The sequence below is a fragment of the Embiotoca jacksoni genome, unplaced genomic scaffold (assembly GCF_022577435.1).
Source record: "Embiotoca jacksoni isolate LCO1_2020_lvr unplaced genomic scaffold, fEmbJac1.0.p SCAF_48, whole genome shotgun sequence".
Classification (NCBI taxonomy): Eukaryota; Metazoa; Chordata; class Actinopteri; family Embiotocidae; genus Embiotoca; species Embiotoca jacksoni.
Genome location: NW_027185401.1, coordinates 2,111,608 through 2,181,970, shown reverse-complemented (window position 1 = coordinate 2,181,970; position 70,363 = coordinate 2,111,608). Strand labels below are relative to the sequence as shown.

Here is a 70,363-nt window from a genome sequence, read left to right as displayed (position 1 = left end):
AGGAACATGGTGAGCTGCTGTCCAAAGCTGAAGCTGTCAAAACGGTTGCTGAGGTTTACAATCAGCTTATCAATGAAGTAAAAAAAAAAAGAAGACACGTCTCTGTCCCTGAGCCTGTCCCTGCACTGCTGGGAAGTGTCCACAGTCTCCCTGCAGGTCTTCCTTGAACACCTCAAGTTTCCTCTGAAAGGAGCGGACAGCTGTCATCAGTTCACAAATTGAATTGTCCTTGAACTGTAACCTCAAATTCAATTCATTCAGATGTGAAGTGATATCAACCAAAAAGGCCACATTATCCATCTGTTTCTCATTTTCTAAAAAGAGAGAAAACTGTGTTGCCTTCTGACTTCTTAGCTCTGCCAAAAAAGATGCTACTTCCCTCCTGATGGACCAAAAGCGCGCCAACACCCTGCCTTTGCTGAGCCATCTCACATTGTTGTGCAGCAAAAGATCACCAGCATTGGCATCAACTTCTCTGAGGAATTCCCTGAGCATGGTGCCTCATGCACGGCTTCATCTAGCTGGGTTAGCATGTCCTGAGTTAATATTTCACCTCTCTTTGTGGCAGATGATGCTAACGTGGGTATTTGCTTTTTTTTTAAAATTTTAAATTATTTTTTTTTTTTATCACAGCTCTTGTTTTTGTTTTCCCTCAAGCAGTGTTTCAGCTGCTGCAGTCATGCGTTCCTAATTTTTCTCTCCCTTCCTCCAGCACAGTTTCTCTCCCTTTGTTTTCTCTACATGTATCGCTATCTTTCTTTTTCTTTCTACCGTCTTTTCATGTGTAACTAGCCTCTAACTCTCTCATCGGTCTGCACTGTAGAGTTGCAATATCTACCGCCTGTTAGTGATTTATGCTCTAACCCTAATCCATCCCCGGTGCCTTTGTGCAGCTTCACAGAGCTCCTGTGTTTCTGCAGACTCTCAGACTGCTTTCACTTTCAGAATGATACGTCATTCGACAGGCATTTACAGGAAATCAGCCTGTTTCCTCTCTGTACCGCCTTCTGTTACTGGATAACAACCAGGCGAAGTTTGTCCCCTCAGAAGGATTATAAATAAAGGAACCGTTGAACCGCCTCAGAGAGTCCCACGCCTTTCTACGGTAAGTACACCGATTCTGTTTTGTGTTTGGTTTCAGATAAGTGGGCATATATGGGTTTATTTTGGGGGTGATGCATGTATTTCCTCATAACTGACTGATAGAATAAGCAATAGTTAGTCAATGATGGATTTTGCAGTTGTGTTCTCATGGTTTTAGGTAAAAGTATACCATCAGCATTTTGAGTGCACAAAATATATAATCGCAGTCTCGCCAAACAAAGAGTCACCGTACTACCGACATCTTTTGCCACAAATGTAATGATAGGTTTCTTGCTCTCAACAGAATCTGTTTCCTGCTGCTGTTATAACTCAAGTGAGACTGTGAACCAGCTTTCAGTCTCTTTTGTTGTGTCTTCACTCTACTGAAACCTGCACGAAATGGACTGAAAACAAACGTGTCAACAGGTATTGTTTTCTTAGGAATTTTTCCTTTAAAGGGAAATAATACTTATGTTATGTTAACAGTTTGTAATAATAATTGTATTACTATTAAACTTTTCAAGCAGGCAACATGAGTACGTATCAGTGAAACAGCTTTAAAAGACATAAAACTGAGAAAAAGTCCCATAAAAATATCTGACTATCAGAAGTGTTAATCTAAAAACATGCATTTAAAGGTCTGATGTCAAAGCACACACATAGTCTGAATACTGCATGGAAGACTGATAGAAAGCTGAGGTCCCAGTACTGCAAAAGGTCAAAACCTGTACTACAAGTATTTCTTCGCTTTTGTCTCTAACAAAACTGTTACGTGAATGTATTAGCAAACTATTAATTGAACCAACACAGTAAACTGATTGCAGGAAAACTACACAGGGAGCATTAAAGTGAGTCAGGATGGTCGGACAGAAAGATTATAAAAAAAAATTAAAAAACATCTGTAAACTACTGGTTTGGCCATCACAGACAATTAGCACAAAAAAAAAAAAAATAGGTTGGAAGAAGAGTTAGAGATGTGAACTAACAAGTTTTCATTTGGTCCCCTGCAGACTGAGCGATGGACTCTAAATCTGGAGGTACTTTGGAGGTGGCGGCGCTCGGCCGGCCTTTCGGCCTGGGGATGCTGTACGACTGCCGCAGAGACTTACTCATTCCTGGTAAGAATTCACATTTCACATATAAAGATGTTTGATGAATCCCGTGTTTCCCCTCGGCGGACAGCCTTGGCAGGGCGGGATGGGTCGTCACCAGTCTTTTACAGTCGTGTAATGAGTGTGGCTTAACAACTCGAGTAACGTTCACCTTCACCTGAACAGAATTTTCGACCATTTTTGCATTTCGCCCCAAATAAAAAACAATGTAGTGCAGTTTTCAACACATTTGCCACAGATCACCCAGGGTGGGGCCAGGGTAGACCCTCCTCCACCACCCCTCATGAAACACAGATATTACAAATTTTAAAGCCGTACCCCTTATTACTCTTATTCTGAATGGCCCCTACCCAGTAAAGGACAGTACAAAACAAGGGGTCGGGCAGAGGGATGGGAATTGAGCCTAAGTGGCTAAACTGCCTGCTAACTTTTCCATCAGTGGGCTCTAAAGTCCCAGTGCCTCCTGTGTGGTGAGCTCAAGCACAAAAGCTATCTATACCTATGTAAGATGTTGTGGAAAATAATAAAAACATCCAATGTCATGGGTCATCGGATGTTAAGGCAAGCCGCTGGCTGCACCTTCAATGCAGACTATTCGGCCTAGAGGGTTGCCCAGAGCAACAGGTTGCTTTAGGTGTGACTTTTAAGGCATACCTTTTTCGGAAGATTAGCCTGCTCGCTAGCCACGCAGATACAGTGCATCCAAAAATGAGATCATGAGTTCTGACTATATATATCAGCCCTTAATAAGTCAACAGTCTCCAGGTGTGTGCCTGCCAGTTGCCGAGGACGAGGGTGGACCTTTCACATGTAGAAAAAAACCTGAGAGTGCTGACTTAGCTAAAAGTCACACAAAATACCAATGAAACTGCACTTCTCATTGCCTTAGACAACTGACTGGTAAATATACTTGTCCTGGAAGACCTTGTTGCTGCATTTGACACCACGGATCACAACAATTTATTACAAAGACTCGAACATGCCAAGATTTATAGGAACTGAACTAGGTTGGTTCAAATCATATCTATCAGATAGATTTCAATTTGTTAATGCCAACGATTACTCTTCCTAGCACACAAACGTTAGTCATGGAGTTCCACAGGGTTCACTGCTAGGCCCGATATTTTTCACGTAGGCCAGGGGTCTTCAGCGTTTTTCAGGCTAAAGACCCCCAAACTGATAGAGAGATGGAGCAGGGACCCCTACTATATATAGTGTATAAAATTGTGTTTTATATTAAACTGGGCCTAGGCCCATGTATAAAAATACCTCGTTATTGCGCATTCAATACTAAGCTATTCAAATAATACACAGGTTCATTTATTCATGTTTTTATTTTAAACATGTGCAAGGTACAGTGAGTAGGGTGGCCGTACCACTGCCGTTTATAAACATACCTTGTCAACTGATACCAATGCCAATATCAACATTGTCTGTCAATTGCATGATAATCATCCATACAAGCTATGGACGGAAATTTATGTTTTTATTTTAAAGCTGGGGACTGAATAGGCTCTCGGTCAATCAAGGGGAACCTGACAGCCAGTATGTAACATGCGGCCTTGTGATTGGCACAGCAGCGATAGGGGCGGGTCCTCCTCTTTGTGTGCAGGAGGCTTGGAGGGACATGTCCAGGCTGGTCTCCATTTTGAAAGACTCCCCTCAATACAAGGCAGTGTCATCTGCTATCAGCACAGTGAACTTGTCTCTTGTCAACAGTGCAGTTTCAGACACTCTTGGCTTTTATTGCTACTCTTAAAACAAGAAAGGTGTTTGGCCTGACCATGACTTGACAATAAAAGTGCTTAATGTAACCAAGACAAAGTAATGACGCCAAACGGCAACCAGCGGTAATGCCACCCGTTGGTTTGTGAACGGCCGTCGTGAAGCCTCGAGTTCGGAATTTGGCGGGCGCCATCTTGCTAGTTTGAAGCAGTTTGGAGCCAGAAATTACCATATTTGGGCGTGCCGAGGGGGAGCGAGTCAGGGATCTGACTCGATCTGTTTGGAAACCCGGCGATACTACGTCCTGCTCACCGATAGCCGCAATCTGACTGCATCACAGGCCTGTCAACCAAACAGACACGCCCACAAAAAGACAGCTTTTTGAGGCTTATTATGTAACTAACGACAGGATTATTTTCAGATTGACCTCCAAAAAACTAATAAGAAGGACTGACTTTAGCACGAAAAACCAAGATAACTCATGGAGACATTTTACTGACTGATCATTTTATGAGACTAGGTTAATGGGAGTCTTTGGAGCTAGAGGCTTTTTGGAGCCAATCTCTACTGGCACTCTCTGGTATCGCAGCTTCAGGCACTTCCGCATTGGCCTGATTTTTCAGAGCCGGAAGCTACATCCACCTTTATAAATAGTCTATGCATGAGGCTAGTGGGCTCCAGGGCTGGACAACATCACCTGGGGTTAACATGAATTCTCTATGAACATCTGTATGTCTTGTTGGATGTAAAAAAAAAAAAAAAAAAAAAAATTAACTTCTTCTACTTCTTCTTCTGCAGGTGTGACACTGTGGGACCGCAAAGACCTGATGAAAAATATAGGAGAAAGATCGCATTCCTATAGTGATTTTGACATCATTGCATCTGAATCAATTGAAGAGAAATCTTCAGCGCTAAATGTTGATGCATCACTTAAGGCAAGTTTCATGGGCGGGATAGTTAAGGTGGACGGATCTGCCAAATACCTGAATGACAGTAAAACATCCAGAAATCAGGCCAGAGTAACTCTGAAGTACAAGGTGACCACAAAGGTACGGGAGCTGTCCATGAATCATCTTGGAAGAGGCAATGTGAGGCATTCAGATGTGTTTGATAAAGGCTTGGCAACACATGTAGTCACTGCTATTGTTTTTGGGGCACAAGCCTTCTTCGTGTTTGACCGTGAGGTGTCTGAGAAGGAAGATCATCAACACGTTCAGGGAAAATTAAAGGTGGCGATCGAGAACATTCCCACTTGTAAAATTGTTGGTAAAGCTTCCCTGACAATTGAAAACAAGGACAAAACACGTGATGATAAATTTTCCTGCAGATTCTATGGAGACTTTTGCCTTGAGAAACCTCCGACAACGTTTGAGGATGCCATACGGGTCTACCAAAGCCTTCCGAGCTTACTGGGACCCAACAGAGAAAAGGTTGTACCAATGAAAGTCTGGCTGTTGCCTCTGGCGAGTTTAGATTCTTCTGCAGCTAAACTCGTCCGACAGATAAGTGTAGAATTAGTTCAAGACTGTCAGCGTGTCCTGGAGGACTTCAATGAGATAGACATGAGCTGCAATGATGCAATGACAATGACCGCTGCAAAGCAGTTCCCACAGATTGTCAAAAAGCTTAAAGATTTTAAAGAAATGTGCTCTGAGTTCAAGCTGAAATTCCAACAAAGTTTGGCCAAGAAACTTCCATCAATCCGGGGAGGAGGAGAAGAGGAGTCTGAGCTTGCAGAGATGCTGGGGAAGATACGTTCTTCACCTTTCAACAGTGGAAACCTGAATGAGTGGATGGACTGCAAAGTGAGAGAAATCTACACCTTAATGTGTTTCACCAAAATGATGAAAAATACTAAAATGATCACATCTAAAAATCCTCTGTACAAGGAACCGTTCTCTGCAGATTATGTTGTGTGTTTTGTTTTCACCTCACTGGGAAGGGCTGAACCGTACCTCTCAACTTTATCAGACTACTTAAAAGGAACAACCAAACCAGATGACCCTCAAGATCCACACACTGATTATGTAGAGAAGGAACCATGGTACGCCTCAGCAGATATAGCAGAGACGAAGAAAAGAGCAGAGCTCTTCAGTGATTTTGCAGAGGCCAACGAAGGGAAGAACATTAAGTTCCTGACAGTGGGTTTAACAAATGAGATACGAAAAGGTTCAACCATCTACCTTTACAAAGATGGCCGCTCCGTCAGTGAGAACTTTGAGCCGCCTTCAAAACCTGAAACTGCGACAGTGGGTGAAATAAACCACAACAGTGTAACACTGAAGATTTCTCCTCCCAGATTTGGAGAAGAGAACGTCACCTCCTACTCTGTTGAGTATTGTGTCAGTGGAGAGAAAGTATGGCAACAAAAGACAGAATCAAAAGCTGAAGAAGTCACGGTGAGCGATCTGAGGCCGAACACAGAGTATAAGTTCAGATGCAGAGCAGTGACCTCAGCAGGTGTCGGACCAGCCAATGAGGTCAGTGATTCCATTAAGACCTTACCTTGCTGCCCTCCTGGAGAACCTCAAGTTGAAGCACTCTCATGCGAGATATTAGTTAGCTGGGAAAAACCTGCTGAGCTTGGACAGGATGTCCAGATTTCAAGCTACATCTTGGAGTACGCAAAAACAGGCACTGAGGTGAAAGAAGAACTCAAGTGGAAACAAATAAAGCCAAGTGATGAAAAGGCAACCATTGTAGATCTTGAGCCAGAGACAAAGTATGCAGTCAGGGTCAGATGTGATTGTGGTGAAGCTGGAAAAGGCAAAGAAAGCAACACAGTTTATGTCACTACAACAAAGTTCACAGATCTTAAACAATCCCTCAGACTTGAAAGTGAACCGTTAATTTCTGAATCTCCATCAGTTTACAAACTGCCTCTGAATGAGGAAGAAATTAAAATAAATGGCTGCCGGAGATTTAACTTTGGCAAAGAAAGTGACAAGGTGAATCGTACAATCGTTCTTCTTGGAGCAACCGGATCAGGAAAGTTTACTCTCATCAATGGGATGATCAACTACCTTGTTGGTGTTGAGTGGAAGGACAAGTTTAGGTATAAAATAATTACTGCAGATCAGCCAAAATCAGAAGGTCACAGGCAGATCTCTGAAATCACCGTGTACAAAATTAATCACCAGAAGGGTTTTAAAATGGACTATTCACTGACCATCGTTGACATTCCAGGCTTTAGAGATACCACAGACATAAAAAGAGACAAACTGATCACAGAGCAGCTACGTGACCTCTTCTCTGCTCAGGATGGCATCAAGGAAGTTGATGCTGTGTGTTTTGTAGCGCCGGCTGCTTCAACAGAACTCACAGCAAGACAGAAATATGTGTTTGATTCAGTGCTCCCAATCTTTGGCAAAGATGTGGTAGGAACCTTCAGAGTTCTGGTGACATTTGCTGATGGACAGCGTCCCCCAGTTCTAGAGGCGATCAGTGCTTCAGGTGTCCCACATCCTAAAACAGCTGATAAGCTGCCAGTTTACTTCAAATTCAATAATTCAGCGTTGTTTGCACACAACAAATCATCTGTGGCTGACGATCATGATGATGATGATGGCAGTGGCAATAGCGGTGGTGATGGTGGTGGCGATGGCGGTGGCGGTGGTGATGGTGGTGGCGATGGCGGTGGCGGTGGTGATGGTGGGGGCGGGGGTGATGGTGATGGTGATGGCGGTGGTCATGGCGGTGGTGATGGCAGGGGCGATGGCGGGGGGCGGTGGTGATGGCAGGGGCGATGGCGGGGGCGGTGGTGATGGCGGGGGCGATGGCGGGGGCGATGGCGGGGGCGGTGGTGGGGGCGGTGGCGTTAAGAATAAAGATGATGGTGATGAGAGTGATGATGAGGTTGATGTGGATGATGAAAATCTTGATCAGATGTTTTGGAGCATGGGCACAAAAAACATGAAGGATTTTTTTGCTGCTCTGGGTGTCATGGAAAGCAACAGGTTGATAAATTCAAAGGAAGTCCTCAGAAAAAGACTGGAGCTTGAAAAGTCAGTCGAAAACCTGCAGGAACAGATTAAACTTGGACTTGCCGAACTTTATGAGATAAAAGAGATAACTCAAAAATTAGGAGACTGTAAGGAAGAGATCATCAGCAATGAGAACTTTGAGTTTGAAGTCACTGTTATGAAGCCTCATAAAGAGCATATTCCAGCCAATGGAGATGTCCTTATCAACTGTCAGCAGTGTCATGTCACCTGTTCAACATCTGATGCTACAGATCAAACCGACTGTGCTGCAGTGGGATCATATAGATTCTGTACTAGCTGCCCAGGAAAATGTCACCATAGTGTGCATTTTTTGCAAAAGTACAAGTGGGAGTATAAGGAAGTTACAGAAAAGCAAACATTGAAAGGGTTGGAAGAAAAGTATCTAAGAGCTGGGGAGGACACAACTGTTCAGGCACTAATTAAAAAACTGGAGGCTGGACATGATGACTGTCAGAAGAAGGTGAAGGAACAAATGAAGACATCTGCCAAGGAGCTGGATAGACTGAAAGAGAATGCACTGAAGCCAAACACTCTCTCCGCTAAAATGTACATTGACCTGCTTATTGAAGGAGAGAAATCGAAGGCCAAACCCGGATGGGAGACACGATCCGAGATCCTGAAAGACATGAATGGAGAAGGCTTCTTTTCCTCAATATTAACAAAAATCTGGAGTCTTTTTGAAAAGTCGGAGAAGGTCTGTGTAACTACTGAAACACAGACACCTCCTCATTCGCAGCCATGCGTTTTAAAACAAAAGTAGCACCTGCATTTGTAAGGCCGAGATTTTGTGGATGATGAGGTGTGTTGTCATAGCACCGGTCCTATATCAGCCACGAACATATTTTTTTGTGTAGTTTCCCTCCTTCATTTTTTTTTAAAACAAGTCGTGAGAGAAAATCGTGATCTAAAATCTGAGCAAAAAAAAAAAAAAAAAAACATTTGGGATTCTCAAGTTTTTCCAGAATCGTGCAGCCATACTGGATAGTGAATCTGATTGCTCTTGCTCATGCTCACGAAGAGGCGGCCCGTTGACGCTACTTCAGGTGTGCGCACTGAAAGGATGTGTGATTCCGCTGACTAAGCATCCTCGTCAACCGTTGTCAGGTTTTAGGGGTAAATCTGGCCTCTTCACTGTCTCGTCATACGGAGGCTTGAGTTGTTCACGTATTGCCCTGCCCTCGACTCGTGCTCCGGGATGATTTTTCTCCTTGACTGACCGTTTCTGCTGATTGATAATTACCCTGGAGAAATCTGTTTGTTTGCAAAACTTTACGTTGTTGACAATAAAATACTCAAACTAAATTGTTTGTGTTCTTTGATTGAACCCTTGTCTCTCTTCTTGATCTGTGGTTGGTGCCAGCTCACTCTTCTCGTGAACCAGTTTAGCCTGCTGCGGTCACATCGTCACAAACTAGATATTTGAAAGCAAACGGTTACATTTATTCTGACGCATAAAGCTATAACTAAATCTGGCTACTAAACTTCGATAATCTTATGGCACCCACCGAATTGCTTCAGTACTATCGAGTAAATTACTTGTTATTTGATACCAAATTTTGCGACCAACGCTACAGCCACCCCAAACGTGTTTTCATTTTAAAACGGTTAACTTTTGCTCTGTTTACGCAGGATTATACAACAAGTAGTTCCGACCCAGCGATCTGATTGGTCAACTGTACATTTGGAACTGGCTCAAATCTCCATAAAGTTTCACACCCTGCTCATCGCCAGAAATATGACTCCGCCTTCTCAATCGGAATAAATCATTGGAATTGAATTTCATATAATATGCAGCATAATGTTGTTTTTACTTGTTATAGGCCTACTAATTGTGACCTATTTGTCAAAATCGTGTCTCTTTTCATCCATTTTTGTCCCTCCGTAACACCACAGAAAGTCGTGCACTTTGAGCGGCGGTGAGCTTGACCGGCAATGTTTTACATGACACGGTGCTGAAATCTTAAAAATACATGACTCCACTGAAATCTTCTTTCAGCGGATATCTTACTTACAACTTAGAAATCTTTTTTGTCGCTAGGGTCATTGCTAAGGGTTGGACTAATTCCTGGAGTGGTAAACATTGCATACATTACATTCGCTTCTACACGGGAGGGTGGGCTTTAAAGCATTTAAACCTTAAATGTCAGCCATTTAAGAAACGCACGTAAATTGTAGCACCTAGTATTAGCACCCATATCAGACATTTAGGGTAAATCTGTTAACTGTAGCTACTGAAAACACTCTCCCCCTCTAAACCGCATGAAAACTAAAAATGTGTACTTTCTCCTGGACTGGATTTTATAAAACTGGTGTGTAAAAAAGTATTGTTCAGGAACTGGTATTGAAGTCAAGGTAAGGGTATTGAAAATTATGAAGGAATTGTTGATTCATAACACAAATTTTGTTTTAATTGTGTGTTCTTAATATTACAAATAGATAATCTTGCATATCATCTCCTGCAGTAATACACACTTATTTCTACCCATGTTGTCTTTATTCGTGATAGCAGTGTGACTGCAGATGAAAATGTCTACTGGTTAAGGATAACCATCGGCTGGATATTCACCATTAATTTGATGCGTTACAATATTTATGCAGACTTGCACATACTAACAACTATCAGGCTTGGAAGAACCAAACAATAAAACACAAAGAACTCTTGAACTCTGGACTCACTCTTTATTCAAAAAGCAGTTTTATAACTTCAGATTGCAGAAAAGTAAAGTACAAATCTGAAAAGCGAAGGGAGTTGGATTCAGAAAACAAAAACATCTTCTTAACTTTAGTTTTTAAACCCATCATGGTACTTTGCCTCAACAGCTCAACATTCTTAATTGTTTAATGATCAAAATAAGAAAGTCCCAACAGTCTCTTATTGGTCTTCGATTAACACCACAATTGTGTTGTCGTTACATCTTTGGCCACTAGATGGAGCACAAAGGTTTGCATGAAACCTAAAGTTAACCTTGTTTACAGAGATAAAAACACGTGCCTGTCTTCAGGCCTGGAGGCTCTTTGATTAGACAGTCGCTACCTTTCACTCCAAATCACTGTTAAAAAGAACTTGTGCAAAAATGTCTCGCTGACATGACATAATGACCGCAGGAACAGGGTTGTTACTTTCTCAACATAATACAATAATCTCTGATTGAATATGAACACACATTTTGGTTATGAAAATAATATGGTTGAACAAAATGAACACTTCTAGAGTATAAAAACTGAATATATAGAAAAAGACAACTGCTTTCAACACGATATTTTGCAAAAAATTTTCCATTTGTTCTTTAAACACCACACAGCTCTTTTGTCTTAGAATAATCGTTATATTTTACATATTTTAGGGTAAATATCCTGTTTGCATTTATAATTCAAAACTTTTGCATTGTTTTGTGTTGCATATTCTGTTATACAAGACATCAAGACAAATTATTGATGGCAATCTTCTTTGTATCTGAAAGCTCGTCTCAAACTTGGGATTTTACGAGAACAGTTTACACCAGTTAAACTTATGAAAACTCTCCTGGCCAAAACTTTAGGAGTGTTTAAATTATATCACAAGCTACAGTTAGAGCAGAACTGAGGAACAAAATCTGTATGCTACAAATGCAAGGATTACTTTTGTTTGAATAATGTTTACACGTGGAGAAATTTGTGTCTTTGAGGATTTATATAGACCTTTTCTTCACAGTTTGCAAAACTACTTAGGAAAAGAATGAAAAATTGGCCACAAAAAATTTCGGAAAATACCGTAACTTTTTTGTGCACCTTGGTGTGATACACGTGTCCACCGGATTTCGTGAATTTAGGTAAATGTGGCCGCCGGGGCATCTCTGTAGGGGGCGCTCTCGAGCCGTTTGGCCGCGCCCACTCGAATACGAAATTTTTCGCCGGGAGACAAATGTGTATCCACTTTCATGAGTTTTAGAATATGATAAAGCCTCCAAAAAGGCAAATCATTTTACGTAAGAAGAAGAAGAAGAAGAAGAAGATTTTTACGAAATACAATTCGGCTTTCGTACCGATGCTCGGTGCTCGGGCCCTACTGAATGACGCAAATTCTAAACCCCCTCATGCCACTCAGGAACTGAACTCGTTCCATCCAGCCTGGTTTGGCCTCTGATTCCTCTCCCTCAATAAGCAGGTCAAAGTACATTGAAAGATTGAGAGGATTTGACTTCAGTGATATCTCTCCAAGTTTGGTCAGATACTCTGCTGACTCCCTCATCAGTTCCTCCACCTCATTCTGCAAATGACGCTTTTTAACTTCCAGTTTTTCATTCAGTACATCGACAGGAACAATTGTTTTCTCCCTTGAGACTCCGACATACTTTTCTTTCAGCTCCTTCACTGCTCGTTTTTCTGTAACTTCCTCATACTCCCACGTGTACTTTTGCAAGAAATGCACACTATGGTGACATTTTCCTGGGCAGCTAGTACAGAATCCATATGATCCCTCTGCAGCACAGTCGGTTTGATCTGTAGCATCAGATGTTGAACAGGTGACATGACACCGCTGACAGTTGATAAGAAAATCTGCAGTTGCTGAAGTATGCTCTTTATAAGGCTTCATGACAGTGACTTCAAACTCAAAGTTATTATTTTTGTTTATCTCTACCTCATACCTTCTGAGTCTTTCGGTTATCTCTTTTATCTCATAAAGTTCGGCAAGTCCAAGTTTAATCTTCTCCTGCAGGTTTTCGACTGAGTTTTCAAGCTTCAGTCTTTCTCTGAGGACTTCCTTTGTCATTGTCAAGCTGTTGGTGTCCATGACACCCAGAGCAGCAAAAAACCTCTTCATGCTTTTTGTACCCATGCTCCAAAACATTTGATTAAGGTTTTCATCATCCTCATCATCATCATCACACTGATCACCATCATCACCAGTGTTGTGAGCCACAGATGATTTGTTGTATGCAAACAACGCTGAATCATTGAATTTGAAGTAAACTGGCAGACCGTCATCGGTTTTAGGACGTAGGACATCTGAAGCACTGATCGCCTCTAGAACTGGGGGACGCTGTCCATCAGCAAATGTCACCAGAACTCTGATGTTTTCTGCCACATCTTTGCCAAAGATTGGGAGCACTGAATCAAACACATATTTCTGTCTTGCTGTGAGTTCTGTTGAAGCAGCCGGCGCTACAAAACACACTGCATCAACTTCCTTGATACCATCCTGAGCAGAGAAGAGGTCACGTAGCTGCTCTGTGACCAGTTTGTCTCTTTTTATGTCTGTTGTGTCTCCAAATCCTGGAATGTCAACGATGGTCAGTGAGTAGTCTATTTTAAAACCCTCCTGGTGGTTGATTTTGTACACGGTGACTTCAGACGTCTGGCTGTGATCTTCTGATTGCAAATGAACTTCGTTGATCAATTTAAATCGGAAATCGTCTTTCCACTCAACACCAACAAGGTAGTTGATCATCACATTGATGAGAGTGGACTTTCCTGATCCGGTCGCTCCAAGAAGAACGATTGTACGATTCTTCCCGTCACGTTCTTCACCAAAGTTAAACCTCCGGCAGCCATTTATTTTAATTTCTTCTTCTTTCAGAGGCAGTTTGTAAACTGATGGGGATCCAGAATTTATCTTTTCACTTCCACGTCTGAGGGATTCTGCGAGACGTCTAAATGTTTTTGTGCCGACATAAACTGTGTTGCTTTCTTTGCTTGTTCCAGCTTCACCACAATCACATCTGACCCTGACTGCATACTTTGTCTCTGACTGAAGTCCTGAAATGATTTCCTTTTCACCACTTGACTTTTTTTGTTTCCACTTGAGTTCTTCTTTCACCTCAGTGCCTGTTTTTGCGTACTCCAAGATGTATCTTGAAATCTGGACATCCTGTCCGAGCTCAGCAGGTTTTTTCCAGCTAACTGATATCTCGCATGAGTTTGCTTCAACTTGAGGTTCTCCAGGAGGGCAGCAAGGTAAGGTCTTAATGGAATCACTGACTTCATTGGCTGGTCCGACACCTGCTGAGGTCACTGCTCTGCATCTGAACTTATACTCTGTGTTCGGCCTCAGATTGCTCACCGTGACTTCTTCAGCTTTTGATTCTGTCTTTTGTTGCCGTCCATCCTCTCCAATGACACAATACTCAACAGAGTAGGAGGTGACGTTCTCTTTTCCAAATCTGGGAGGAGAAATCTTCAGTGTCACGCTGTTGTGGTTTATTTCACCCACTGTCACAGTTTCAGGTTTTGAAGGCGGCTCAAAGTTCTCACTGACGGAGCGGCCGTCTTTGTAAAGGTAGATGGTTGAACCTTTTTGTGTCTCATTTGTTAAACCCACTGTCAGGAACTTAATGTTCTTGTTCTCTTTGTTGGCCTCTTCAAAATCATTGAAGAGCTTTGTTTTCTTCTTCATCTCTGCTATTTCTGCTGAGGCATACCATGTTTCCTTCTCTACATAATCAGTGTGTGGATCTTGAGGGTCATCTGGTTTGGTTGTTCCTTTTAAGTAGTCTGATAAAGTTGAGAGGTACGGTTCAGCCCTTCCCAGTGAGGTGAAAACAAAACACACAAGATGATCTGGACTCAGAAGTTCTTTGAACAGCTTCTGAGATGGGATGATTGCAGTGTTTTTAATCATGTTGATCAAATATTCTAAAGTGTCGATTTCATTGTCCTTGCAGTCCATCCACTCATTCAGGTTTCCACTGTTGAAAGGTGAAGAACGTATCTTCCCCAGGATCTCTGCAAGCTCAGACTCCTCTTCTCCTCCTCCCCGGATTGATGGAAGTTTATTTGCCAAACTTTGTTGGAATTTCAGCTTGAACTGAGAGCAGTTTTTTTTAAAACCTTTAAGCTTTTCACCAATCTGTGTGAACTGCTTTGCAGTGGTGGTGTTCATTGCATCATTGCACCTCATGTCTATCTCATTGAAGTCCTCCAGGACACTCTGACATTCTTGAACTAATCCTACACTTATCTGTCGGACGAGTTTAGCTGCAGAAGAATCTAAACTTGTCAGAGGCAACAACCAGACTGTCATCGGTACGGCATTTTCTCCGTTGGGTCCCAGTAAGTTCGGAAGGCTTTGGCAGATATCTACTGCTTCCTGAAAGGATGTAGGAATTTTCTGAAGGCCAAAGTCTCCATAAAATCTGCAGGAGAATTTATGATCACATACTGTTTCCTTTTCTTCCATTTTAACAGAGCCTTTGCCCTCAATGGCAAGGGTGCGGATTTTATCGATCATCACTTCCAAGTTGCCCTGAATGTCTTGATGATCTTCCTTCTCAGACACCTCACGGTCAAACACAAAGAAGGCTTGTGCCCCGAAAACAATAGCAGTGACTACATGTGTTGCCAAGCCTTTATCAAACACATCTGAATGCCTCACATTGCCTCTTCCAAGATGATTCATGGACAGCTCCTTGAACGTTGTTTTCCTCTCATACTTCAGAGTTACTCTGGCTTGATTCTTGGAGGTTTTATTGTCATTCATGTATTTGGCAGATCCACCAACGTTAACCAGCCCACCCAAAAAACTTGCCTTGAGTGATGCATCAACATTAAGTGTTGACAATTTGTCTTCAATCGAGTCAGAAGCTACCATCTTAAAATCTACATGGCTCTGTGGTGTTTCTCCAATATCTTTCATCAGTTCATCGCGGTCCCACAGTGTCATTCCTGCAGAAGATATAAAAAACGAGTTCAGCTTCCAAAGCTCCACAAGGTGTTTTTATATCAAACAAGATAGATTGATGATCATAGAAAGCATATTCAATGTCAGAATCATTTTAAAATCTCAAATGTGTACACCAGTTAACTTCCCAAATGATCTGCTGTTGTTAGCATTATGATTACATAAACATTGCTTGGCTTGTTCAAGATCAGCTGAAGGACAGAATTCTTATCTTTTAAAGAATCTTGTTGCAGCATTTTGAGGTATTTGGTGACATGATAAAGAAGACTAGGTGATGTCACAATATCCAGGACTTCAATTTCCGTGTTCTCCAAAGGCAACTGGACTTGTTTGAGTTTTTTGAAGGAGTTTCATCTCTCTCCAAAAGACCTCTTCAGTTTTAACTGATTTGAGGCGAGTCTCGGGATTTTACCCTTTTGTGGGGTTGTTCACACCTTGATTCATTCAAGTCGCATCTGAGACCCACCCGACCACAGTGACGTCACCCATTGGTTTGTAAACTGAAGTTTTGTATTTCATTTGAGAAGTTGAATGGGAATCTACGAAGGCTGAGCCTTTTTGGACGCAAAACCTAGTGGCCTCCTTTGGCGTTGCAGTTAATGGTACTTCTGCAACGACCTAATATTTTTTACCGGGAAATTATGTCCACTTTCATAAACAATCTGTGTCCCGCCAGTCGAGTCGTTAGGGTCATATGAGTCATGGCCAAGCTTCCTTGGAAGGGATCCCAGGACTGCATTGTAAGTGGGTTGTCTAAAGCCACGCAAATGTTGATTGATTTATGATGACTTTTTAATTGGATTTTTGAAATGAAGGATACGTTGGATATAGATCAATAATTTTGCTAACATCCCTGGATACAGAGCAGGCTTTTCTAAGTCGAGGTTGTATTACTTGTCATTGTACCTGTGGTACATAGTATGATAATAAAGATAGACGGATCTGATCAAATATGGAAGCAGTAGCTGACGGTAAAACTTCCTTCAGCAGTTTTCTTGGGATGGGGCCTAAAAGACATGTTGATTGGTCAGATAAAGCAATTTTTGAAGTTTACTCAGAGAGATCAAGAGGAGGTCATAAATCTAAATCAGCTCTTACAGACATTGATAGATCTTTGGCAACTGTGGTTAAGGATGCGATTTCATTTTTACCTAATATTCACAATTTTGTCTGTAAAGAAGTTAGTGAAGTCATTACTAAGGAGAGCTAAAGGAAAACGAGACAGTTCGACAATCGTTCCTGGCTAAAAATAAATTGTTCTCAATTAGTGGAATGCCACTTCCTTTCCAGCTTTTATTGGGTCTGAACAGTTGGCTACAGTTCAGTACAGCTCGTCTGAATGGATATCCTTTTTAACGTTAGGAATGCTTCTTAAGCTTTCTGGGGACGGAGGTCTACGCCCAGTACGATGGAACAACTGGAAACGACTCCCTATGGAGGGTGCCCAGACACATCTATTCGGGGAGTGAAGTTGGGCTACGGTTCGCACCAGGCTATAAAATCTCATCACTTTGTCATTTTATCCTTTTATATTTGTCTGAAATGTTGTCGTAGTTAGCAGATTATGACCAGATATGGGCGCATCACCTGCGCGTGGTGAACAAAGGGGCCAATGAAAACAAAGAGCAAAGTAAAAGGAGGTTCCCTGACAAACATAACTAGAATGAGTTGTTGTTCCAGTTTGCCACAGCTGAGGTCGTTCGGACTGAATGTTTTCCATCAGATGCTTCAGAGCGTCACCGTAGAACTCGGTGTTGGCTGTCAGACCCTGGGGGACAAATTCAGTGCACGACCCTGCACCTGTCAAAGAAAAACCACTTGGCTCTCCTCCTGACTCGACGCACCCTTTTTGTCCAGGACAGTGACATTAGGCCCCGTTCTGAGACGTTAAGGTTATAGCTCCCCCCCTGCTTAGTTCACATCACGGTACTGGCTCTGTTCACACACAACAGGAGCAGTCTCTGAACTTTTAGATTGCCCTTCGTATGAATTTGTGAGGTCATCTTGACCTTTGACCATCAAAGTCTAGTTCATTCATTTCATCCTTGGGACCAAATGAATATTTATGCCATATTTGAAGAGGCGCCCTCAAGGCACTCCGAAGATATTGCTCTCACAAGAATGGGATGGACGGACGAATAGACATGTTTCCTTATGCAGTGTTTTCAAGCCAAATGTCGAGCAGTAATTTATATGTTTATTCAAATAAACCAAAGATAATATTGCTGCTGTGCAGAAGGAAATAGCTGCCAGTGAGTGATTACAAGAATACATTTTGAAAGGCATTGATTATTGGGATATAAGCTGAATCACTAACCAAGAACTGATCAAAGGTCAGAGGAGATAAAGATACTTAGATACTAACAGTTTGGTGAGGATGCATCAAAGATCTTGTAAGACGTGTAAAATGTGAATTCTTACCAGGGATGAGTAAATCTTTGCGGCAGTCGTACAGCATCCCGAGGCGGAAAGGCCGGCCGAGCGCCGCCACCTCCATCGGACCACCGACCTCCATCACTCAGTCTGAAGGGGCCAGAATGAAAAGTAGGTAAGTTCACGTCTCCTGTCATTTGTCCTGTCAAAAGCTCTATAATAATCAAATTATAATTACAAACTGTTAACACACATTTTTAATCATCCTGACGTTTTCCCTTTAAATGAGAAGTATCTAAAAAAACGGTACCTGTTTGTTTTCAGTCCACGTCATCCAGGTTGAAGTTGTTTCAGTGGAGAGAAGACCCAACAAAGAACAATTAAAGCCGTTTCCCAGTTAAAGTTGAGTTATAAACAGCAGCAGGAGATTCTGTTGAGAAAAACTTGTATTATATTTGTGGCAAATGTGGTCAAAAGTTGTGACTTTGTTTGGTTGGACCGTGATTATCTATATTCTGCACTCAGTCAAAATTCTAAACTGTCAGCAAATTTTAGCATTGATTCATTGACTAACTGTTTCTTACAGCTGAGTGCGTTTCAATAGAAAAAGATTAATATGACACAAACATAACTCCATGTTGTTAAACTCAGTCCTCAAATGTCGGATGTTTACAGAAGCAGCAGGGTTTGTCCATGCTGTGTGAATTACTGAGTAATTAATCAAATACAAAATAATGCATGCATCATCCCCATGCTAAGCCCATTCATGCACACTAACAACAAAACAGCAGCGGTGTACTTACAGTAGAAAGGTGTGGGACTCTCTGAGGCGGTTCTGCAGTTCCTTTATTTATATCCTCTCTGAGCGGACAAACTGACAGAAGGAGGTACAGAGAAGAAACGGGCTGATTTCCTGGAAATGCTTGTGGAATGTCAAGCTGCCACACGGTGGTGCCAACATGCTGACGTGAAGCCGGTATAATGGTTTCATTGATGCCTCGTAGTTTCGCTTACAAGCACGCCCAGAACGTATTGGGTCATAAACAACAGTATTTGATTGATATTCTTTGTTACATAACAGTTTATTATCATGTTTTTTTACTTTCAGCTTTTGCAACATTCTTTAATAAAGTCCATATATATGTGTGGTAATCTCTCCACATTTAAAATGTTGTTTATTATCATTTATAGGGCCAGTTTAATCTCATCACTCCTACTTGCCCTGATGCGACACCAATATTTTCAACCTTTCCACTCACCTGATTCCAAACAAACCCTCATGCACCAGTTACCCTGCATGAATTTGGACTTTTCCTATTTGCCTGCTTCTTTTGTATTGATAAGTTGATTTTTGCCCATCTGTCGCCAGCCTACACCTTCCTGCAGACTTTGTCTCTCACCTTTCTACTTCCATGATTTCACCCTGAATTGTTTCAACTTTCTATCTTTGTCTTAGCCGTGTCTTATGCTGTGTTTCCAAATAACATACTTCCCGTAGTACCGGTCATATACGACTCTATCGACTGTAATTTCAAAGTTCACAGCCGAGTCAATTACTTATGCTCACTGTTTGATCGACATGCAGTTGTACAGCACGACCGTATGTCGTTTTAACTGTAAAATGTGGCATGACAAGGTGTTAAAATTGCACACACTCAATTTCAAGTCGGTCTGATAAATTCCGTAGAAGGAGTCTTTTAAAAATATTAAATTAAAAATATCCGACAATCTGTTGAGTCGCAGCTCCAATGAGACGGATACCGGAATCGGTGTTGAAACTCGCTGCCTCCGACAGCAGAGGACCGTGTGTTGATCTACATTAGAGGTCCGCTGACGTTAAATCACTCTTTTCTGATGAAATGCTTTAAAACGTGACAGCTCGGCTTTCACTTTGGTTATCTGTCACGTTGTCAATGCCGGCGCCGGTGCCGTGAGCAGTATATGGTGGGAGGCTGCCGGTATTTCCACCGGCACGTACCGTCTCCGACGTCGTTAAAGTGAACAAGATTACAACTGTAGTTTTCCACAAGTGGTGCAGATCCTTTCAGGGACATGTGCCGCTCGTTTTTCACAGACACAAACGTTTCCTAACAGGCTGCTCTTCATCCAGCGGGACGGGAAACGATATGTCCCGGTGGAAATACGAGCAGCATACCGCTACGTGTCCCGCTGAAGGGATCAACATGCTGATGGCAGCATGAAATACAACCAAAGTGAATGCTGTGCTGCCAAAGTTAAAAGCGTTTCAATAGGAAAAGATGAATATAACACAAACATCACTCCGTGTTGTTAAAGTCAGTCCTGAAATGTCAGGTGTTTCCAGAAGCAGCAGGGTGTGTCCATGCTGCGTGAGTCCGAGTCAATCCACCAATAGAAACTCCGTCTCCAGCGTATGCCCCGCCCACTACATCCAACTCAACTCGTAGGTTTTTGATTTGGGAGAAAAGGTTTTAAATTTGCAGCCAAAAAGTCTCGTTTCATCAGCAAAATTCTCAATTCTGTGACTAAAATGAACAAAACTTCAAGAGCAAATTTGTTTGCAATGCAAATTATTTATTCTTAGTTTTTATATTTTTACTTACAACCTTGATTTTTGATTGCAGTGCGAGAAATTTGCTCTCAAAACACCTTTTTTTTTTTTGCTCGCATAATAAAGACACAAAAATACCTTCATATTTAGCGGGCGCTACGGAGTAATGTTGCCACAACCATTCCTGAAACCCATCTCGCATGTACATCACCAACACTTCTGACATGAGTGCCAAGTTTTCTGGCTCCTTTAAGCCCTCCGAAATGAAAATCATTTGAAAAGAAAAAAAAAAAAAAACAGAGAGAAGAAGAGTTCCTTCAAAAAATACACAACATAAGCTTTTGCACTGTTTTGGTGCTCAAGGCCCAAATAATAATAAACATCGTAGAAGTGATCTGCAACTTTTGCAGAGAAAGAAGAGCTCTGAACTGATTATATTGCGTGGTAATTAAATCAAAAAGAGGGATCGCAAACCGTCCAATAAGATTTTACAAATGCGAGATCTGACTCGATCTGATTGGAAACCCGGGGACACGATGTTCCGCCCACAGCCAGAACCTCACTGCATCGCAGGCCTTTTATTTGAGTTTATTTCATGTCACATTCAGCAGTCAGATTGTCCAGTAGATACGTGGTGAATCTTATAGAAGCTTACTGCATTTTTACTTTTAACAGGACTTGCAGGTTTTTTTTTCGTCAACAAAGTATTTTGGAAAATGTTACGATAAAAGTCTTCACTTGTGTGAACAGGTGTAAAAAAAGAAAAATCGGAGTATTCTTGGGTACGTTTTGAAGTTCTCCAACTCCTGCACCATCGGTGTTTTGTACATTAATGCAATAATGAGTTTTTTCATAAATCTGAGAATTGTGAGAAGTGAGGGAGAGAATATCAGGGGAAGGTCAGACAATAGGGGACAGATTTCAGTGTAACACCGGCTCTCTGAGTCTGTGCAGTTTGGTCGAATTTACATATTCTTCACCAGCTGTTATTAAGTAATTTGTTTGTTTTATTATGATGATGAAGTTAAATTGTATGTAGTGTATAGACAAAAAAAATGGGTGACTAGTTAAGGCTGTAGTTTACATTATAACCTGATGATCTCCCCTTTTAGGAAGATCATGGTAGCAATAAAGCAGCCACAGCAAAAAAACATATATATCAAATGCATTTAGAACATTTGGCAGTACAGTTTGTGTTGTCAGAAAAAAACCTAAAGGATATTTTTCAAAGTTCACCGCCCCCGCAGATGAGCAGATTTGACCCCGCATGACCCCGTTGGTCAAAACGCCACTGACATCATACAATGAACCGCCTTCATAAGTTAACCCTACTGAGCCACTGTTGGCATTAGCAGCAGTTTACTCACCAAAAACAAAGCGAGGTTCGCGTCAAACTTCGCTTCTTTACTCCTCAACAGCAGTTATCTCCGGTGGTGGATGGTAACTCGTCTTCTTCTGTTTTCCTGAAAGTTTCAGCCGTTGTTGTGTCTAAAGTTTCATTTATCATCACTGAAAGTATGAATTGACACACTACGTCTTCTTCTGATGCTGAAATTAGGGCAGACTTTACGCCACGGTGTCTGACCGTACCACCTTCTGGTACAAAGTGGTATTGCATGACAAGCCGGGCTAGCGCTCACTGGTTAGCGTGCTAACTTCAGTCAAAGTCTGCTTCCATAGACGACATAGACTTCTCTGACCAAACATCAACGCTGCTACTTGTACACATCCTCTGGATAGGTTTAGACCATTTTCGAACATTTTAAAATGAAGCCTTTCCCATGCTCACCGTATAGGCTACTGTATAATATTTACGAGGTGTCTAGACATTGAAAAAGGAGAACATACATGGGATAAATCCTTTTTGATCACATTGAATGATGTAAATGATTATCTGGCAGCCCGCTTTTTAGTAGGCAAATTACAGGTGGGCCCGCAGCACTATCAACAGGATTATCCACTTGTTCGATTGTCTCCACTGTATTGGCACATGGCATTGACGTAAATAACAATAGAAGTGCTTCCTTAAATTTAGTTACAGCACCATTAGACTGTCAGACATCTACTGTGATGGAATTGCTTCTCAATTGCCTCATTATAAATTTACGTCGTTAACAAATGGTCAGACAAAGGGCAGTTTTGAGGAAACACTATTAAATGTTCCGTTTCTATGCCATACATCAAAGCAAGATCGATGGTGTGACTAAAACGGCGTGTGGGTTTATTGACATTTTGAGAAAAGACAATTGAGTAGAGTAAATAATGAAATGCAGTGCTGAGGCAGCCATTGTCCACAGCAGCGTGAATATTAAAGTTACCTACTTTGATCACTTTATCTGAACAAAATCAGATAAAAAGTCTGAAAATTCAGATTAAAAACTCTCAGTAAGTAGCGGGTGGGCAATAAACAACAAATACAAAATGTACTACTACTAACAACTATCAGACTTTTAAGAACCAAACGGTAAAACAAAATGAACTCTTGACAAACTCTGTATTCAAAAAGCAGTTTTATAACTTCAGATTGCAGAAAAGTAAAGTACAAATCTGAAAAGCGAAGGGAGTTGGATTCAGAAAACAAAAACACCTTCTTAACTTTAGTTTTTAAACCCATCATGGTACTTTGCCTCAACAGCTCAACATTCTTAATTGGTTAATAATCAAAATAAGAAAGTCCCAACAGTCTCTTATTGGTCTTCGATTAACACCACAATTGTGTTGTCGTTACATCTTTGGCCACTAGATGGAGCACAAAGGTTTGCATGAAACCTAAAGTTAACCTTGTTTACAGAGATAAAAACACGTGCCTGTCTTCAGGCCTGGAGGCTCTTTGATTAGACAGTCGCTACCTTTCACTCCAAATCACTGTTAAAAAGAACTTGTGCAAAAATGTCTCGCTGACATGACATAATGACCGCAGGAACAGGGTTGTTACTTTCTCAACATAATACAATAATCTCTGATTGAATATGAACACACATTTTGGTTATGAAAATAATATGGTTGAACAAAATGAACACTTCTAGAGTATAAAAACTGAATATATAGAAAAAGACAACTGCTTTCAACACGATATTTTGCAAAAAATTTTCCATTTGTTCTTTAAACACCACACAGCTCTTTTGTCTTAGAATAATCGTTATATTTTACATATTTTAGGGTAAATATCCTGTTTGCATTTATAATTCAAAACTTTTGCATTGTTTTGTGTTGCATATTCTGTTATACAAGACATCAAGACAAATTATTGATGGCAATCTTCTTTGTATCTGAAAGCTCGTCTCAAACTTGGGATTTTACGAGAACAGTTTACACCAGTTAAACTTATGAAAACTCTCCTGGCCAAAACTTTAGGAGTGTTTAAATTATATCACAAGCTAAAGCAAAGGCAGAACTGAGGAAGAAAATCTATATGCTACAAATGCAAGGATTACTTTTGTTTGAATAATGTTTAAACGTGGAGAAATTTGTGTCTTTGAGGATTTATATAGATCTTTTCTTCACGGTTTGCAAAGCTACAAATAGAAATGGCGAAATAAATTACGACTAATTCTGTCAAAAAAGCCTTCCCCCCTCATGCCTCTCAGGAACTGAACTCGTTCCATCCAGCCTGGTTTGGCCTTTAATGTCTCTCCCTCAATAAGCAGGTCAAAGTACATTAAAAGATTGAGAGGATTTGACTTCAGTGATATCTCTCCAAGTTTGGTCAGATACTCTGCTGACTCCCTCATCAGTTCCTCCACCTCATTCTGCAAATGACGCTTTTTAACTTCCAGTTTTTCATTCAGTACATCGACAGGAACAATTGTTTTCTCCCCTGAGACTCCGACATACTTTTCTTTCAGCTCCTTCACTGCTCGTTTTTCTGTAACTTCCTCATACTCCCACGTGTACTTTTGCAAAAAATGCACACTATGGTGACATTTTCCTGGGCAGCTAGTACAGAATCCATATGATCCCTCTGCAGCACAGTCGGTTTGATCTGTAGCATCAGATGTTGAACAGGTGACATGACACTGCTGACAGTTGATAAGAAAATCTGCAGTTGGTGAAGTATGCTCTTTATAAGGCTTCATGACAGTGACTTCAAACTCAAAGTTATTATTTTTGTTTATCTCTACCTCATGCTTTCTGAGTCTTTCGGTTATCTCTTCTATCTCATACATTTCAGCGAGTCCAAGTTTAATCTGTTCCTGCAGGTTTTCGACTGAGTTTTCAAGCTTCAGTCTTTCTCTGAGGACTTCCTTTGTCATTGTCAAGCTGTTGGTGTCCATGACACCCAGAGCAGCAAAAAACTTCTTCATGCTTTTTGGACCCATGCTCCAAAACATTTGATTAAGGTTTTCATCATCCTCATCATCTTCATCACGCTGATCACCATCATCACCAGTGTTGTGAGCCACAGATGATGTGTTGTGTGCAAACAACGCTGAATCATTGAATTTGAAGTAAACTGGCAGACCGTCATCGGTTTTAGGACATGGGACATCTGAAGCACTGATCGCCTCTAGAACTGGGGGAAGCTGTCCATCAGCAAATGTCACCAGAACTCTGATGTTTTCTGCCACATCTTTGCCAAAGATTGGGAGCACTGAATCAAACACATATTTCTGTCTTGCTGTGAGTTCTGTTGAAGCAGCCGGCGCTACAAAACACACAGCATCAACTTCCTTGATACCATCCTGAGCAGAGAAGAGGTCACGTAGCTGCTCTGTGACCAGTTTGTCTCTTTTTATGTCTGTTGTGTCTCCAAATCCTGGAATGTCAACGATGGTCAGTGAGTAATCTATTTTAAAACCCTCCTGGTGGTTGATTTTGTACACGGTGACTTCAGACGTCTGGCTGTGACCTTTTGATCTCAAATGAACTTCGTTGATCAATTTAAATCGGAAATCGTCTTTCCACTCAACACCAACAAGGTAGTTGATCATCCCATTGATGAGAGTGGACTTTCCTGATCCGGTCGCTCCAAGAAGAACAATTGTACGATTCTTCCCGTCACGTTCTTCACCAAAGTTAAACCTCCGGCAGCCATTTATTTTAATTTCTTCTTCTTTCAGAGGCAGTTTGTAAACTGATGGGGATTCAGAATTTATCTTTTCACTTCCACGTCTGAGGGATTCTGCGAGACGTCTAAATGTTTTTGTGCCGACATAAACTGTGTTGCTTTCTTTGCTTGTTCCAGCTTCACCACAATCACATCTGACCCTGACTGCATACTCTGTCTCTGACTGAAGTCCTGAAATGGTTTCCTTTTCACCACTTGACTTTTTTTGTTTCCACTTGAGTTCTTCTTTCACCTCAGTGCCTGTTTTTGCGTACTCCAAGATGTATCTTGAAATCTGGACATCCTGTCTGAGCTCAGCAGGTTTTTTCCAGCTAACTGATATCTCGCATGAGTTTGCTTCAACTTGAGGTTCTCCAGGAGGGCAGCAAGGTAAGGTCTTAATGGAATCACTGACTTCATTGGCTGGTCCGACACCTGCTGAGGTCACTGCTCTGCATCTGAACATATACTTTGTGTTCGGCCTCAGATCGCTCACCGTGACTTCTTCAGCTTTTGATTCTGTCTTTTGTTGCCATCCATCCTCTCCACTGACACAATACTCAACAGAGTAGGAGGTGACGTTCTCTTCTCCAAACCTGGGAGGAGAAATCTTCAGTGTCACACTGTTGTGGTTTATTTCACCCACTGTCACAGTTTCAGGTTTTGAAGGCGGCTCAAAGTTCTCACTGACGGAGCGGCCATCTTTGTAAAGGTAGATGGTTGAGCCTTTTTGTGTCTCATTTGTTAAACCCACTGTCAGGAACTTAATGTTCTTGTTCTCTTTGTTGGCCTCTTCAAAATCATTGAAGAGCTTTGTTTTCTTCTTCATCTCTGCTATTTCTGCAAAGGTGTACCATGGTTCCTTCTCTACATAATCAGTGTGTGGATCTTGAGGGTCATCTGGTTTGGTTGTTCCTTTTAAGTAGTCCGATAAAGCTGAGAGGTACGGTTCAGCCCTTCCCAGTGAGGTGAAAACAAAACACACAACATGATCTGCATTCAGAAGTTCTTCGTACAGCTTATTTTGAGATGGGATGATTGCAGTGTTTTTCATCATTTTGGTGAAACACCTTAAGGTGTTGTTTTCACTCTCCTTGCAGTCCATCCACTTATTCAGGTTTTTACTGTTGAAAGATGAAGAACGTATCTTCCCCAGGATCTCTGCAAGCTCAGACTCCTCTTCTCTTCCTCCCCGGATTGATGGAAGTTTATTTGCCAAACTTTGTTGGAATTTCAGCTTGAACTGAGAGCAGTTTTTTTTAAAACCTTTAAGCTTTTCACCAATCTGTGGGAACTGCTTTGCAGTGGTGGTGTTCATTGCATCATTGCACCTCATGTCTATCTCATTGAAGTCCTCCAGGACATGCTGACAGTCTCGAACTAATTCTCCACTTATCTGTCGGACGAGTTTAGCAGCAGAAGAATCTAAACTTGTCAGAGGCAACAACCAGACTGTCATCGGTACGGCATTTTCTCCGTTGGGTCCCAGTAAGTTTGGAAGGCTTTGGCAGATATCTACTGCTTCCTGAAAGGATGTTGGAATTTTCTGAAGGCTAAAGTCTCCATAAAATCTGCAGGAGAATTTATGATCACATACTGTTTCCTTTTCTTCCATTTTAACAGAGCCTTTGCCCTCCATGGCAAGGGTGCGGATTTTATCGATCATCACTTCCAAGTTGCCCTGAATGTCTTGATGATTTTCCTTCTCAGACACCTCACGGTCAAACACAAAGAAGGCTTGTGCCCCGAAAACAATAGCAGTGACTACATGTGTTGCCAAGCCTTTATCAAACACATCTGAATGCCTCACATTGCCTCTTCCAAGATGATTCATGGACAGCTCCTTGAACGTTGTTTTCCTCTCATACTTCAGAGTTACTCTGGCCTGATTCTTGGAGGTTTTATTGTCATTCATGTATTTGGCAGATCCACCAACGTTAACCAGCCCACCCAAAAAACTTGCCTTGAGTGATGCCTCAACATTAAGTGTTGACAATTTGTCTTCAATCGAGTCAGAAGCTACCATCTTAAAATCTACATGGCTCTGTGGTGTTTCTCCAATATCTTTCATCAGTTCATCGCAGTCCCACAGTGTCATTCCTGCAGAAGATATAAAAAAAACGAGTTCAGTTTCCAAAGCTCCACAAGGTGTTTTTATATCAAACAAGATAGATTGATGATCATAGAAAGCATATTCAATGTCAGAATCATTTTAAAATCTCAAATGTGTACACCAGTTAACTTCCCAAATGATCTGCTATTGTTAGCATTATGATTACATAAACATTGCTTGGCTTGTTCAAGATCAGCTGAAGGACAGAATTCTTATCTTTTAAAGAATCTTGTTGCAGCATTTTGAGGTATTTGGTGACATGATAAAGAAGACTAGGTGATGTCACAATATCCAGGACTTCAATTTCCATGTTCTCCAAAGGCAACTGGACTTGTTTGAGTTTTTTGAAGGAGTTTCATCTCTCTCCAAAAGACCTCTTCAGTTTTTACTAATTTGAGGCGAGTCTCGTGATTTTACCCTTTTGTGGGGTTGTTCACACCTTGATTCATTCAAGTCGCATCTGAGACCCACCCGACCACAGTGACGTCACCCATTGGTTTGTAAACTGAAGTTTTGTATTTCACTTGAGAAGTTAAATGGGAATCTACGGAGGCTGAGCCTTTTTGGAGCTAAAACCTAGTGGCCTCCTTTGGCGCTGCAGTTAATGGTACTTCTGCAACGACCTAATATTTTTTACTGGGAAATTATGTCCACTTTCATAAACAATCTGTGTACCGCCAGTCGAGTCGTTGGGGTCATATGAGTCATGGCCAAGCTTCCTTGGAAGGGATCCCTGGACTGCATTGTAAGTGGATTGTCTAAAGCCACGCAAATGTTGATTGATTTATGATGACTTTTTAATTGGATTTTTGAAATGAAGGATACGTTGGATATAGATCAATAATTTTGCTAACATCCCTGGATACAGAGCAGGCTTTTCTAAGTCGAGGTTGTATTACTTGTCATAGTACCTGTGGTACATAGTATGATAATAAGGATAGATGGATCTGATCAAATATGGAAGCAGTAGCTGACGGTAAAACTTCCTTCAGCAGTTTTCTTGGGATGGGGCCTAAAAGACATGTTGATTGTTCAGATAAAGCAATTTTTGAAGTTTACTCGGAGAGATCAAGAGGAGGATCATAAATCTAAATCAGCTCTTACAGACATTGATAGATCTTTGGCAACTGTGGTTAAGGATGCGATTTCATTTTTACCTAATATTCACAATTTTGTCTGTAAAGAAGTTAGTGAAGTCATTACTAAGGAGAGCTAAAGGAAAACGAGACAGTTCGACAATCGTTCCTGGCTAAAAATAAATTGTTCTCAATTAGTGGAATGCCACTTCCTTTCCAGCTTTTATTGGGTCTGAACATTTCGCTACAGTTCAGTACAGCTCGTCTGATTGGATATCCTTTTTAACGTTAGGAATGCTTCTTAAGCTTTCTGGGGACGGAGGTCTACGCCCAGTACGATGGAACAACTGGAAACGACCCCCTATGGAGGGTGCCCAGACACATCTATTCGGGGAGTGAAGTTGGGCTACGGTTCGCACCAGGCTATAAAATCTCATCACTTTGTCATTTTATCGTGTTATCTTTGTCTGAAATGTTGTCGTAGTTAGCAGATTATGACCAGATATGGGCGCATCACCTGCGCGTGGTGAACAAAGGGGCCACTGAAAACAAAGAGCAAAGTAAACGGAGGTTCCCTGACAAACATAACTAGAATGAGTTGTTGTTCCAGTTTGCCACAGCTGAGGTCGTTCGGACTGAATGTTTTCCATCAGATGCTTCAGAGCGTCACCGTAGAACTCGGTGTTGGCTGTCAGACCCTGGGGGACAAATTCAGTGCACGACCCTGCGCCTGTCAAAGAAAAACCACTTGGCTCTCCTCCTGACTCGACGCACCCTTTTGTCCAGGACAGTGACATTAGGCCCCGTTCTGAGACGTTAAGGTTATAGCTCCCCCCCTGCTTAGTTCACATCACGGTACTGGCTCTGTTCACACACAACAGGAGCAGTCTCTGAACTTTTAGATTGCCCTTCGTATGAATTTGTGAGGTCATCTTGAACTTTGACCATCAAAGTCTAGTTCATTCATTTCATCCTTGGGACCAAATGAACATTTATGCCATATTTGAAGAGGCGCCCTCAAGGCACTCCGAAGATATTGCTCTCACAAGAATGGGATGGACGGACGAATAGACATGTTTCCTTATGCAGTGTTTTCAAGCCAAATGTCTAGCAGTAATTTATGTGTTTATTCAAATAAACCAAAGATAATATTGCTGCTGTGCAGAAGGAAATGGCTGCCAGTGATTGATTACAAGAATACATTTTGAAAGGCATTCATTATTGGGATATAAGCTGAATCACTAACCAAGAACTGATCAAAGGTCAGAGGAGATAAAGATACTTAGATATTAAAAGTTTGGTGAGGATGCATCAAAGATCTTGTAAGACGTGTAAAATGTGAATTCTTACCAGGGATGAGTAAATCTTTGCGGCAGTCGTACAGCATCCCGAGGCGGAAAGGCCGGCCGAGCGCCGCCACCTCCATCGGACCACCGACATCCATCACTCAGTCTGAAGGGGCCAGAATGAAAAGTAGGTAAGTTCACGTCTCCTGTCATTTGTCCTGTCAAAAGGTCTATAATAATCAAATTATAATTACAAACTGTTAGCACACATTTTTAATCATCCTGACGTTTTCCCTTTAAATGAGAAGTATCTAAGAAAACGGTACCTGTTTGTTTTCAGTCCACGTCATCCAGGTTGAAGTTGTTTCAGTGGAGAGAAGACCCAACAAAGGACAATTAAAGCCGTTTCCCAGTTAAAGTTGAGTTATAAACAGCAGCAGGAGATTCTGTTGAGAAAAACTTGTATTATATTTGTGGCAAATGTGGTCAAAAGTTGTGACTTTGTTTGGTTGGACCGTGATTATCTATATTCTGCACTCAGTCAAAATTCTAAACTGTCAGCAAATTTTAGCATTGATTCATTGACTAACTGTTTCTTACAGCTTACAGTATTATTGAGTAATTAATCAATTATAAAACAATACATGCCTCATCCCCAAACTAAGTCCATTCATGCACACTTATCTGGAACCAACAACAAAACAGCAGCGGTGTACTTACAGGAGAAAGGTGTGGGACTCTCTGAGGCGGTTCTGCGGTTCCTTTATTTATATCCTCTCTGAGCGGACAAACTGACAGAAGGAGGTACAGAGAAGAAACAGGCTGATTTTCTGGAAATGCTTGTCGAACGTGAAGCTGCCACACATGCTGATGTGAAGCCGGTATAATGGTTTCCATGATGCCTCATGGTTTCGCTTATAAGCACGCCCAGAACGTATTGGGTCATAAACAACAGTATTTGATTGATATTCTTTGTTACATAACAGTTTATTCTCATGTTTTTTTACTTTCAGCTTTTGCAACATTCTTTAATAAAGTCCATATATATGTGTGGTAATCTCTCCACATTTAAAATGTTTTTAACTATCATTTATAGGGCCAGTTTAATCTTGTCACTCCTACCTGCCCTGATGCGACACCAATATTTTCAACCTTTCCACTCACCTGATTCCAAACAAACCCTCATCCACCAGTTACCCTGCATGAATTTGGACTTTTCCTATTTGCCTGCTTCTTTTGTATTGATAAGTTGATAAATAATTACAAACTGTTAACACACATTTTTAATCATCCTGACATTTTCCCTTTAAATGAGAAGTATCTAAGAAAACGGTACCTGTTTGTTTTCAGTCCACGTCATCCAAGTTGAAGTTGTTTCAGTGGAGAGAAGAACCAACAAAGGAGAATTAAAGCCGTTTCCCAGTTAAAGTTGAGTTATAAACAGCAGCAGGAGATTCTGTTGAGAAAAACTTGTATTATATTTGTGGCAAATGTGGTCAAAAGTTGTGACTTTGTTTGGTTGGACCGTGATTATCTATATTCTGCACTCAGTCAAAATTCTAAACTGTCAGCAAATTTTAGCATCGATTCATTGTGGGATATAGATCTGCTTAGTGCATATGAGGGCTCATATGTTGTACACTCCTTGGTTGTCTTCCACCAAAAAGTCATGTGTATTGATGTATCCTTTGTTGGTTGGTGGAGGTGGTGGTTGTCTTCCTTCACCCCCTGGAGTCCTCCAGACATAATAATGCCTCAAAGAACAACTGCATGTGACCCCACAGGTTGCAGACCACCTCCTGTGACCTTTTGGTTTGGCCAAGCAGTATCACTCTCATTTACATACACAGCCTTTTGTCTACACCTTAAGATTAGTAGTTGATAATACGACCTATATATAAGTAATATGATATGATATATATATATGTTGTATTATTGTACACATAACCTAGCACAGAAACTCAAAATATATACTGACTGTAAGCATTGTAGAACACATTGCTTATGCAGGAACTTATCACGTCGGGGTCACGTGGGGTGCAACTCGCTATCAGACTAAAGGGGATGTGGTTCAAACGGAGGACAGTGGAAAAGTACTGAGACAAACATGTGCAAATGTTCCCGCCTCACCGTATGTAACGCCTCTTCCTATAGTATAAGTGTGTGTGCCGGAAAGCGGGAAGTCAGACTCCAACAAAGAGACCTCAGGTTGATGTTGGGCTCTCCAAGATATCTTGTATGCTATGCAGGATGTCTTGTATGCTATGCTTAATAAAAATAAGCTAAGAACTAAAACTGCCTGAAGACTGCTTCTATCAACGGACTCGGGGAAACAAATTGGTGGTTTCAACACTAACTGTTTCTTACAGCTTACAGTGTTATTGAGTAATTAATCAATTAGAAAACAATACATGCATCATCCCCAAACTAAGTCCATTCATGCACACTTATCTGGAACCAACAACAAAACAGCAGCGGTGTACTTACAGTAGAAAGGTGTGGGACTCTCTGAGGTGAGTTCTGCGGTTCCTTTATTTTTAACCTCTCTGAGCAGATAAACTGGTTGTTATCTGTTGACAGAAGGAAGTACAGAGAAGAAACAGGCTGATTTCTTGTAAATGCAGTGACCTGTCGAATGACGTATCATTTAATCAAAGTAAAACCAGTCTAAGAGTCTGCAGACGAACAGCAGCTCTGTGAAGCTGCCACACGGTGGTGCCAACATGCTGACGTGAAGCCGGTATAATGGTTTCATTGATGCCTCGTAGTTTCGCTTACAAGCACGCCCAGAACGTATTGGGTCATAAACAACAGTATTTGATTGATATTCTTTGTTACATAACAGTTTATTATCATGTTTTTTTACTTTCAGCTTTTGCAACATTCTTTAATAAAGTCCATATATATGTGTGGTAATCTCTCCACATTTAAAATGTTGTTTATTATCATTTATAGGGCCAGTTTAATCTCATCACTCCTACTTGCCCTGATGCGACACCAATATTTTCAACCTTTCCACTCACCTGATTCCAAACAAACCCTCATGCACCAGTTACCCTGCATGAATTTGGACTTTTCCTATTTGCCTGCTTCTTTTGTATTGATAAGTTGATTTTTGCCCATCTGTCGCCAGCCTACACCTTCCTGCAGACTTTGTCTCTCACCTTTCTACTTCCATGATTTCACCCTGAATTGTTTCAACTTTCTATCTTTGTCTTAGCCGTGTCTTATGCTGTGTTTCCAAATAACATACTTCCCGCAGTACCGGTCATATACGACTCTATCGACTGTAATTTCAAAGTTCACAGCCGAGTCAATTACTTATGCTCACTGTTTGATCGACATGCAGTTGTACAGCACGACCGTATGTCGTTTTAACTGTAAAATGTGGCATGACAAGGTGTTAAAATTGCACACACTCAATTTCAAGTCGGTCTGATAAATTCCGTAGAAGGAGTCTTTTAAAAATATTAAATTAAAAATATCCGACAATCTGTTGAGTCGCAGCTCCAATGAGACGGATACCGGAATCGGTGTTGAAACTCGCTGCCTCCGACAGCAGAGGACCGTGTGTTGATCTACATTAGAGGTCCGCTGACGTTAAATCACTCTTTTCTGATGAAATGCTTTAAAACGTGACAGCTCGGCTTTCACTTTGGTTATCTGTCACGTTGTCAATGCCGGCGCCGATGCCGTGAGCAGTATATGGTGGGAGGCTGCCGGTATTTCCACCGGCACGTACCGTCTCCGACGTCGTTAAAGTGAACAACATTACAACTGTAGTTTTCCACAAGTGGTGCAGATCCTTTCAGGGACATGTGCCGCTCGTTTTTCACAGACACAAACGTTTCCTAACAGGCTGCTCTTCATCCAGCGGGACGGGAAACGATATGTCCCGGTGGAAATACGAGCAGCATACCGCTACGTGTCCCGCTGAAGGGATCAACATGCTGATGGCAGCATGAAATACAACCAAAGTGAATGCTGTGCTGCCAAAGTTAAAAGCGTTTCAATAGGAAAAGATGAATATAACACAAACATCACGCCGTGTTGTTAAAGTCAGTCCTGAAATGTCAGCTGTTTCCAGAAGCAGCAGGGTGTGTCCATGCTGCGTGAGTCCGAGTCAATCCACCAATAGAAACTCCGTCTCCAGCGTATGCCCCGCCCACTACATCCAACTCAACTCCTCGGTTTTTGATTTGGGAGAAAAGGTTTTAAATTTGCAGCCATAAAGTCTCGTTTCATCAGCAAAATTCTCAATTCTGTGACCAAAATGAACAAAACTTCAAGAGCAAATTTGTTTGCAATGCAAATTATTTATTCTTAGTTTTTATATTTTTACTTACAAACTTGATGTTTGATTGCAGTGCGAGAAATTTGCTCTCAAAACACCTTTTTTTTTTTTGCTCGCATAATAAAGACACAAAAATACCTTCATATTTAGCGGGCGCTACGGAGTAATGTTGCCACAACCATTCCTGAAACCCATCTCGCATGTACATCACCAACACTTCTGACATGAGTGCCAAGTTTTCTGGCTCCTTTAAGCCCTCCGAAATGAAATTCATTTGAAAAGAAAAACAAAACAAAACAGAGAGAAGAAGAGTTCCTTCAAAAAATACACAACATAAGCTTTTGCACTGTTTTGGTGCTCAAGGCCCAAATAATAATAAACATCGTAGAAGTGATCTGCAACTTTTGCAGAGAAAGAAGAGCTCTGAACTGATTATATTGCGTGGTAATTAAATCAAAAAGAGGGATCGCAAACCGTCCAATAAGATTTTACAAATGCGAGATCTGACTCGATCTGATTGGAAACCCGGGGACACGATGTTCCGCCCACAGCCAGAACCTCACTGCATCGCAGGCCTTTTATTTGAGTTTATTTCATGTCACATTCAGCAGTCAGATTGTCCAGTAGATACGTGGTGAATCTTATAGAAGCTTACTGCATTTTTACTTTTAACAGGACTTGCAGGGTTTTTTTTCGTCAACAAAGTATTTTGGAAAATGTTACGATAAAAGTCTTCACTTGTGTGAACAGGTGTAAAAAAAGAAAAATCGGAGTATTCTTGGGTACGTTTTGAAGTTCTCCAACTCCTGCACCATTGGTGTTTTGTACATTAATGCAATAATGAGTTTTTTCATAAATCTGAGAATTGTGAGAAGTGAGGGAGAGAATATCAGGGGAAGGTCAGACAATAGGGGACAGATTTCAGTGTAACACCGGCTCTCTGAGTTTGTGCAGTTTGGTCGAATTTACATATTCTTCACCAGCTGTTATTAAGTAATTTGTTTGTTTTATTATGATGATGAAGTTAAATTGTATGTAGTGTATAGACAAAAAAAAATGGGTGACTAGTTAAGGCTGTAGTTTACATTATAGCCTGATGATCTCCCCTTTTAGGAAGATCATGGTAGCAATAAAGCAGCCACAGCAAAAAACATATATATCAACTGCACTTAGAACATTTGGCAGTATAGTTTGTGTTGTCAGAAAAAAACCTAAAGGATATTTTTCAAAGTTCACCGCCCCCGCAGATGCACAGATTTGACCCCGCATGACCCCGTTGGTCAAAACGCCACTGACATCATACAATGAACCGCCTTCATAAGTTAACCCTACTGAGCCACTGTTGGCATTAGCAGCAGTTTACTCACCAAAAACAAAGCGAGGTTCGCGTCAAACTTCGCTTCTTTACTCCTCAACAGCAGTTATCTCCGGTGGTGGATGGTAACTCGTCTTCTTCTGTTTTCCTGAAAGTTTCAGCCGTTGTTGTGTCTAAAGTTTCATTTATCATCACTGAAAGTATGAATTGACACACTACGTCTTCTTCTGATGCTGAAATTAGGGCAGACTTTACGCCACGGTGTCTGACCGTACCACCTTCTGGTACAAAGTGGTATTGCATGACAGGCCGGGCTAGCGCTCACTGGTTAGCGTGCTAACTTCAGTCAAAGTCTGCTTCCATAGACGACATAGACTTCTCTGACCAAACATCAACGCTGCTACTTGTACACATCCTCTGGATAGGTTTAGACCATTTTAAAATGAAGCCTTTCCCATGCTCACCGTATAGGCTACTGTATAATATTTACGAGGTGTCTAGACATTGAAAAAGGAGAACATACATGGGATAAATCCTTTTTGATCACATTGAATGATGTAAATGATTATCTGGCAGCCCGCTTTTTAGTAGGCAAATTACAGGTGGGCCCGCAGCACTATCAACAGGATTATCCACTTGTTCGATTGTCTCCACTGTATTGGCACATGGCATTGACGTAAATAACAATAGAAGTGCTTCCTTAAATTTAGTTACAGCACCATTAGACTGTCAGACATCTACTGTGATGGAATTGCTTCTCAATTGCCTCATTATAAATTTACGTCGTTAACAAATGGTCAGACAAAGGGCAGTTTTGAGGAAACACTATTAAATGTTCCGTTTCTATGCCATACATCAAAGCAAGATCGATGGTGTGACTAAAACGGCGTGTGGGTTTATTGACATTTTGAGAAAAGACAATTGAGTAGAGTAAATAATGAAATGCAGTGCTGAGGCAGCCATTGTCCACAGCAGCGTGAATATTAAAGTTACCTACTTTGATCACTTTATCTGAACAAAATCAGATAAAAAGTCTGAAAATTCAGATTAAAAACTCTCAGTAAGTAGCGGGTGGGCAATAAACAACAAATACAAAATGTACTACTACTAACAACTATCAGACTTTTAAGAACCAAACGGTAAAACAAAATGAACTCTTGACAAACTCTGTATTCAAAAAGCAGTTTTATAACTTCAGATTGCAGAAAAGTAAAGTACAAATCTGAAAAGCGAAGGGAGTTGGATTCAGAAAACAAAAACACCTTCTTAACTTTAGTTTTTAAACCCATCATGGTACTTTGCCTCAACAGCTCAACATTCTTAATTGGTTAATAATCAAAATAAGAAAGTCCCAACAGTCTCTTATTGGTCTTCGATTAACACCACAATTGTGTTGTCGTTACATCTTTGGCCACTAGATGGAGCACAAAGGTTTGCATGAAACCTAAAGTTAACCTTGTTTACAGAGATAAAAACACGTGCCTGTCTTCAGGCCTGGAGGCTCTTTGATTAGACAGTCTACCTTTCACTCCAAATCACTGTTAAAAAGAACTTGTGCAAAAATGTCTCACTGACATGACATAATGACCGCAGGAACACGGTTGTTACTTTCTCAATATAATACAATAATCTCTGATTGAACATGAACACACATTTTGGTTATGAAAGTAATATGGTTGAACAAAATGAACACTTCCAGAGTATAAAAACTGAATATACAGAAAAAGACAACTGCTTTCAACACAATATTTTGCACAATTTTTTTCCATTTGTTCTTTAAACACCACACAGCTCTTTTGTCTTAGAATAATAGTTAAATGTGTACATATTTTAGGGTAAATATCCTGTTTGCATTTATAATTCAAAACTTTTGCAGTGTTTTGTGTTGCATATTCTGTTATACAAGACATCAAGACAAATTATTGATGGCAATCTTCTTCGTATCTGAAAGCTGGTCTCAAACTTGGGATTTTACGAGAACAGTTTACACCAGTTAAACTTGTGAAATCTCTCCTGGTCAAAATGTTTGGAGTGTGTAAATCACATCACAAGCTAAAGCAAAGGCAGAACTGAGGAAGAAAATCTGTATGCTACAAATGCAAGGATTACTTTTGTTTGAATAATGTTTACACGTGGAGAAATTTGTGTCTTTGAGGATTTATATAGATCTTTTCTTCACGGTTTGCAAAGCTACAAATTGAATAAGCGACGCATTTTATGATTAAATCTGTCAAAAAAGCCTTCCCCCCTCATGCCTCTCAGGAACTGAACTCGTTTCCTCCAGCCTGGTTTGGCCTTTAATGTCTCTCCCTCAATAAGCAGGTCAAAGTACATTAAAAGATTGAGAGGATTTGACTTCAGTGATATCTCTCCAAGTTTGGTCAGATACTCTGCTGACGTCTCGATCAGTTCCTTCACCTCATTCTGCAAATGACGCTTTTTAACTTCCAGTTTTTCATTCAGTACATATATAGGAACAATTGTTTTCTCCCCTGAGGATCCTACATACTTTTCTTTCAGCTCCTTCACTGCTTGTTTTTCTTTAACTTCCTTATACTCCCACGTGTACTTTTGCAAAAAATGCACACTATGGTGACATTTTCCTGGGCAGCTAGTACAGAATCCATATGATCCCTCTGCAGCACAGTCGGTTTGATCTGTAGCATCAGATGTTGAACAGGTGACATGACACTGCTGACAGTTGATAAGAACATCTGCAGTTGCTGAAGTAGGCTTTTTATAAGGCTTCATGACAGTGACTTCAAACTCAGAGTTCTCATTTTTGTTTATCTCTACCTCATACCTTCTGACTCTTTCGGTTATCTCTTTTATCTCATAAAGTTCGGCAAGTCCAAGTTTAATCTTCTCCTGCAGGTTTTCGACTGAGTTTTCAAGCTCCAGTCTTTCTCTGAGGACATCCTTTGTCATTGTCAAGCTGTTGGTGTCCATGACACCCAGAGCAGCAAAAAACGTCTCCATGCTTTTTGTACCCATGCTCCAAAACATCTGATCAAGGTTTTCATCATCCTCATCATCTTCATCACGCTGATCACCATCATCACCAGTGTTGTGAGCGACAGATGATGTGTTGTGTGCAAACAACGTTGAATTATTGAATTTGAAGTAAACTGGCAGACCGTCATCGGTTTTAGGACATGGGACATCTGAAGCACTGATCGCCTCTAGAACTGGGGGACGCTGTCCATCAGCAAATGTCACCAGAACTCTGATGTTTTCTGCCACATCTTTGCCAAAGATTGGGAGCACTGAATCAAACACATATTTCTGTCTTGCTGTGAGTTCTGTTGAAGCAGCCGGTGCTACAAAACACACTGCATCAACTTCCTTGATACCATCCTGAGCAGAGAAGAGGTCACGTAGCTGCTCTGTGACCAGTTTGTCTCTTTTTATGTCTGTTGTGTCTCCAAATCCTGGAGTGTCAACGATGGTCAGTGAGTAGTCTATTTTAAAACCCTCCTGGTGGTTGATTTTGTACACGGTGATTTCAGACATCTGTCTGTGACCTTTTGATCTCAAATTAACTTTGTTGATCAATTTAAATCGGAAATCGTCTTTCCACTCAACACCAACAAGGTAGTTGATCATCCCATTGATGAGAGTGGACTTTCCTGATCCGGTCGCTCCAAGAAGAACGATTGTACGATTCTTCCCGTCACGTTCTTCACCAAAGTTAAACCTCCGGTAGCCATTTATTTTAATTTCTTCTTCTTTCAGAGGCAGTTTGTAAACTGATGGTGATCCAGAATTTATCTTTTCACTTTCACATCTGAGGGATTCTGCGAGACGTCTAAATGTTTTTGTGCCGACATAAACTGTGTTGCTTTCTTTGCTTGTTCCAGCTTCACCACAATCACATCTGACCCTGACTGCATACTCTGTCTCTGACTGAAGTCCTGAAATGATTTCCTTTTCACCACTGGACTTTATTTGTTTCCACTTGAGTTCTTCTTTCACCTCAGTGCCTGTTTTTGCGTACTCCAAGATGTATCTTGAAATCTGGACATCCTGTCCGAGCTCAGCAGGCTTTTCCCATTTAACCGATATCTCGTATGAGTTTGCTTTAACGTGAGGTTCTCCTGGAGGGCAGCAAGGTAAGGTCTTAATGGAATCACTGACTTCATTGGCTGGTCCGACACCTGCTGAGGTCACTGCTCTGCATCTGAACTTATACTTTGTGTTCGGCCTCAGATCGCTCACCGTGACTTCTTCAGCTTTTGATTCTGTCTTTTGTTGCCATCCATCATCTCCACTGACACAATACTCAACAGAGTAGGAGGTGACGTTCTCTTCTCCAAATCTGGGAGGAGAAATCTTCAGTGTCACGCTGTTGTGGTTTATTTCACCCACTGTCACAGTTTCAGGTTTTGAAGGCGGCTCAAAGTTCTCACTGACGGAGCGGCCGTCTTTGTAAAGGTAGATGGTTGAACCTTTTTGTGTCTCATTTGTTAAACCCACTGTCAGGAACTTAATGTTCTTGTTCTTTTCGTTGGCCTCTGCAAAATCACTAAAGACCTTTGCTTTCTTCTTCATCTCTGCTATTTCTGCTGAGGCGTACCATGGTTCCTTCTCTGCATAATCAGTGTGTGACTCTTGAGGGTCATCTGGTTTGGTTGTTCCTTTTAAGTAGTCCGATAAAGCTGAGAGGTACAGTTCAGCCCTTCCCAGTGAGGTGAAAAAAAAACACACAACATGATCTGGACTCAAAAGTTCTTTGAACAGCTTCTGAGATGGGATGATCTTAGTGTTTTTAATCGTGTTGATGAAAGATTCTAAAGTGTCGATTTCATTCTCTTTGCAGTCCATCCACTCATTCAGCTTTCTACTGTTGAAAGGTGAATAGTGGTGCTTCCTCAGGATCTCTGCAAGCTCAGACTCCTCTTCTCCTCCTCCCCGGATTGATGGAAGTTTATTTGCCATAGTTTGTTGGAATTTCAGCTTGAACTGAGAGGACATTTCTTTAAAAGCTTTAAGCTTTTCACCAATCTGTGGGAACTGCTTTGCAGCGGTGGTTCTCAATTCATCATTGCACCTCATTTCTAGCTCGGTGAAGTCCTCCAGGACACGCTGACAGTCTTGAACTAATTCTACACTTATCTGTCGGACGAGTTTAGCAGCAGAAGAATCTAAACTTGTCAGAGGCAACAACCAGACTGTCATCGGTACGGCATTTTCTCCGTTGGGTCCCAGTAAGTTTGGAAGGCTTTGGCAGATATCTACTGCTTCCTGAAAGGATGTAGGAATTTTCTGAAGGCTAAAGTCTCCATAAAATCTGCAGGAGAATTTATGATCATGTTCTCTGTCCTTTTCTTCCATTTTAACAGAGCCTTCGCCCTCTAAGGCAAGGGTGCGAAGTTTATTGATCATCCCTTCCAAGTTGCCCTGAATGTCTTGATGATCTTCCTTCTCAGACACCTCACGGTCAAACACAAAGAAGGCTTGTGCCCCGAAAACAATAGCAGTGACTACATGTGTTGCCAAGCCTTTATCAAACACATCTGAATGCTTCACATTGCCTCTTCCAAGATGATTCATGGACAGCTCCTTGAACGTTGTTTTCATCTCATACTTCAGAGTTACTCTGGCCTGATTCTTGGAGGTTTTATTGTCATTCATGTATTTGGCAGATCCACCAACGTTAACCAGCCCACCCAACAAACTTGCCTTGAGTGATGCATCAACATTAAGTGCTGATGACTTGTCTTCAATCGAGTCAGAAGCTACCATCTTAAAATCTACATGGCTCTGTGGTGTTTCTCCAATATCTTTCATCAGTTCATTGCGGTCCCACAGTGTCATTCCTGCAGAAGATATAAAAAACGAGTTCAGCTTCCAAAGCTCCACAAGGTGTTTTTACATCAAACAAGATAGATTGATGATCATAGAAAGTATATTCAAAGTCAGAATCATTTTAAAATCTCAAATGTGTACACCAGTTAACTTCCCAAATGATCTGCTATTGTTAGCATTGTGATTACATAAATATTGCTTGGCTTGTTCAAGATGACCTGAAAGATAGAATTCGTATCTTTTAAAGAATTGTGTTACAGCATTTTGAGGTATTTGTTGACATGATAAAGAAGACTGGGTGATGTCACAATATCCAGGAGTTAAATTTCCGTGTTCTCCAAAGGCAACTGGACTTGTTTCAGTTTTTTTTTAAAGCGTTTCATCTCTCTCCAAAAGACCTCTTCAGTTTTAACTAATTGGAGTGGAGTGTCAGGATTTTACCCTTTTGTGGGGTTGTTCACACCTTGAGAATCATTGAATTCTGACACCCACCCGACCACAAGCGTCAACCAACAGTGATGTCACCCATTGAAGTTTTGTATTTCACTTGAAAAGTTGAATGAGAATCCATGGAGCCTGAGCCTTTTTGAAGCCAACAGCTAGTGGCCCCCTTTGGCATTGCAGTTTAAGGCACTTCTGCAATGACCTAATTTTTTCTATCCAGAAGTTATGTCCACTTTCATAAACAATCTGTGTACCGCCAGTCGAGTCGTTAGGGTCATATGAGTCATGGCCAAGCTTCCTTGGAAGGGATCCCAGGACTGCATTGTAAGTGGATTGTCTAAAGCCACGCAAATGTTAATTGATTTATGATGACTTTTTAATAGGATTTTTGAAATAAAGGGCAAGTTGGATATAGGTCAATAGTTTGCTAATATCCCTGGATCCAGAGCAGGCTTTTCTAAGTGGAGGTTTCACTATCGACAGTAGCCTGTGGTACATAGTATGCTAATAAAACAAATATGGAAGCAGTAGTTGAGGGTAAAACTTCCGTGAGCAGTTTTGTTGGGATGGGCCCTAAAAGACATGTTGATTGGTCAGATAAAGTAGTTTACTCAGAGATCAATAGGAGGATCATAAATCTAAATCAGCTCTTACAGACGTTTCAAAAGCTATCGTACCTGATGATACATCTTTGACAACTGTGGTTAAGGATGTGATTCAATTTTTATCTAATAGTCACAATTTTGTCTGTAAAGCAGTTTGGGAAGTCCTTACTAAGGAGAGCTAAAGGAAAATAAGGCAGTTCAACAATCAGGCTAAAAGAAATTGTTCTAAATTAGTGGAATGCCACTTCCTTTCCAGCTTTTGTTGGGTTTGAATAGTTGGCTACAGTTCAGTACAGCTCATCTGAAAGTCTGATATTTTCCTTCATGTTGGGAATGCTTCTTTAGCTTTCTGGGGCCGATGGACGTCTTCACTGAGAAACATCATCATTAAATCTGATATTTTACAAAAGCCATGTAACAGTCTCAGGTGGCCCACAAAAGATGGGCCGGCTGGTATTGGGAAGTCTAGAAGTGATTCAACCCTGGAGAAATTCTGTTTTTGAGTGCTCATTATCTAACTACTGGGTCAAAATTAGTGGGTCAAAATAGCAACGATAACTAGCAGCAAACTAAGTTAGAAGTCGACTGAAGGCCAGCAGTTTTCTTTTTATTGGTCTTTCTTGGTTTATTGGTGCCTTCCAAGAATCGCCACCTTAACGTGGTGAAGGGTTTTGAGTGGCTCAGTGATCCTGGGAGCTATGTTGTCCGGGGCATCAGCCCCTGATAGGATCTCCCAAGGCAAACTGGTCTCAGGGGAGAGCCAACACTGAGAGCGGTTCAAAACCCCCCCTTGATGAATAGCAGCCAACGGACTGAGCCACCTCGTCCGGATCGGGGAAACCGGGGCACCCTCCGGGAGCCAGACCCGGGAGGGGAGCTCGCCAGCGAGCGTCTGGTGACCGGGCCTTCGCCCATGGCGCCCGGTCGGGCCTCGGTCAGCCCGAAAAAACATCATGGAGCAGCTACCCCGTGGACCCACCACCCCCAGGAACAAACATCAGGGTCCGGTGCAAAGCAGAGAGCGACAGGCCGGGCCAGGGGGCCGGGCGAGCCGGTCGCCGGCAGCATAGACTAGCTTTAGGGGCGTGGAACGTCACCTTGCTAGCAGGGAAGGAGTCGGAGCTGGTGCAGGAGGTGGAGCGGTAACACAGCAGTGGCTCTGGAACCAAGCTCCTGGAGTGGGGCTGGACTTTATCCTTTTTCTGGAGTTGCCCAGGGTGAGAAGGAGTGGGGATACTCCCGAGCCCCTGGCTGAGCGCCGCCATGTTGGAGTTCTCCCCGGAGAATGAGAAGGTTGCCTCCATACGCCTGCAGGTTGCAGGGAGAAAGGCTCTGATTGTTGTTTGTGCTTATCCGACGACTGCTGATCCGGAAGGTGGATATTGTCGGGCGGTGGAAAGAGCACTTTCATGGGGGTCGGGAACAGTACCCATGGATTGGCAGACCAGGGTTGTGGTTCTCATTTTCAAAAAAGGGGACCGGAGAGTGTGCTCCAACTATCGGGGTATCACACTACTCAGCCTCCCAGGCAAAGCTTATGCCAGGGTGCTAGAAAGGACGCTCCGACCATTTGTCGAACCTTGGATTCAAGAGGAGCAGGGCGGATTCTGTCCCGGTCGTGGAACAGTGGAGACAAGACTACTGGAGGGGTCCTGGGAGTTTGCCCGTCCAGTCTACATGTGCTTTGTGGACATGGAGAAGGCTTTTGACCGGGTCTCTCGGGGGGTTTTATGGGGGGTGCTACAGGAGTACGGGGTTCTGGACCCGTTGCAATGGGCCATCTCTATACAACTGCAGTAGGAGCTGTGTTCATATTCTCTGCAATGAGTCAGACACGTTTCCGGTGGGTGTCGGCCTCCACCAGCGCTGTCCTTTGTCCCCGATCCTGTTTGTGAACCTTCATGGACAGGATATCTAGACTCAGCTGGGGGGAGGAGAACGTCAGGTTTGGGGGCCTCTCTGTTTGCAGGGCGTCTCTGTTTGCAGATGATGTGGTCCTGTTGGCCTCTTCAGACTGTGACCTCAAGCATTCACTGGGGTGGTTTGCAGTCGAGTGTGAAGCGGCGTGGATGAGAGTTAGCACCTCCAAATTTCAGGCCATGGTTCTCTGCCGCAAACCGGTGGATTGCTCACTCCAGATGGGGACAGAGTGCCTGCCCCAAGCAAAAGACTAAGTATCTCGGGTTCTTGTTCATGAGTAAGGGTAGTGGATGGAGCGGGAGATTGACAGGCGGATCGGTGCAGCTGCAGCAGTAAAACAGGCGCTGCACCGGACCGTTTTGGTGAAGAGAGAGTCGAGCCGGAAGGCTTTCGATTTACCGGTTGATCTGCGTTCCAACCCTCACCTATGGTCATGAGCTGTGGGTCGTGACCAAAAGAATGAGATTGCGGCTACAAGTGGCTGAAATTAGTTTCCTCTGTAGGGTTCAGCCTTAGAGCAGCTGAGGTAATTTGCACTGAATGTTTTCCAGCAGACGCTTCAGGGCGTCACCGTAGAACTCGGTGTTGGCTGTCTTACCCTGAGGGACAAATTCAGTGCACGACCCTACGAACGTCAAGGAAAAACCACCTGGTTGGGCTCCTGACTTGACGCACCCTATTTGTCCAGGACAGTGACATTAGGCCCCGTTCTGAAATGTGAAGGTTATAGTTCCACCCTGCTCAGTGCACATCACGGTACTGGCTCTGTTCACACACAACAGGAGCAGTCTCTGAACTTTTAGATTGACCTTTGTATGAATTTATGAGGTCATTTTGACCTTTGACCACCAAAGTCTAGTTCATTCATTTCATCCTTGGGACCAAATGAACATTTATGCCATATTTGAAGAGACGCCCTCAAGGCACTCAAGATATTGCTCTCACGAGAATGGGATGGACCGATGATTAGACATGTTTCCTTGTGCAGTGTTTTCAAGCCAAATGTCGAGCAGTAATTTATGTGTTTATTCAAATAAAGCAAATATATATTGCTGTTGTGCAGAAGGAAATAGCTGCCAGTGAGTGATTACAACAATACATTTTGAAAGGCATTCATTATTGGGATATAAGCTGAATCACCAACCAAGAACTGATCAAAGGTCAGAGGAGATAAAGACATTGATTACAACAATACATTTTGAAAGGCATTCATTATTGGGATATAAGCTGAATCACTAACCAAGAACTGGTCAAAGGTCAGAGGAGATAAAGATACTTAGATATTAACAGTTTGGTGAGGATGCATCAAAGATCTTGTAAGACCTGTAAAATGTGAATTCTTACCAGGGATGAGTAAATCTTTGCGGCAGTCGTACAGCATCCCGAGGCGGAAAGGCCGGCCGAGCGCCGCCACCTCCATCGGACCACCGAACTCCATCACTCAGTCTGAAGGGGCCAGAATGAAAAGTAGGTAAGTTCACGTCTCCTGTCATTTGTTCTGTCAAAAGGTCTATAATAATCAAATTATAATTACAAACTGTTAACACACATTTTTAATCATCCTGACTTTTTTCCTTTAAATAAGAAGTATCTAAGAAAACGGTACCTGTTGATACTGAGTTCTTTCCATCCATTTCTTGCAAGTTGAAGTTGTTTAAGTAGAGTGAAGACCCAACGAAGGAGAATTAAAGCTGATTCCCAGTTACAGTTGAGTTATAAACAGCAGCAGGAGATTCTGTTGAGAAAAACAAAAACAAATTAGCATTCATTCATTAACTAACTGTTTCTTACAGCTTACATTATTATTGAGTAATTAATCAATTACAAAACAATACATGCATCATCCCCAAACTAAGTCCATTTGTGCCCACTTATCGAGAACCAACAACAAAACAGCAGCAGCGTACTTACAGTAGAAAGGCGTGGGACTCTGAGGCAGTTCTGCGGTTCCTTTATTTATAATCACTCTGAGGGGACAAACTTCACCTGGTCGTTATTCATTGACAGAAGGGTTGTGCCGAGAAGAAACAGGCAAATTTCTTAAAAAGTGCTGTGACCTGTCGAAGGATGTTTCAAATACGAGTGAGACCAGTCTAAGAATCTGCAGAAACACAGGAGCTCTGTGAAGCTGCCGACATGCTGATGTGAAGGCGGAATAATGGTTTCCATGTTGTCTCGTAGTTTAGCTTATGAGTATGACCAAAAGGTATTCGGTCATAAACCACCGTATTTGACTGATATTCAATTCCAATCAATTTTATTTCTATAGCGCCAAATCACAACACAGGTTATTTCATGGCACTTAACACATTAAAGTCCTTACAGCAGAACTTTACAACATTATACAGAGAAACCCAACAAGTCAACAGTGTTTTTTCAGGATTATATGGTTCTCTAAGATCCCCAATATACGATGGAGGCTGGTCATGAAGAGCTTTGTAAGTGACCAAGAGAATTTTAAATTATATTCTTGATTTAACAGGAAGTTAAGTACAAGTTTGTTACATCACAGTTTATGCTCATGTTTTTGCCTTTCAGCTTTTGCAACATTCTTTAATAAAGTCCATAAACATGTGGCGATCTCTCCACATTTACAATGTAATTTACAATCATTTATAGGGCCAGTTTAATCTTGACACTCCTACCTGCCCTGATGTGACTCACCCGATTCCAAACAAACCCTCATCCACCAGTTACCCTGCATGAATTTGGACTTTTCCTATTTGCCTGCTTCTTTTGTATTGATAAGTTGATTTTTGCCCATCTGTCGCCAGCCTACACCTTCCTGCAGACTTTGTCTCTCACTTTTCTACTTCCATGATTTCACTCTGAATTGTTTCAACTTTCTATCTTTGTCTTAGCCGTGTCTTATGCTGTGTTTCCAAATAACATACTTCCCGTAGTACCCTGAAAAATAGTGCTCTTCCATGTTCGGACTCTTACTTGTTTAGTGCAGGAATTTTGACAGAGCAGTGTTGTTTCAATCTGCACACTGCTGTTCTGCACTGACCGGAAATAACCTCAAGCATGTGAACACACATTACCCACCAAAATATCTGCAGCTTTAATTATTTTACTCAGAAATGAACATGTTTTTTGTGCCCTTTGTTGAACGAAGTCAATAAAACAGATTCTTCTGTCCAGCAGAAGTCTTAAAAAAAACAAAAACACTTTTGTGAAAATTCTTCTCGTCGGTGGCCCCGCCCCCTTCCTCTACGTAGCCAAGATGGCGACCTTTTAGGTTTAGAAACTGTCTTCCGGCGTTTCACACTTCTTTTTTGGACCGTTTTGAGTGCATCATCCTGGTACTAGTAGCGTACTGCATGTTTCTGAACTCCACACTTATGCACTCAAAATAGTGAGTGTTAGTACACAAGTACAACGTTAGGAACACGGCACCAGTCTGGTCTTTTACCGAGTTGTGACACTTTCACATCCAGGGGAAGCTTTAAGTCCAGGTAATTATATTTCGGGTTATGGTGTTTGGATGTTTTCAGCAAAAAATGTCAACACACTTAAACATTTGTCACTACCCTGTAAATCTTCTGTTTGGTCAGCAGCTCGGGCCAAAACCAATTCCTCGCAGACAAAATGGAGATTCATTCTGACACAAAGAACCAAAGAGAGACCAAAACATGAATTAGTTTGCTGGAGAAAAGCTTTTAAATTTATGTTTTTAGGGTGAGTCGTTCCAACACTCACCAACAATCTGGCCCCACGCCGGGTCATCTGCCACAAATTTGTTGAAAACTGGATCAAATTTGAAGGCCGTGAAAGATATTTTTGATTCTGGTTAAAAAAAATAAAAAAAAAATAAAAAGTATTAATAGAAAAATATAAGATTGGTGTTACATCGGGGCAGGTACGAGTGGGAAGATTGAAAAGACACTGTAAATGCGGTGAGAATGCCCCATTCGTCATCATTGGTAATGAATGTGGCAAAAGAATTAAATGCATTAATGAACTGTGAATTAAAGAATAACGATGATTTGGAAAATCTACAAAAAGCTTCGATTTTGGGTCTTAGGATCCTTTAAAAAGTTAAATTAGTTTATCTGTTCAGTCAGTTGCTCTTTGTATCCACTGAGATTTATGACTTTGATTGACTTAAAGCCAATAAAGATGTTGCCCTGCTGATTAATTTCAGTTATGTAAGCAGCATGATTGTTATATAAACCAGACGCCCTTTCAACTTTCAATATTAAAAACTTTTTTTTATTTTTATAATGCCTGTAATTAGGGCAGGCTAAAATGACCCTGAACAATCTCTCCCTTTTTCTCTCTATTCACCACTGTAAGAGGTTTTAACTTTTCCTTAACTTTATTGATATTTTGCCATTTATAATTTTATTTGGTCATATACAACTCTATTGACTGTAATTTCAATAGAAGTTGTAATTGACAACTGCATGTCAATTACTTATGCTCACTGTTTGATTGACATGCAGTTGTAAAGCACGACTTTAACTGTAAAATGTGGTAATAAAACACTTGGGAATATTTGAAACAAATCAAAAAAAATGTTTTTGTCCCATTGGTGTTAAAATTACAGACCCAATTTCAAGTCGGTTTGATAAATTCCGTAGGAGTCTTTTAAAAGTGCAAAAAAACCAAAAAAAACAATTAAAAATAGCCGAAATACTGTTGAGTTACAGCTCCAATTCCACGCATACCAGATTTGGTGTTGAAAGTAGTTGTAGAGGCTCTTTAGTGGGCGCTACGGAGTAATTTTAGTTTTGTGGCACCTTTAAGCCCTCAGAAGTAGAATTCATTTGAAAAGAAGAAAAAAAAAAACAGAAGAACAGTTCCTTTATAAAAAAAATTAAAAAAAAACCAATATGGGCTTTTGCACTGTTTTGGTGCTCAGGGCCCGAATAATAAACATTGTAGAAGTGATCTGAAAATTTTGGAGAGAAAGAATATCTCTAAACTGTTCATGTGTGCTATATAATAATAATAATAATAAATAAATAATATAAGATTTCACAAATGCGAGTGGGGGGATCTGACTCGATCTGATTGGAAACCATGAGACACCATGTTTTGTTTAAACTTATTTTCGAATTAATGGCGGGACTATTTTCCGATGGACCGCCAGAAAACATCTTTAGCTCGCGAAACCGAGATAACGCACAGAAATTTTATTAACTCCGAATTTTTATGAAACGAGTTGAATGGGAGTCTATGGAACCAACCTCAAAATACTATCTCGTGACCTCGATTTAGTAATTCCTGCTCACCAGCTCTGTAAAACACAGCTATACTTCCTTTATTAAAAAAAAACAGCTTTACATACATATTTCTTACAAAATATGACGTCTCGCCATATCCGCGAGTATGTAAAATATCTCTGATTCGAGTTTGTTGGTTTTGAAAAGTTGAAGGCGGAACTAAAAAAAACAAAACAAAGGGAACTCGCTGTATCTGCCGGAACGTCACGGCGGTGACATCCGGCGACCAAAACAATGAAAACTGCTGGAAATATTCGCTTTAGTGGATGCGTTTGACCCCTTCAGATATAAAAGTCGTATCGCGGGTAAATATTTTCCACCTGTTGGGAGTAAATATGTCTTCAGTGCAGCATTTGAAAGAGTTTATCAGCGAGCGACTAACAGCTGCTGCGGAGGAAATATTCGGCGTCTTCGCGGAAACCATCGTCCGGTACGAAGAGGAGATCGACCGGCAGCGGAAAATGCTGGAAATCACCTGGAAACCCGAAATAAAGTTACACAGAACAGGTCTGTCACACTGCGGAGGTCTTAAATCACACACGAAGAGGACTCGTGGAGGATCCTCATCGGAGCTCTACGTCACATTTATTTTAAGGTCCCAAAAAAAACAACAACAACAACAACAACAACAAAAAATACAGCAGCCAAGAAAATGCTGAAAAGGTTTTGCAGTTGGCTGTAGATTTTTTTTTAAATTTTTTTTTTAATTATAATTTGTTCCCCTGAGAAACAGTTGGTTTAAAGAGCAGAAATGTTTTGCACTATAAAAAAATTAATATAAAATAAGCAGCTCTATCTGCCAGCACCTGACACTTGTTGTTTTCCTTCTCAAGTCGTATTTATTTATTTCTGTGTATGTAGTTTGTGTGTTTATTAATTGGTCTTACCTTTATAAGAAAAAAAAAAAAATCTCTTATTTCGATTGTATACGTATTTAGTAATTTTTTTTATTTTTCTTAACCGTGTTTCTATTCTGCTGTGACGACTAAATTTCCCCACTGTGGGATTAATAAAGTCTCATCTCATATGTACTAATTATAAAAATAAAAAAAAAAAAGTTGTTTCACAAGCTCATACGGACTCGTCGTCAGGGGTCATCAATGTTTTTTTTTTTTCTTGTGTCTTTCTGTCCCTCCAGACGTCCCACAGCAACATGTCTGTAAGGAGGAGGAGGTTCCCCCTGACCAGGAGAGGAACTCCAGTCTGGACCAGGAGGAACCAGAACCTCCACCGATTAAAGAGGAAGAGGAGGAACTCTGCACCGGTCGGGACGGAGAGCAGCTCGAACTGAAGGAGGAGACCGACACCATCGTCGTGACTCCTTCTGATGAGGACAGCGATACTTTCATGGCCCCAATTTGTGAGGAAAGTGACCTCGGCGAACCAGAACCGGACGGCGACCAGCTCCCCTCTGACGGTCACGCTGCATTCAAGAGCCGAGATCCGAGAGGAAGCCGGCGCGAAGGCTCGGCGTCCACCAGCAACGCGGAGCCGAAGAAGAGAATTCACAGCGACGACGAGGACGACTCGTCCGTGTCGGAGAACCCGCGTAACGCCGACGCGGCGAAAAAACCGGTACGGTGCGACATTTGCGGGAAATCCTTTAAATACAAGTCGGAGATGGAGAAACACCACCGGATCCACACGGGCGAGAAGCCGCACTCTTGCAACTTCTGCGGGAAGAGGTTCATTCGCAGGTCGCACCTGATGAGTCACATGAGGATCCACACGGGCGAGAAACCGTATTCCTGCAGGTCGTGCGGGAAAACGTTCAAAGACGCCTCCACGCTGAAGTACCACATGGAGACGCACGCGGGCGAGAGCTTCGGCTGCGACACCTGCGGGAAAAAGTTCGGCCACAGCTCCGCCCTGAAAACGCACACGAGGATCCACTCGGGCGTGAAGCCGTACGCCTGCGAGACGTGCGGGAAGCGCTTCTACCAGCTGTCGCTCTTGAAGTACCACGAGAGGATCCACACGGGCGAGAAGCCGTACGCCTGCGCCACCTGCGGGAAAAACTTCAGCCAGAGCGCCGCGCTGAAAGTGCACGCGAGGATCCACACGGGCGAGAAACCGTACCTCTGCAAGGCCTGCGGGAAAAGGTTCACGGACAAGTCGTCGCTGATCAAGCACGCGGGGACGCACGCGGACGAGAAGCCGTACTCCTGTCAAATATGCGGGAAGAAATTCGTTTTTAAACCGTACTTGAAAAGTCACATGAGGACTCACCGAGGGGAGAATCCGCAGTCCTGAAGCTTTCTAGCTTGAAAAAAAAAAAAAAACAACCAAAAAAAAAAACACGTGGAATTGGTGACGGGTTTTAAAAACGTCGGATCTTTCCAGATTTTTTTTTATTTTTTTTAAAGACTCCGGGCTTCAACGAGAGTTTATTACGCGTCAAATCGGGTTCTGATCCGTGTCAGACTGCACAAATCAGCGTGAATGTCGAAGAAGCTCATTGCACGTTTAATTTTTTTTCCCACTAAAGTATTTTGTAAATCCCGTTAAAAGGCCTTTAATTGTGTGAACACCTGTAAATATATATATATATTTTTTTTTTTACAAGAAACATAAAGCATGAAAACACAATCCCGTTTAATTATTTTTTTTTTTTTAGCCTGTTCTAATTTTGAAGACAAATTAAGCACACTGAATTCACTCAGTTTTTTATTCTACTTGTCATCGTGGACTATTGGATGTATTGACCTGCTATCACTGAATTACTTTGAATCTGAAGGAAATCTTTAAAAAAAAAACAAAAAAAAACAAACCTGAGGATTCTCATGTTAGTCCTGAAATACTTCAACTCCTGCACCGTCAGTGTTTCATATTATATCTGATTACGATACGATAAGAGAGTTTTCTCCTAATTATGAGATCAGGGTCTCAATCCAGTTTTCAAATGAATTGAAACTTGTGACTGAATGTTGTGATTTATTTTTATTTTTTTTTAACTCTACCTCAGTTATATTTTTAAACTCTAATGTTGAGAAACTCTCGAGCACTTCTTGCCAAATATGTTTTTGTGTTTAGAGCACTTTTTTTTTTTTTAATGTTTGTCTTTTCCGATAGCATCAACTTTTTTTTTTTTTTTTTGTATCAGACTTTAGTGATGACTAACAAATTGCAGCTTGTACGACGTGGTGTTTGTAAAAGGCGCTATGGAAATAAACTATTTATCAAAGAAGTTTGACGGCAAGAATATTTCTTTCTTGGCTCATTGTGTTTCCAGACTCACGGGTTGTAACCGTTACCGTAACTACGAGCGTCATCGGCCTAAATCTTAGTAATAACAGCAGTAAAAAAAAATATATATATTTTTTTTTAAATAAGCTTTGTGGCGGCAAGAAAACCAGATTGACGTTCCCAACATCAGGAGTAAAAGTCATCACGGTGTGGGTTAAATGGGACGTACCGGCGAAGGAGACGGCGACCTGAACCGGGTCCTTCCCGGATCCCTTGAGAAGCTCCGTGTGGGTTCAGGAACGGCGGCCGGGAACCTAGAGGTCAGACGGGGAGACGGCGACGAGGTTAGACGGTGGCGAGGGTCCAAAGCTGCGGTTCGTTTTGGGGAAGGTGGTCCAGCGAGTCCTTTCCCCCTCTGGCCGCCGGGATGAATGGCGAAAGAAGAGTCCACCGAAAGCACCCTCTTTCTTACCCCCTTCAGGGACTCTCTCGGTGGTAGTTGTTGTTGTTGTTGTTGTTGTTGGGAGCGTTTCCACTTGAAAGAGTAACAATAAAAGTCATTTCATTACAGAAATCTGCTGCTTTACAGCTCTTCTCAGTTTAAACTAGAATATATTTTCAGAATTTGGTGCTTTTTCTGTCATCACGTCAGTGACCTTTTTATCGTGTCCCTTCGTCGTCCCTCCAGACGTCCCACATCAACATGTCTGTAAGGAGGAGGACGTTCTCTCTGACCAGCAGCTCTGGAACCAGGAGAGGAACTCCAGTCTGGACCAGGAGGAACCAGGACCTCCGCAGATTAAAGAGGACCAGGAGGAACCAGGACCTCCACAGATTAAAGAGGACCAGGAGGAACCAGGACCTCCGCAGATTAAAGAGGACCAGGAGGAACCAGGACCTCCGCAGATTAAAGAGGACCAGGAGGAACCAGGACCTCCACAGATTAAAGAGGAGCAGGAGGAACCAGGACCTCCACAGATTAAAGAGGACCAGGAGGAACCAGAACCTCCACAGATTAAAGAGAAGCCTGTACGAAAGCAAGAGACCGATACCGTCATGGTGACTCCTACTGATGAGGAAAGTGACCACAGTGAACCAGAACCAAAATGACCAGCTCCTCTCTCACAACTCTCCTGTAGCTGAGAGCCGAGATCGGAGAGGAAGCCGGCATGAAGACTCGGGATCAACTACAAATGCAGATCTGAAACCGAAAGAAGAGACGTCCCGGAAACAAAAGTCACAATAAGAAAGGAGACGACAGTAAGACCGAGTCGAGTGAAATCCCTCTAAAATGTGTCATTCGTGGAAAAGTCTTTGAACGCGAAGTCCCAAATTCAGAAACGTCACAGAATCCACACGGGCGAGAAACCGATATCTTGACTTTAAAACCGGGTTCCTGAACAATGCTTTTTTCTTTTTCTTTTTTTTCTTCTTTACACATTTCAGAAAATCCATTTTCAGAGAAATAAAAACTCACATTTAAGTTTGCATTCAGTTTAGAAGGGGAAAAAGTGAAACCCATATTTTCTCTGGCTACAATCAAGAGATGTCACGTGCAAGTTATCGCTACTGCAACTTACCAATGTAAATGTTTTTAAAGTAATTCTTTATCTCGAATTTAAAATGGACGTTTAAGAAAATAAGAAAAAAAACAACGGCAAAACTCTTTGGTTTACATTCCTGCCCTCGCCGTGTTCATAAACCCCGGGTCACGACCCAAAGAATAAGATCCTTGTTCATTGTTGCACAGTTTGTGTTATTTTTTTTAAATTTTATTTTTACTTCTCGGTTTGCTCACATGAGAATTGTTGGGTGCTATAATGTTGTTAAGGCCTGTTGAAAGGAATTTACTACGTGAAGTGCCTTGAAATAACTTGTATTCTGCGTCGATAAAATTGAATTGAATTATCTCTACATTTTCCTGCAGCACCTGAATGTCCCCTTCATCTAACGTATGTTAAATAGATGTAAAAAGTGTGAACAAATGCGCATTTCTTTTATAAATTGCCATCATTCACCTTCATGTGATAACATGGATTAAAATATGACCGCTGCTGCCCTCTAGTGGCTGCACCGACACACCACATCAAGCATTCGACCCAACAGATTGATGATTAAAAACCACCAGTTACTGAACATAAGAACACGAAATACACAAAATATCCAAAATAGAAAAGCTAAAAAATAAAAAATAAAAACGTTGAGATCCAAACAATGGCAGGAAATATGATTCCCGTAAACCTCTCTGATTTAAAACTGTCGTCTGGACATCCTCGTTCAATAGAGAAGCTGCTGGATGAAAATCTTCAACATTTCATTAAGGACTTTTTTTTTTTTTAACTAAAAATAGAGAGATGTTGTGTTTCCATTCAAGTTTTCAATTTTTTTTTTACACATTTTCAAGCGGTCACGCACTTTTCCTCCAGGAAAAAAAAATTCATAGCAAGTAGCTGAACATAAAGATTTAAGACAAAAGTTTTGAAATTCAATATATTGGAAAATATCTGTATTTGTGAATTAAAGAATATCCAAAAATATGATCCAAAACATACTGCAGTATTATATTTATTTATTAAACTACTTATTTGACACAATTAGTTTTAAAAATGTAGATTTTCTTTTATTAAATACGCAAAGGTTATAAAATTAAACTTTGTTATATCGTAGTTTTAAACCTTTCTTAAACAGAAAATACAAGCAGAGCATGTCATCACTGACGCGGTAGAACTTCAACTTATCTGTAAATAACACCGTCTTTGCACTTTTGGTTAGATGCTAACGACATTTCATTGGCTTTGTACTCTATAAACTACAATCTTTGTGTGACTTTGTCGACAAATCTTTTTTCTTTTTTTTTTTTTTACTGGTAGTGGAGTATTTCTTTTACTGTGTGGTATCTGTACTTTTTACGTCCTCCACCTCCATCATCAGCACCTCCGTAAAAACACACCGATTCCCTACAGAGGGCCGGTGTGTTGTGCTGCTCCTCCAGCTGTTGCTATAGGCGAGCTCCTGGTTGCCGGGGCGATGCATAGAGTCAGGAAGGTGTGTGTGTGTGTGTGTGTGTGTGTGTGTGTGTGTGTGTGTGTGTGCTCACAAAGATAGAAGTACAGAAAAGAGTGTGTGGTGTGTCTGAAGGGACTGGGTGTGAAAAGGTGGATGAGGAGGAAGGTGGGAGGAAGAGGAGGAGGGTGGGAGGAGGAGGAGGGGGGGGTCCTTCATCTGCATGCGAGTGCATTGTGTTGTTGTTTTATTCTGAAAAGCCGGCTCGTCGTTTACATGACAGTAAAGAAACCTTAAGCCGCTCCCTGAATAGAAATACAGTCCGTGTCAAGTAATTTAAATCTTCTCCCTTTGTGGTTGTTTTGTTTTGTCTTTTCTTTTCATGTTGCAACTCGATGCATTTCCATAACACTTAAATGGTTTAAGACCTTATCCTGGCATCCTTACTTCAGCCGGCTGTTCAGTGTTAAACTTAAAATTGTATCTTCAACTCAAAATTTAAAAAAAATAAAAAGCAAATCAAATACAAATTCTCTGAAATGTAACAGTGGAAACAACAAAACGCAGCAGTGGAAGAAGTATTCAGATCCTTTACTTTACATTAAAGTACCAGAAAATACCATTTCTGTTGGTTTTCACTAAAAACTAACCTTTAGTACAGATACACACAATCATTTAACACCGCAGCCTGAGGGACGTCATTTTCTACCAAAACCACATCAATTCAGTCATAAAAATGAATTCTAATTACTCCCAAATCATATTAAACAACTAGATTATATGTTGTTGTTGTTTTTTTTTTTTAAAGAGAATTGAGTAGAAACTTTAGGAATTATGTCAATTGTTTTTGCTTTATTTAGAGTAGACGTGCATTACGATGCGTTATGTTATGGCACTCGTGAGTGGTGTGAATGTATTTCTGTATCGTCGCCATGACAACGGCGTGATGCTCAGGAAGCCCATCAGAGAAAAAACACTGAATACCTTTTAAAAAGGTCTAAAAAATAATTAAAAAAAACATCTTTCTTTCAGACTGTTTAGAAATAAGATAAACACAATTTTTGATGTCCTTCATTGCTTTTGATATTTTTTTTTTTTTTTTGTGTGACACTAAACTATCCATCATCAATCTATTAATCGATCGTCCTTGTTTTGTTTTTTGTTTTTTTATTCTTTTGATAAATCGTCACCAACCTCCTCCGAGTGTTTTTCTGAGTGTCAAAAGGTGTGGCTGCATTTCGCCCGTTTCCTCCTCCAGTCCCTGCAGCATCCTGGTGGGCGGAGTCAGCGCTCAGGTAGGATCCTTGTTCACCTGACGCTGAATGAGCTGAAAGAAAATAGAAGAATATAGTTTGTATCATTATATATATATATATATATATATATATATATATACACACGCATACATTAAAAAAAAAGAGCTCAAAGATCTCCAACCAAATTATTTTCAGTTAAATGACATCTCTTCCTCCAGCTGCTGCCTCCACGTTCTCCGAACATGAAAACAAAAGTTCAGCATCCGGACACCAGATATTTCCAAGTCCGTTCTGGTTGTTTGTGACCGGAAACGTCGTGTTTTCACGTCACTCTGGTTAAGAATGTAATACTGGACCCTGATTGACTCCTAACTTTTTTTATTCCTCCAGAGCAGAGGTGGAATAAACAACATCGATGAAAGAGTCCCAGTAATCAATAACACGAGTCTCATCATCACTGCAGCATCCTCAGAGTTTAAAATGCACCAGTGGCTCCGAACCGAAGCTCCCAAAATAGATACCAACATTTTCTATTTTCACAGAATAAAAATTCACTGATTTAAACGTGAAACGGCCTCAGAAAGGCTGAACGACATCAAGATTTATTAATCAGTTACCACCTGCAGACGTGACTGAGGGCTGAAAGAAACACTACCAACGCCGTTCTTCGGGTCAGATTTATGCTTACAAATAAAATCCACTTGTGATTTACTGATTCATGCAACAAAATTACAGACTGGACCCAACTAGTAGTTACATTTTTATTTCATTGTTGCATTTGTGCTTTAATAAATGAAATAAATTACGTGTGCATGTTTTTTTTTAAAAAAGGTCAATACAATGGCCAGCATTGAAAACTAACTCAGGTTATGAATACTGTGGTTTGGAACATTGTGTTAGTTTGCAAATAACATTTAACAATCATGTTTTTTTTGTCCGAGTTTCTGACTACTGAAGCGAAACCTCAACACGGCAAATCTTAAAAATTCTTATTCAAATAAGCAAAAACAAAAAAGTCTTCATAGGAGGATGAATTATCAGGAATAAACTGTTGTATTTTTGGCAAAAGCGTTTCCTCAGGATCAAACTGGCTGCAGAGGAAACATGCAACTCGCACGTTGAACACAAGGGGGCAGCAACGCGCTGAGAGAAAGTTCGCCTGCAAAAAACTGAAAAGAAGAATCCTACAAAGACAACAAGCCAAAGTACAGATTCTTCTCATTTTCAGCAAGTTTTCATCCCTTCCGTTTTCATGCATTGATCCTTTTTATGTTATCTGTTCGTTTCAGCTGCTGCAGACAGTTGCAGCACGTTCAGGTAAAATATTATACTATAACTGGGAATTTACTTTTTTTTTTTTTTTTTACTCGTTTTGGAAAGATTTGTGAACACATTTGAAGACGTTTCCAACTTTGATTTGACTCCTTTTTCTTGTTGGTTTAACCCTCTGGAGCCTCTCTAAGTGTGAATATCCACTCCACTGATACTTTTCAGCTGTTTTTGGTTTGAATAATCTCATATCAAAAGATTCCTTCAAAGCAGGTGTCACTTTTAAAAGAAGCGTGTGCAAATCATTTTGCAACTGTTGTTAAATAAAAAGATTTTTTTTTTAACAAGGGTAATTTTGTTGCACATAATCATTAACGTGTTTAAGAAGCAGTAAATGCGGCGGTGCTTCTTCCTCATTGGTTATAATATCGACTCCATTAGCAGCAGAAGTATGAAAACTATTTGTACCCGTTTGTTCGGTTCGGGTGCGCCGGAGGCTGCTTGGCACAGGGGGGACTGTAAAAGAGTGACAAGAGAAACAGTTAAAGTCATTCATAAAACCGATACAAAAATAACCAGAAACATAATCCTTAAAACAAAAAAAAACAAAAAAAACCCATTATTATAGCATCGTGTGTTCCTGCAGAGACCACATGACCGCGCCGAGCTGCTCCCACTGCTGCGGGTCGATCGGCCGATCTGAACCTCGTCTCGTCACCACAGGGTGGAGAACTGAAACAAAACCACACAAAAAAAACACCTTTTCAAACGGCAACAAAACAAACCTGCTGAACCGGTGTGCGTCTCATTTATGAGAGATCATCGATAAATTATCGGATCAACCGAGAGACTAAAATCAACGACTCGGTTGATGGTGTTGATGCGTTCAGCGATGAGGCGGCAGATTTGGTAAACATGAGGATAAGTAGTCAGTGGTAACTCAGTGGTACATTTAGTGAGGAAAAGATGTTTTCATACTACTTTTTATACATTTTCACAATAAAATGTCACATTTGTAGAATAAAATGTCATATTTTTTTATCCAAATGTCACATTTTTAAATTCAAATGTTACATTTTTAGATCATTTTCAAATCAAAACTTTATAAAGTAGTTAAAAGTATAAACATAATGCTGCGTTTCATGTTATAGAGATCAAATTCTTTTTCTTTAAGTACTTCTCTCAACAGTTGCGCTTTTATTTGAGGAGAATTTCCCAACGCAGGAAGTATTTTTACACTTGTACTAATATTTTTCATAAAAATCTAGAACCTTAATCATCTGCAGCAAAAGTAATAAAGTATTGTAAAGTTTTGAAAAAAAAAAAAATCTTTGTACTCAAGTTAAGGACCTGAATACTTAATATACTTATAGTTGCAGTATTTTTTTTTTTTTAGTAGTAACAGAACAAATGAGATTAATGTTCTTATTTGTATTTAATGAATAAAACTGCTGTCTGATTGGACGTCAGCAGCATCACCTCCAAATTTTAAATGAGCAGAACCGGAGCAGCTGCAAACTCTGCACGCATGCACTCACCTGATTGGATGGTTTGTAGTTCAGGCTGCAGCGTGGGGAGCCAATCAGCACGCAGCTGATACCTGATGTTTGTAACCTGCAGCGTGTCAGACTCCCAAGTTTTCAGCCTGCAGCTGCTGATTTGATGTCAAGTCAGGACTCATCTGAGTGAGTGAGAGACCGAGAGCTCAGGACTCCACTGCTCACCTGAAAGTCAGCGCCACCAACTGACTTGAACTTCATCCAAACCTGCGCAACGCAAGTGATTTACAGAGATTAAAAACAGGACAGCTCAATGAATAAATTTGTTTTTTTAAAAACACCAGAGGAAAATATGGTATGGATTTCAGCAGGAAAAAAAAAAAAAAACTCACTTTTTTCCCCCCTTAAATCACATTTAACCGGTGACCCTTAAAGGGGCCCTGAACCTTAGGTTGGGAACCACTGGCCTCAACTTTATATAAAGTACTTCAAACTATCTCGCTGACTTCAGAAACAAGTTTCATGATTGATTCAGATGGAGGAGGAGGAGCCTACAGGGACCAATCAGAGAGCACAGCAGGCCTCAAGACCACCGACTGTATAAAAGTGGACTTCGCTTCCGGATCTGAAAAATTAGGGCCGATGCTGCAATACCATCGAGGGCCACTAGAGGCAGCCTGCGGCTCCATAGACTCCCATTCAACTTCTTTCATGAAATACAAAGTCAATACATGTTGTTATTGTTAGGCAAGTGTGTCGTCAGCTAAAGTCGCTCACATGGTCGGTGTTTGGTTAACGTGAGGCCCAAAAACTACACAGCAAAAAGAAAAACATCAGTTTGGGTTTACTTCAAAACAAAAAAAAAAGAAATCCACGTTGAATTTTGCTTCATAATGAATTTGAACACCAGACTACTGCGTGAAAATTGTCAGTTTGTTCCACCCAACTACTCCCGACCTCTTTCCCCCTTTAGTACTTTGTCACGTGACAAACTAACATCCAAAACTTACTCAAACAACTGCATCCGGTGCGAAACACCGAGGTGGAGAACAATGGACTCCACCACTCGGACAACGAGCACTTGAATGAAAGGCCGAGACTGAGCAGGGCCTCTTATCAGTTCAGGTGTGTAGGTAGAGGCAATAAGCCCCGCCCCCTCCACGCCCCCTACAGGCCTCAGCAGGAAGGAGGATTTTCAACACCTACCCAATTAGTCTTCATTTCAGGGTTGCAGCTTTTTTTTTTTTTTTTTAATGCGCCGATTTGTTGCTTTATTTGAATTTGATTTGATTATTTTGCGGTTTGGACCAAATTGTTAAAAAAAAAACATCAAACAATTAAAAGAGAATATAATTGCGATCGGATGAATCGGACCCACGATGAAAATAAACATTGGCCGCAGCCTGATTGGAAAATATTTGCACATTAATGTCCCTAATTTTTAAGAATATTTGACTGATTATAGGAGGGGGGGGGGGTAGAGGGGTTAGAGATTTCTTCTTCTTATCTCTTCCAGAAGCATCTGTTGCTCTGCTGCCGCTACGCTCGCTTTGTTTCTTGTCTGTTCCGCCAGAAAAGGAAAATGCTGAAAGGTATTTGCCGTGATCGTTGATTTTGACGTATTAACGGTAAAATAAATAAATAAATAAGTGTATCGTGGAACAGAGATGTCGTCTGCGGGTGGTGGGGGTTGCTGTCATCGCGCCCAGATAAGTCGCCTTCAGTCGCTGGGATCAGTGCCAAAGCCTCCGGAGCTGGCCGAGGAGTCCGCTGATGTTTTTACAGACTGTCGTTATTAACCCCGATGAGCTGCTTGCAGAGTGGAAGAAAAACTCTTGGACTCTGCCGCTGACACATCCGGGTTAAAACACACCTGTGTCTGTAACGTCAACACACCTTGTGGTTCTTTGACACCCCCCACCCTCCCCTTACCCCACCCTTTCCGCCCCTCCTCCGGTTTTTAGGATCAACCATGCGGGGGAGCTGCGGGGGAGCTGCTGCGTCAGACCACCTGCTGAGTTAAGAAGGATTTTGAGGTTTTTCAGCTCCCAGATCTGATCTGGTTATAAAGCTGCAGCAGACTGAGTCTCGCATGTTAATGAGACAAACCGGACTCGCCGACGTCTGCTGGTCTGACCGGTTCTACACCTTCAGTGTAAATAATCTGTCGCAAACAAACAAAAATACACTCCCAAATATTTAGGCTATTGGTTTATAAAGAATATGGGGTCTATTCTCCTAAAGGGGGCGCTATAGCAACCGTCCAAAAAAAAAAAAAACAGCTTTAAAAATTAAATAAAACTCTAATGTCCTGCAGCTGTAAAAGAAAAATGTGTTTATTAAGTATTTGTGGGATATTCAATTCTTAAACAAAAGTGAGTGATAATATTGATAATTTGTATTGTATATTGTGAATAATATCTTTCAATAATTTTAACATTAATAATAATAAACCTACAAATTAAAAAATACCATTAAAAAGCACATTTTTGAGAAAATATTTTTTATTTTATTTTTACAAAAATATTTGTAAGATTCATTTAAAAAAAATTCTACATTTTAATATAAAGAATGTATGTAAAAATATATTCCTAATTTGTATGATATTATAATGTAATAGAAATGAGTAATGAAAATATCAACAAAAAAAGTAAAATATTTTATATTTTATAATGTAAAGTTAATCAAATATATTTAGTAATGTTAGATCAAAGAAAAAAAAAGACTATACTGTACTTTTAGATATTGAAAAGCTTCTATTATGAATAAAAACCATCAAAGTTTTATAGAAGCCAAGTTGAGTTCAGGCCAGAACATTTAAAGATACTGTTCATAACGTAAACAGGTTTCTATCAGCCGCGATGTGTTTTTAACATTCCTGTGTGTCGACTTCCTCGCTGAGTTTTGGGGCCCGCAGGCTGCAGCCGACAAGACTGAACACAGATCAGCTCGTCCTCCGACGTTCAGGCTCCGTCATGTTCGTCTGCTGCTGACACACAGAGGGCAGACGGATCACAGCTGCCTCCACCATGTTCACCTCCACCACTCTGGCTCCTCCACTGTGTTCACCTCCACCACTCTGGATCCTCCACCGGATCCTCCACCATGTTCACCTCCAAAACTCTGGATCCTCCACCACTCTGGATCCTCCACCGTGTTCACCTCCAACACTCTGGATCCTCCACCATGTTCACCTCCACCACTCCGGATCCTCCACCACTCTGGATCCTCCACCGTGTTCACCTCCACTACTCTGGATCCTCCACCGGATCCTCCACCATGTTCACCTCCACCACTCCGGATCCTCCACCACTCTGGATCCTCCACCGTGTTCACCTCCACTACTCTGGATCCTCCACCGGATCCTCCACCATGTTCACCTCCACCACTCTGGATCCTCCACCACTCTGGATCCTCCACCATGTTCACCTCCACCACTCCGGATCCTCCACCACTCTGGATCCTCCACCGTGTTCACTTCCACTACTCTGGATCCTCCACCGGATCCTCCACCATGTTCACCTCCACCACTCCGGATCCTCCACCACTCTGGATCCTCCACCGTGTTCACCTCCACTACTCTGGATCCTCCACCGGATCCTCCACCATGTTCACCTCCACCACTCTGGATCCTCCACCACTCTGGATCCTCCACCATGTTCACCTCCAACACTTTGGATCCTCCACCGGATCCTCCACCATGTTCACCTCCACCACTCTGGATCCTCCACCGTGTTCACCTCCACCACTCTGGATCCTCCACCACTCTGGATCCTCCACTGTGTTCACCTCCACCACTCTGGATCCTCCACCGTGTTCACCTCCACCACTCTGGATCCTCCACCACTCTGGATCCTCCACCGTGTTCACCTCCACCACTCTGGATCCTCCACCACTCTGGATCCTCCACCGTGTTCACCTCCACCACTTTGGATCCTCCACCACTCTGGATCCTCCACCGTGTTCACCTCCAACACTCTGGATCCTCCACCCGTCTGTTTAAACAAAAAGCACACAAATATTCTTCGCTATTACCTCAGATTCATACTTAAGTACAGAGACTGAGTAAATGTACTAAGTTACCTTCCACCCCTTGGAGCAAATACTCTGAAGTAAAACACAAGGTCAAATCCTCAAAATGACTCCATTCAAAAAAATGCCTGAAATATCATCACCTCAATCTGCTGGAGTAATAAACTGTCTCCTGACAGACTGAGCTCAGCGTGGAGGTGAACTACAGGTAGTTAGTTTCCTTAAGAGTAAAAGTACACTGAAAATATGACGAGGACAAGAAAACTCCTACAAAGCAAACAAAGGTTTGTGAAACATTGCGACCGCTCGGGTTATCCTTGCGACCTTTGACCTCCATGTTCGGGTGGATCTAAGTTGAAATACTTCCAAAAATATAGTGACTAAAAGGTATATTTATGAACATTCATGACATCACAAAGTTTCCTTTACTCCGGTAAAAGTACTCACAAAACACCCATAAAAATACTCCAATATCCCAAACCAGTGAAAGTACAGATGTGTTTTTGTTTTTTTTAATTCAGCTAAATGTGCTCAAATTATGAAAAGTTAAAAAAAAAATAGAGAATGGGGCAATTCAGGATGTAGAAATTGAATATTTTCAGAAGGTGATAATTATTACTGATGTGGTTCTGTGGAATTTTATCGACTTTATATACATTTCCAAGTTGTGTTGCCTCGTCATTAGTTGTACTTTCTAACAGATATTGCATTTTAAGGGTCATTTAATGAGATTCGCCCATTAGCGTCCACTTTTCCCCCTTTTATTCCAACTCTAGTCAATCTAACGTCATCGCGGTCACATTTTTATTTTTCTGAAAATATTGAAATGATTTTTGCATCATTTTCATGCCATGTTTATGTAAACACTTGTTTTCAGACACTTTTTGTTGTTTTGGGACTTGTTGGGAGGGAGGGCCACGGTTAGGGCCTCGAAGCCACCACTAGGGGGAGCCTTCGTGTGCCTCCAGAGGTTTGGGAAACACAAATGTGGCTGAAATAAAAGGATCCCAGATATCTCCTGCATCATTTTATATATATATATTAAAAAATAAAATCACAAACATTCAGCCTGATAGGATTTTGCCATGTGTAAAAAGTTTGGGAGAATTTAAAGCGGTTTGTAACAGGACGGAAATCATTTATTGTCATTTCAAGAATGAAAAACAAACTTAAATTTCAAGCCTTATATGATATTTTCCACTGAGTATATACTTTGAAGACCCTCATTAGCATCTTGATTCATGTCAAGTCTCAAAAGTTCAATTGGCTGCTAATTTACAAGAAAAAAAAAAAAAGTAGAAGTTAAAGGAAAGAACTTGAATACATATCTGCCCGACGCCGCTTTATCTCGCAACCTCCAGATTGTAAACCGCTAAGTTTATTTAATGTGCCGATCACAAGACAAAGTATAAAGTTGCATAAAATGAAAAATACTTGACGACAAGTTCCAGGAAGAAAAAAAAGCTGCAGTCCGAGTGACCTTTGACCCCTTTAAAAAGACTCACCTTTACTTCTTCACTGTTTCGGCTCTCGGGGGGGAGGAGGAGGGGGGAGGGAGGGAGGGTACAAAACAAGCAGAGATACAAAGTACAACTCACAAAATAAAAGTCCGGTTTATTGTCAAACAACAAACTTCGCACATACATCAAAACAGGCCGTCATAAAACAAAAAAAAGTCGCTGACAAAAAAAAAATTAAAATAAAAAGGAAAAAGAAAAGAGGCTCTTTTCTTTGGCCTTTACCCTCCCATACAAACAAACTAGTTATGGTACAGCTAAAGTACATACATTAAATTTACTGGAATGCTCTGAGTTCAACGGCTTAAGAGGTTTTTGTCTTTAATGTTGTTGTTTTGTTTTTTTTTTTAAACGTTTTTTTTTCTTCTTCTAGTATCTGTCGAGATATCATAACATGGTCAACCAAGTAAAATCTTTTCGTTAAAGAAGCACCGATTTGGTCTGACGAGATCGCTGCCGAGAGAGAAACTGACCCCCCCCTTTCCCCCCCCCCCCTCCTAACAATATGTACAAAAATATAAAATGTAAATAAAAATACAAACAAATTCTCCTTTCGTGTTGTTGTTGTCGTTGAAGAGAAGCCGGATTTTCTGCATCGGTGTGGTGGCGGGTTCCTCTAGAAAATTTGTTTTGCAGCTTTGAGGGGAGATCGAGTGTGTGTGTGTGTGTGTGTGTGTGTGTGTGTGTGTGTGTGCGTGTGGACGTGGTTGGGTGTTTGTTGAACTCTACTTGCTAATGACCATGTTGGATTTTTTTTTTTTTTTTTTGATGTTTTTTTTGAATTATTATTATTTTTTTTTCTTCCTTTAAATCAGTCCTCCAGCCTCTCCACCTGTGACATAAAAACGGTCAGAGGTGAAGAATCAGGAAGTGGTTCAGCAGGATGGCGCGGGGGGGAAACGCATCAATCGTCGTCGTCGGTTTTCTGCTTCTTGGTTTCGACGTCGTCCTAAAAAAAAACAAGAAGAAGAAGATGGCGGGTTAGTTAGCCGGTTGGTGAACGAGTAAAAGTCTCGAAGGTCGTCGAAGGTGCCGCCGTCTCACCTCGTCCTCGTCGTCGTCGTCCTCAGCTGCCCGTTTCGTGCCGCCCTCGATTTCATCGTCATCTTCCTCCTCGTCTTCCTCATCACCTGCAGGACGTAAGGATGACATGAGTGAGGTTTATATATATATTTGTTTTTTTTTGTGTGTGCAAGTTTTGGGGATAAGACATCAAAATAAAAAAATAAAAAAACATGCAGCTACCTTCTCCGTCGTCTTCCTCGTCCTCCTCGTCGACCTCCTCGTCCTCTTCGTCGTCTACGTCGGGCTCGCCGTTCTCATTCTCCTGAAAAAATCCCCCAGCAAAAAAAAGTTTTAAAATTTCTGGCCCCCCCGCGTGTCGACGAAAGCATCATTTGTTTTTGTTTGTTTTGTTTCTAAAGGGCAGAGCTGAGACGACGGAGGTCACCTTTCCGTTGGTGGCGGCGTCTTTGCCGTTCTCCTTCTCCTCCACCAACTTCTTCTCTTTCAGGTCCTGATTGCAAAAACAGAAAACAGAAAACATCAGAAACAGGAAGTACAAAACTACCAAAACAACAACCCCACAGTTTCAAACACAGCTGAGTGTTACAAACTTTCTCCAGGCTGCCTCTACCTGCCCTTCTACCTACTGGCCTACTTAGAGGAGCCCCAGTGCTTGCTGGGAGCTGCACATTTTTCAGTCCTCCCTGTCAGAATGAAGCCTTCCTATTTAAACACCATATTGGTCTCTGCAGATCCTCCCCCCCCCCCCCCCCAGGCCTCCTCCTCCTCCTCCTCCTCCCACTCCATCCTCTCTAATGTGTTGTAATCTGATACTTTGATGTGGCCCCCCCGGGGCACGCTGGGTATTGTAGTCTTCCGCGGGCTGCCGTCGCCGCCATATGTCACGAGACACGCCCGGGAGAGGCACTGCAATACCCAGGATGCACCGCTCCGTTTAAAATAACACAGGAGGGCGGCAGGAGCAGGAGGAGGGAAAGGGGGGAGGAGGGGGGGGCGGTGGTGGTGGTGGAGGAGGAGGATGTGAAGGAGGGGGGAGTGATGGAGGAGGAGGAGGAGGAGGAGGTGAACGCGACGCACGCTGCTGCTGCTGGCCGCTTGTTGTAACGGAGGCAGGGAAGGACAATAGAAGACGACACATGGCAGGCGAGAAAAGCGGCACGAAAAAAAAGCGAAATAACGCGGCGCGAGCCGGTGCCAGGATCCCACAAACACACCGACAAAAAAAAAAGAAAGGAAATAAAAAAGAAAAAGAACACCTTCTGGGCTCCTTTGCTCCCCGCAGCACACCGGAAAACCGCCTGCCGAGCCTATTAATAGCGCTCCGTTTCCTCGTTGTGCCGACATCGTTCGTACACAGCCGTATTACACCCCCCCCCCCCCCCCCGCCGCACGCGCGCGCCTCCCGACACGTATAGGCTACTGTTATTGATTAATTGCTTGGCATAATCTTATTGGTTGAAATCCATTAAGCTGTTTAGCAGCATCGGCGCCTCCTTGGCAAGAGACAAATGAGGTTCAGTTGAGCGCGAGGCTGCGCTCGCTCGCTCGCTTCACCCGCTGTGCGTAAAAAGGCGCTTGTGCGTAAAAATGCTCCACAACTATAAATAGTGGCACCCCGGATTATCCGCGTTAATGCCCAGGCCCCCAACTTTTCCCTCTCCACCTTGTCCATATGTTCATTTGTTATAATCTCTCATAATTATTCCGCTCCGCGGCTCGCTGCTCTTATTATCCGAGGAGCTGGATCCTATTCTCCCCTCAGCGCTGCGGAGACGCGACTCTCTCCCCCCTCCCACCTTCCCCCCCCCCCCCCCCCCCCCAACGGGGCCATTAAAGTTTTACCCAATCTGATCCAAAGTCCAACCGGACGAAAACGAGCATATACTAAAAGCACCAACATGACCTGATAGAAGCAGAACCACCTCCCCCCCCCCCCCCCCCCTCTCTCTCTCTCTGGCACCCTCCGAAATGGTTACGGATCACAAAAGAGAGAAGGGGTGGGGGGGGGTAAACCGGTACCGTCACATCGCACATCCACAGCCCGGCCACACACACGGAGGAGTGGGCTGCATTGCAAAAAAAAAAAAAAAAAAGACGGAAAAAGTTTTCCCCCCGAGACATAAACGCGCCCTGCAAACGTGCTCCAAAAAGACTGAAGAAGAAGAAGCGGAAGCAGCGACTCTCCGGTGACCGGAGAGGCTGGATAATAAGCAGCAGCAGCCGCCGCCGACCTTCCCTGGGTCGGTAAACAAACCGGGTCGGACGGTGCGCTCAGGAAGGCAGGCAGGCAGGCAGGCAGGCCCCCCCCCCCCCCCCCCCCCCGCCGGCGGTGCCTTTTAAAAACGAAACAAAAAAATAAAATATAAACGGAAGACGGACCACCAACAAAAATGACTTCACGGGGAAATAAAATACAAACGAAGCAGCTGAAAGTTGCCATCAGCGTGGACTCCTCCACCGCCGTGCCTCCTCCGTCCTCCATTCAAACGGACCAACTTCACACTACAAAACCAGCTGGAGAGCGTCAGAAAAGCCTCCCCCCCCCCTCCACCTCCACACACCCCCCCACGTAACTATGAATAAAGAAAATAAAAAATAATAAAAAAAAAAAAACCCGCACCAGAAGATAACAGCGCTTCTCTCCAAACCGGGAATCACCTTCACGAATTCATGCTCATTAAGCTTTTTTTTTTTTTCCTGCAAAGACGTAGAAAATAAAAAAATAAAAATAAAAAAAAATAATAATGTGCGAATATTACGCGTCAATTCAGAGCCCGAAGAGCGGGCACATAAACGAGCCCCCTCCTCAAACAACAACACAAAAAAAAAACAAGAAGGAAAAAACCCCCAAAAAGACCGAGGAAAGTGTTGTGTTTGGAGCCGCCGATGTTCCGCGGTGCCTCGGTTCGGTCTGGATGTGCGTCGTTTCGGTGAGGAGAACCGAGCCGCCTGTATAAACAAAGAACCCGCGCAGACTGTTAACTCTCCGGACAATGAAGAAGACACGGCGCCGGAGACGCAGCCGATTTCCATGATGCGGTGCGGAGAGCTCCGCTTTATTCTACTGCTATTTTCCATCAAGAGTTTGGAGAAAAATATAAATATATATATATATATATATATATATTTAAGGTATCTCCTCCTGATCTGCTCCCGACAGGCTCGAGACTTCACCGACTCGGAATGAGCGCGAACAGACGACGGAGAGGTTTTAAAAAAAAAAAAAAAAAAAAAAAAAAAAAAAAAAAAAGGAAGAAGAAGAAGAAGAAGAAAAAAGAAGAATATCTCGGTTACAGCCCTGGAGAAGCTTTATTCCGCTGAGGGGCTCAGCGGCCCCGGTGAAGGAGCGAGGACTCTTACCTTGGCAGAGATATCCGAGCCGCAGTCAACTTTTGTGTCTGCCATTGTTTTAGTTCAATAAAATAAAGGACGGCTGAAATGAAAGGTTGAATAAAGTAAATCCCTCTGCTCGGTTTGCGGATCTATCAGTATTATATTGTGCCAGTGGCCAATGCTGCTGACGGCCGCGCGTTTAATATAGGGTTGTGGGCGTGGCGTAGAGGAGGTGGGGGGGCCGCTGATTGGCTGAGGTCTCGACAGAGGTGTTCTCTTCGCGCGTCGGAGTGGAACAATGGATAGGATTTCTAAACCCGAAGGCCACGCCCCCCCCCCCTCCTGTCCCCGCCGCTGCGAACCGTCCCTTCTTTTTCTTTTTTTTTCTCCTCCTCCGCTAAAAACAATAATCCGCGCCGATTAAAGCGAACAAAACGGACCCGAGGTGGAACCGGGGGCGCCCGCGGGACGCGGCGGGACGCGAGAAACTTTACGTTTTAAAAACCCCGAGCTACGCACTAAATACATCGAATAGACGACGGCGCTCCGGTTTTGACGTAGTGTCACTTTTTTTTTTTTTTTTTTTTGATTGATTGACGTTCATCTCGGTCGAGTCAAG

The 70,363-nt window shown here is 41.8% G+C and overlaps 6 protein-coding genes across 6 annotated transcripts; 2 read left to right on the top strand and 4 right to left on the bottom strand.

The window, feature by feature from the left end:
• Positions 1–1,706: 1,706 nt before the first annotated feature.
• Positions 1,707–7,654, top strand: LOC138210704 (uncharacterized). Its single transcript, XM_069169994.1, has 2 exons — positions 1,707–2,201; positions 4,719–7,654. The coding sequence occupies exons 1-2, from the start codon at positions 2,102–2,104 to the stop codon at positions 7,652–7,654; spliced, it is 3,036 nt and encodes a 1,011-aa protein (XP_069026095.1). The 5' UTR covers positions 1,707–2,101.
• Positions 7,655–10,589: 2,935 nt separating this feature from the next.
• Positions 10,590–18,831, bottom strand: LOC138210852 (uncharacterized). Its single transcript, XM_069170191.1, has 4 exons — positions 18,758–18,831; positions 18,265–18,384; positions 18,003–18,104; positions 10,590–15,565 (listed from the first exon to the last, which is right to left on the bottom strand). Exons 3-4 carry the CDS (start codon positions 18,094–18,096, stop codon positions 11,967–11,969), a joined length of 3,693 nt encoding a protein of 1,230 aa, XP_069026292.1. The 5' UTR covers positions 18,097–18,104; positions 18,265–18,384; positions 18,758–18,831; the 3' UTR covers positions 10,590–11,966.
• A 4,146-nt stretch (positions 18,832–22,977) lies between these two features.
• LOC138210703 (uncharacterized) lies at positions 22,978–30,773 on the bottom strand. Its single transcript, XM_069169993.1, has 4 exons — positions 30,727–30,773; positions 30,333–30,452; positions 30,071–30,172; positions 22,978–27,631 (listed from the first exon to the last, which is right to left on the bottom strand). The coding sequence occupies exons 3-4, from the start codon at positions 30,162–30,164 to the stop codon at positions 24,000–24,002; spliced, it is 3,726 nt and encodes a 1,241-aa protein (XP_069026094.1). The 5' UTR covers positions 30,165–30,172; positions 30,333–30,452; positions 30,727–30,773; the 3' UTR covers positions 22,978–23,999.
• Positions 30,774–36,617: 5,844 nt separating this feature from the next.
• On the bottom strand, positions 36,618–46,050 carry LOC138210702 (cytolytic toxin-alpha-like). Its single transcript, XM_069169992.1, has 4 exons — positions 45,999–46,050; positions 45,737–45,838; positions 39,591–41,434; positions 36,618–36,626 (listed from the first exon to the last, which is right to left on the bottom strand). Exons 2-4 carry the CDS (start codon positions 45,828–45,830, stop codon positions 36,618–36,620), a joined length of 1,947 nt encoding a protein of 648 aa, XP_069026093.1. The 5' UTR covers positions 45,831–45,838; positions 45,999–46,050.
• Positions 46,051–49,833: 3,783 nt separating this feature from the next.
• Positions 49,834–52,810, top strand: LOC138210846 (zinc finger protein 45-like). Its single transcript, XM_069170184.1, has 2 exons — positions 49,834–50,130; positions 50,762–52,810. The coding sequence occupies exons 1-2, from the start codon at positions 49,890–49,892 to the stop codon at positions 51,874–51,876; spliced, it is 1,356 nt and encodes a 451-aa protein (XP_069026285.1). The 5' UTR covers positions 49,834–49,889; the 3' UTR covers positions 51,877–52,810.
• Positions 52,811–65,456: 12,646 nt separating this feature from the next.
• On the bottom strand, positions 65,457–70,060 carry LOC138210720 (prothymosin alpha-B-like). The gene is made up of 5 exons (XM_069170006.1): positions 69,772–70,060; positions 66,836–66,901; positions 66,631–66,712; positions 66,430–66,515; positions 65,457–66,334 (listed from the first exon to the last, which is right to left on the bottom strand). Exons 1-5 carry the CDS (start codon positions 69,814–69,816, stop codon positions 66,290–66,292), a joined length of 324 nt encoding a protein of 107 aa, XP_069026107.1. The 5' UTR covers positions 69,817–70,060; the 3' UTR covers positions 65,457–66,289.
• Positions 70,061–70,363: the final 303 nt, after the last annotated feature.

Excerpts from the sequence above, each read along its gene's own strand:
- LOC138210846 (XM_069170184.1), top strand. The coding sequence starts at position 49,890 with ATGCGTTTGACCCCTTCAGATATAAAAGTCGTATCGCGGGTAAATATT. Across the intron at positions 50,131-50,761 it reads AATAAAGTTACACAGAACAG|ACGTCCCACAGCAACATGTC; the intron begins GTCTGTCACACT and ends CTGTCCCTCCAG.
- LOC138210702 (XM_069169992.1), bottom strand. The coding sequence starts at position 45,830 with ATGGAGTTCGGTGGTCCGATGGAGGTGGCGGCGCTCGGCCGGCCTTTC. Across the intron at positions 41,435-45,736 it reads CAAAGATTTACTCATCCCTG|GAATGACACTGTGGGACCGC; the intron begins GTAAGAATTCAC and ends TATCTTCTGCAG.
- LOC138210852 (XM_069170191.1), bottom strand. The coding sequence starts at position 18,096 with ATGGAGGTCGGTGGTCCGATGGAGGTGGCGGCGCTCGGCCGGCCTTTC. Across the intron at positions 15,566-18,002 it reads CAAAGATTTACTCATCCCTG|GAATGACACTGTGGGACCGC; the intron begins GTAAGAATTCAC and ends TATCTTCTGCAG.
- LOC138210703 (XM_069169993.1), bottom strand. The coding sequence starts at position 30,164 with ATGGATGTCGGTGGTCCGATGGAGGTGGCGGCGCTCGGCCGGCCTTTC. Across the intron at positions 27,632-30,070 it reads CAAAGATTTACTCATCCCTG|GAATGACACTGTGGGACTGC; the intron begins GTAAGAATTCAC and ends TATCTTCTGCAG.
- LOC138210704 (XM_069169994.1), top strand. The coding sequence starts at position 2,102 with ATGGACTCTAAATCTGGAGGTACTTTGGAGGTGGCGGCGCTCGGCCGG. Across the intron at positions 2,202-4,718 it reads CAGAGACTTACTCATTCCTG|GTGTGACACTGTGGGACCGC; the intron begins GTAAGAATTCAC and ends CTTCTTCTGCAG.
- LOC138210720 (XM_069170006.1), bottom strand. The coding sequence starts at position 69,816 with ATGGCAGACACAAAAGTTGACTGCGGCTCGGATATCTCTGCCAAG. Across the intron at positions 66,713-66,835 it reads ACGCCGCCACCAACGGAAAG|GAGAATGAGAACGGCGAGCC; the intron begins GTGACCTCCGTC and ends GGATTTTTTCAG. Across the intron at positions 66,335-66,429 it reads ACGACGACGACGAGGACGAG|GACGACGTCGAAACCAAGAA; the intron begins GTGAGACGGCGG and ends GTTTTTTTTTAG.